Source organism: Mercenaria mercenaria, chromosome 11, assembly GCF_021730395.1.
Source record: "Mercenaria mercenaria strain notata chromosome 11, MADL_Memer_1, whole genome shotgun sequence".
Classification (NCBI taxonomy): Eukaryota; Metazoa; Mollusca; class Bivalvia; order Venerida; family Veneridae; genus Mercenaria; species Mercenaria mercenaria.
This window is the reverse complement of record NC_069371.1, coordinates 64,765,063-64,827,359: the sequence shown is the minus strand read 5'-3', so window position 1 is coordinate 64,827,359 and position 62,297 is coordinate 64,765,063. Positions and strand designations below refer to the sequence as shown.

Genomic DNA, 62,297 nt, shown 5'->3' with positions numbered 1-62,297 from the left:
GAGATGCCAATACACTATTTAATCTTACAGAACTTTGTAAACTGATCTGTTTAGTATTTTTTATATTTTGCATATTTAAGAGAAGTTAATTCAAACTGCAAACTTAAGACTATATAATAATATATAATAATATATAATGATAAGTTCCTAAACGTGGTTTATTGTAGAATAACCCGAGTTTTGAGTTCTTATGCGTAAGAATATATCACAAAGGCCGTAGGCCTGGGTGATATATTGTTTCGCATAAGAACGAAAAACTCGGGTTATTCTTCGATAAATCACACTTGGGAACTTATTATTTCGATTCTAACACGACATACTAGTATCAACAGTGTTAGAAAAAATGGTAACTACTTTTTACGTCCGGGCTACGCACCTGGATCGGATGACGTCATTACACGCGAGTGGTTTACTGCAGAATAACCCGAGATAGATTTTGCTCTACATGTATGTATGTTATTTGTTGGTCGTGTTAGAATAACCGGTAACTGTGCCATTTGAAGATTTATAAGCTCGATAACTGCCACTTCAAAACATTTCACCGTATCTCCCCAGGCTATGTCAATGTGCTTTTACAAACTCTAAAACAGTTCCTCAAAATGCTAGATGCTGTATAGCCCGGTAACACAAGCTATGTAATCGCTTTCTCTAAAAGTTTTTGAAGCTTTTATAACGTCTTTCTACAGGCTCCATATTTGCCTCAGTCGTCCGAGCACATGGTAAGAACGGTTTCCTCAACAACCGTTTATCAGGCTCTGTATCCGCATCATTACATGCTCTTTAACCTATGTATCCGTCTCAGTAAAAGTTCTGTATGGGTTTCTCCAAAAGTTCTGTAACCGTCCAGTACATGTATTAACTCTTCCACCGTCTCTCTACAAACTTTGTAACCGTCCAGTACATGTATTAACTCTTCCACCGTCTCTCTACAAACTCTGTAACCGTCCAGTACATGTATTAACTCTTCCACCGTCTCTCTACAAACTCTGTAACCGTCCAGTACATGTATTAACTCTTCCACCGTCTCTCTACAAACTCTGTAACCGTCCAGTACATGTATTAACTCTTCCACCGTCTCTCTACAAACTCTGTAACCGTCCAGTACATGTATTAACTCTTCCACCGTCTCTCTACAAACTCTGTAACCGTCCAGTACATGTATTAACTCTTCCACCGTCTCTCTACAAACTCTGTAACCGTCCAGTACATGTATTAACTCTTCCACCGTCTCTCTACAAACTCTGTAACCGTCCAGTACATGTATTAACTCTTCCACCGTCTCTCTACAAACTTTGTAACCGTCCAGTACATGTATTAACTCTTCCACCGTCTCTCTACAAACTCTGTAACCGTCCAGTACATGTATTAACTCTTCCACCGTCTCTCTACAAACTCTGTAACCTTGTAACCGTCCAGTACATGTATTATCTCTCCCACCGTCTCTCTACAAACTTTGTAACCGTCCAGTACATGTATTAACTCTTCCACCGTCTCTCTACAAACTCTGTAACCGTCCAGTACATGTATTAACTCTTCCACCGTCTCTCTACAAACTTTGTAACCGTCCAGTACATGTATTAACTCTTCCACCGTCTCTCTACAAACTTTGTAACCGTCCAGTACATGTATTAACTCTTCCACCGTCTCTCTACAAACTCTGTAACCTTGTAACCGTCCAGTACATGTATTATCTCTCCCACCGTCTCTCTACAAACTTTGTAACCGTCCAGTACATGTATTAACTCTTCCACCGTCTCTCTACAAACTCTGTAACCGTCCAGTACATGTATTAACTCTTCCACCGTCTCTCTACAAACTTTGTAACCGTCCAGTACATGTATTAACTCTTCCACCGTCTCTCTACAAACTTTGTAACCGTATTAGTATAAGCTCGGTTATCGTTTCTGTACAAACAATGTGCCATCCCATTACAAGTTCTGTAATCATTTTTGCACAAGCTCTGTAACCGAGTTTACACAAGTCTTGCAACAATATCTCTACAGGCGTTGTAGCCCTCTCTCTGCAGCATGTCACGGTATCATGTGATGAACGTACGCTCTGTTATATTGTCAAGATAATTTGTTTGATTGTCTGTGCAAAAACAGTGTAGTGGCCTCTCAACAAGATCTGTAGCCGTATCTCCATAAATTCTTTAGTCGTATCTCCACAAGCTCGGCAACCGTCTCTCCACAAAATCTAACCGTATCCCCACAAGCTCTTCGACCATTGTCCACAAATTGTATAGCCGTACCCCAAAAATCCCTCTTACCGTCTCTCCACAAACGCTTCAGCCGAAATGCTCTATAACTATTTCTTCGCAAGCTCTTTCGCCGTATCTCTAGAACCCCCTCTTCATAGCATGTACCCGTATCTTCCAAAGCTCTGTAACCGTCTTTTCGCAACCTCTGTAAGCGTTTCTCCACAAGTTCTGTAGACGTTTCTCTACATGTCCTGCCACATTTTCTGTAAGTGTTTCTCTAACATGTTCTAGTGTAAGTATAACTTCACAAGCTCTGTAAGTGTTTCTCCAGAAGATCTATAAGCTTGTCTCTACAAGGACTGTAGACGTTTCTGTTACATGTTCTGTAAGTATAACTCCACAAGCTCTGTAGCCGTTTCTACACAATCTCTGTGACCGTTTTTTTCCTCAAGCTTTGTATCCGTATCGTCCGTTTCTCTACAAATTTTCTACTCACTACATGCCCAACAAACTATCTAACACGCTCTGTAGGCGTCTCATTTCAAGATGTTTAATCTTTACCCTGCTACATTCCTAAAATAAACTGGTCCATTGTTTAATCTGGGCAATACCATTTATTATTCAAAGGGGTGTTCACTGAAAATTTACTGACTGAATAGCGAACAGTACAGACCATGATTAGACTGCACGGATGTGCACGCTTATCTTGGTCTGCACTGGTCGCAAAGGCAGAATAACTCGCCACCAGCAGGCTAAAGGTTAATGTTTCCCAGGCTCACCTTGTGATATAATCTGTTGGGAATGAATGGTGTTACGGTAACACATTTGTAAATTCTGGGAGGTGAAGCAAGAATTAATTTCACAACGCAAGATGTTCGTATTTCATCAAATGTTTGCTTCTTTCGCGAAACACATTTAAGAAATTAGCTCTATTACAACGTTAGAAAAAAAAGCGTTCATTAATAAATATATTTTTGATGAAACTTCAACCTGATTCCAAGCCCGCATTTACCAACGTATGAGTCTAAAATAAACACTTAGACCTTTAAAATCGAATTTTTATTGCGTTTTGTCATTTGTAAACTGTAAATTGTACTAATGTGTAAGTGTGCCACTCGCAACTACAGTAAACACAAAAATCTACAATACAGTTACAACAAGTTATAAATAAAAGACCCAACAACGTAACCAAAACAAAGAGCTGGCTGATAACAGCGCCCTCAATCTTTGAATCCATTTCACTTAATACTTACATACAAAAGTCTTTTCGCGGAAACATTTGAGCCGTACCATGAGAAAACCAACATAGTGCATTTGCGACCAGTATGGATCCAGACCAGCCTGCGCATCCGCGAAGTCTGTTCAGGATCCATGCTGTTCGCTAGCGGTTAGGCTTTGAAAGCGAACAGCATGGATCCTGACCAGACTGCATGGATGCGCAGGATGATCTGGATCCATGCTGGTCGCAAATGCACTATGTTGGTTTTCTCATTGTGCGGCTCATTTCATTTTCTAAGGTAAAACAGGAGCATAATTTTGCAAAAAAATGTTAGCAAGAGTTATGAAACCTTCCATGTATGGACAACCAGTGATGACAAAGTCATGTGGAGAATCTGTATAATTATATTTGATCAAGTAATTTTCTGAGAAACATGCTCACAAAATTTCTAAGTTTAAAAGGGGCATAAATTTGACTAAATAATAGGTACAGTTATGTAACTTAACCTGTGAGGTTATTTCATGATGCCAAACACATGTGCGAAGCTTGAAAGCTGACACAACTTGACCTGTGTCACCGAAATCAGACCAAGTCATGCCTCGATTGATGACGTCATACTATCTAGTAAGAACTGCAGATCTTGAAGCGCATTAAGTTAAGCCCTAATTTACCGGATTAATTTGGTCAAGGGAGCATTGAACGAAATCAGACCAAAGCATGCCTCGGTTGATGACGTCATACCATCTAGCAAGAAGAGTTAAGCCATAATTTACCTAAATAATTTTGTCAAGTGGGCATGAACATGTTTATTATTGAACATGTTTGCGTTCAACGTTAAATAATAGATCTATATGCTACTCTTTAAACAGAATGATTGAAAATTGGTATAATTTTACTAATGTTAACAAAAGTTGTGACCCAATATTGCAAAAATCATATGAAAAGGAAAAGAATCCAGGGGATATATGCATTTGTCATATTATTACGAAGAAACTATGGCATAGATGGATTTGGTATATAATTATGTAGACTCTAGAGGGAATATGGACGTGATATCTAGCTGCTGTGTAGAAACTAGGGGATATATGGGTATAGAGATATGTTTGTATAATGACATTATGTAGCATCTAGGAAATAATTGATAAGATTTTAACAGAACATTAGGTTACTTTTTTCCGAACTCAAGTTTATCTTGGAAGTCGATAAAAAGTTTACCCACTCGATGCTCTGCAGTGCAGAGAGGGCTAAACTTTAAAGAGACGAGTCGGATAAAGAAAATAACTATATATTCTTTATCTTGCGTTTTCATTAAAATGATTTGTCAGCCATTCACCACGTAGAACAACGGTCGTATACAGTAAACAACCGGTTGTACACCATGTAAACTACCAGCCATACTTCACATAAACCACAAGCCATCCGCCACATAGATCGGAAGTCGTATGCATCCAGGTATACCTCTAGTCGTGAACCACTTTGACCACAAGTCGTAAAAATCGTAGATTTCCCGTCACACCTCTAGTGAAATGCCACTTAGACCGCAAGTTGTAGATTTCAAGGCACATCACTTATCGTACGCCACTTACACTGCATGTCTTACATCTCCACCTCTGATAATTCATGTGGGGAAGTTGGCAGTTACTTGCGGAGAACAGGTTTGTACTGGTACAGAATCCAGGAACACTGGTTAGGTTAACTGCCCGCCGTTACATGACTGAAATACTGTTGAAAAACGGCATTAAACCCAAAACAAACAAACAAACAAACTTACACCTCCAGGTAAACCTCTTAATCGTACGCCACACATGCAGATGTATACCACTTAGGCTAAAAGTCGTACACTTCAAGGTATACCTCTTGTCGTACACCACTTAGTCCGCAAGTCGTAGTTAAATGCATTTTAAGACTGCAAGTCTTGCACCTTCAGGTATACCTCTAGTTGTACACCACATAGACTGCAGGTCGTACATCTCAAGGCATACCTCTGGTCGTTTACCGTTTGTATGTAGAACGCCAGCTGTACACCACGTGGACTACGTATCAGTCATATATGTACACCATGCGGACTACCAGTCGTGCACAATATACACCATGCGGACTACTAGTTGTACACCACATTGATTACCAGTTGTACACTACGCATGCTGCCAGCAGTACACTACGTAGGCCGCCAGCTGTACACCACGTGGACTACCAGTCGTATTCGTGGACAACAAGATATACGCCACGTAGAACGCCAGTTGCACACCACCTTGATCGCCAGATTTACACCACGAGGACCATCAGTTGTACATCACGTACACCGCCAGTTGAACACCACGTAGACCATAATTTGTACACCACGTAGACTACCAGTCGTACACCGTGTAGACTACCAGTTGTACACCACATGGACTACCAGTCGTACACCATGTAGGCTATCAGTTGTACACCACATGGACTACCAGTCGTACACCACGCGGACTACCCGTCATACGCCACGTAGACTACCAGTCGTGCACCACGCGGACTACCCGTCATACGCCACGTAGACTACAAGTCGTGCACCACGCGGACTACCCGTCATACGCCACGTAGACTACAAGTTCTACACCACATGGACTTCCAGTCGTACACCACATAGACTACCAGTCGAACACCACATAGACTACCAGTCGTACACCACGTAGACTACCAGTCGTACACCACATAGACTACCAGTCGTACACCATGTAGACTATCAGTTGTACACCACATGGACTACCAGTCATACGCCACGTCGACTACAAGTTCTACACCACATGGACTACCAGTCGTACACCACATAGACTACCAGTCGAACACCACATAGACTACCAGTCGTACACCACATAGACTACCAGTCGTACACCACATAGACTACCAGTCGAACACCACGTAGACTACCAGTCGTACACCACATAGACTACCAGTCGTACACCACATAGACTACCAGTCGTACACCACATAGACTACCAGTCGAACACCACGTAGACTACCAGTCGTACACCACATAGACTACCAGTCGTACACCACGTAGACTACCAGTCGAACACCACGTAGACTACCAGTCGTACACCACATAGACTACCAGTCGTACACCACATAGACTATCAGTCGTACACCACGTAGACTACCAGTCGTACACCACATGGTCTACAAGTCGTAAACTCGTCAACTCGTAGACCACATTTTCGGAGTTCATGTTGACTGATTATTGAACTTCAGGCCGAGTGCGTGATGATCAAGTTTGTAAAAGTTATTAAGTAGGCTAGTGTTAATATCTTTACACAAATGACTTTCATCGCCTGCGGTGCAGCCCTATTGAAAAATAGTAAAACTAAATTTTTTGAAGAGGTTAATCCGGAATGTTTGTGCTGTAGCTTAGGAGAAAAGTAAACATAAAATTTAAATATAGATGTAGGGCATTTAAAAACAGTTCACCTGTATTATTTGGTACTATTAAATTAAAGTATCGATTACATATATGGAACACACTGTTTCGGTTTCAAATAAACGAGTTCATTTACTGCGTAATAAGGAAAAATGTACTAATCTATGGTGGCTGATTTGTGCCATTTCGTTATTTTGTTCTTTCGCAGACGTCGTTACGGCGCTCCGCCACTGTCGCACCGCCGAAAGTCGCCCCGCAAACGTCATAAGCGCCCCGCTGCAAACGTCGCCCCGTAAAGTGTCCCGAGACAAACGTCGCCCCGAAGTGCCGAACGTCTTACGCCCGCAAGGCGCCCCGTGAACGTCGCCCCGTAAAGTGTTGCCGAGACAAACGTCGCCCCGCCGAACGTCATTAAGGCGCCCCGCTGAACGTCGCCCCGTAAAGTGTTGCCGAGACAAACGTCGCCCCGCCGAACGTCATTAAGGCGCCACGCTGAACGTCGCCCCGCAAAGTGTTGCCGAGACAAACGTCGCCCCGCCGAACGTCACTCCGAATGTTTGCTGAGAGGGTTGAGCAAGGCTCATGTTAGATCTTATTTTGCAGTTACTTTCGTAGAGTACACTCTAAGAGAAATCTTTTTATTTCCTATCATGGCTAATTTGTGCCATTGTACTCTATCTATAGATCACTACGTCATTAAAAAAATCTTATAATTTAAAAGTTACAAATCATGTCACTGATGGATTCACTGATGGATTAAAGAAGATAGTGGGGAGGGGGAGGAGGAGGAGGGGGCGGGCGGTGCAAGAGTGAGCAATTTCCTCTGATAACCCTTCATTAGGGATTTACAAATATATAACTATTAAAATCTTACTATCTTTTAACACAAATTTGATTAATTTTATCAGGTCATTTCAGAAGGCGAAAAGACGACGTTTGGCGGGGCGAAATTCGGTGGGGCGACAATCGGCGGGGCGACGTTTGGCGGGCTACATTCGGAGAGGCGACGTTTCTCGGGGCACCATAACGACGTTCGGCTGGGCGATGTTTGGCGGACTGCCTTATGGCGGGGTACTATAACGACGTTTATCGTTCTGTTGCAGCGACAGAAGGAAATAACGAAATGGTACAAATCAGCAACCATACTACCGGTAATTCCCAATGACGCGAGGACGCATCTATTTCGTGATAATTAATAAAAATACATTGCTTGTACATTACGTGACAAGTTCATACCAGTATTTGTACAGTAAGCATGTGGCAAAAATGCTCAGCTGGGTAAAATGCAGATGTCGAAAGCAAATTATCAGTTCGTTTTGTATGAGTTGGAATAACTATGAAGATTCATTAATCACTTTTTTAATAATATGTTTAGTACATGCATTTAACTGATATCTTCTTTCATATGATACTAACCTTTTTTGTCAGCCATATTGGCTTCAGATGTATCTCTGTCGCTGTCAAAGAGATAATGACGGAATCCATCTTTTTATTTAAAAAAGAAAATAACTGTCGCCGTTGAGTTCCAAACCCATGCTTTACTTTTCAGCTAATTTGTAATCGACAAGACAAATATTTGGATTTTGAGAAATTACAAAAATGTAAAATTCCCTATGCTTTATGTAAATATATGTAAGTTATGTCTGCAAACATTACGTTATCGTTGGACCATCCCACGGATTTTAAATTCTCCGCCCACACGTTTCATACTTTTCTTTTGCCTGTCTTTAAACACTTTAAACCTTTGTATGCTCAGCGCAAAGCTGAGGATGAGTGCCAGTCTCAACAATTTTTAAGAGCTAGCAGAGCAATGTGTTCCTGACAGGCATCATCGTATAATACGTCCATCTGATCACTCCGCATGACAATCATGACCTTTGACTTCGAAATCTCAAAATCATGAATGTCCTTGGTGAATGTTATTTTTCAACTTATTATTACTGTGTGTTTTACGTCAGACACACTGACCTCAAAACCAGGGGAGGTCACTGCTAATGTACAATGTGTCTGCCAAGGATGAAGGTCTTATTCAAGTCATTTTTAAAAGTATTGTGCAGGAAAACTAATCAAACTTTCTAGCTTCGTATTGTACGTGATATTTGCTGAAAGACCAACTTTAGAAGTAAGCCAATCTGAAAACAACAACAACAACAAGAACAACAACAAAAAACAACAATGTAACTTAGCAAATTTTAGTACATATTTATGCCCATTGGATGTGCAAAACATGTGGATCTATTTCACCACAGAGAATGGAAGTACATGTGTTCAAAATACTCATGTACGTGCCGACAGGGCTAATGCGTATGGGCTATAAAAGGTAAAAATGCTATAGTCTGGATTACCTGCCTCTTAATCATTCTTGTTTACTGTAGTACGTCGGGAACCAGACTGTTACTAACATTTCAACAGATATAATGATTAAAAACTGAATACTCATTTGATAACAGATTTACATGGTACATGTTCTTCCTGAACAAGTTTTAATTGTTAAAAAGTTTTTGTGCAATCAACTGCAACTTATATAAGAAGGAGGTAATTTGAAATGTTTACTTTACAAAATATTCCAGTAAGTGTCCTGGTGACGTTATGATTATACGTTATGAGTTCCAGCTGTAAACCAACAACTAATTTCTACCCCGGTCACAAAAAACGCTACGAGCTCCGTACGAGAATATAGATTTTCAGTCGGACTTTGGCAAACTCGTACGGCGTCCGTACGGACATCGTTGACTCGTACGAGCGTCGTACGGAGTTTTTGAACTCATAGAGTACTCGGGAATTCGGTAAAAATGTTTCACCGAACTCCCGAGTTCTCCGTGAGATTTTCGAAGTCGGGAGCAGATCGCAAGAGCCCCGCACGGGAACCACACGGGCCCCGGAAGAGCTCGTACGGGGATAGCATGATGTCCGTGCGGATTTGAAAAACTGCGAGGCTTGCCAATGCTCGCACGACTATCGCAGAGGACTCGCACGGCCAATGTACGATGTCCGTACGATATTAAGGACACTGTGCGTAAAACGTGCGAGTGCCGTGCGAGCGCTTTACGAACCAACGAGCACCATACGAATTACAGCCGGGCTCCTTACGAGCCCCGCACGACTTGCGGACACCGTAAGGCTGTGACAGACGCTACAATTACGAGCAACGTAGAGTTACGAAATTGCGGACTCGTACGATTTTTATTAAACTGTTACGGAATCGTGCGGATTGGCCGAGCTTTCAAAAGTCGATAAACAGGGCCTTGGTTTTGTGGCCGAAATGCTACCATAGTAATACGATTTAGTATAGTATTCTATAATAGGGGGACTGCTTGTAAGATTTTTGTTTGAAAAACGTAAGAGAAACAGTTCTTTGTGTTACCGAGGTATTTGAATTTGTTTCAAACGAAATTTATATCAAACAGGAACATTATCTGATATTTTTGCTGAACCTCAAAATTTTAAGATAATCCCACAATCTTGCATATATTTGCGTTTATCTCTGCATAAAAAACATTCTTATAAATATTCTTGCGATTTTGAATGGGTAAGAATAACAGCGTCAGGCCTTTCGTCCTTCACGTATTAAACTAGTGATCAATACAGATTTATAACTTAAAAATGCAAGGACGGGCCTCATCAATGGGGACGTACAAAGGGAAACAACTACAAGTAAAACAGCTGAGGACGATCTATCAATATTACAGGTAAGACTTATTTAATGTTTACATGTTTGCAAAATAATGAAAATGATAATAGACAATAATATGTAATAAGTTTCTATATTTAAATATCCTGTGTTGAATAATACCGTAGTTTACGTTAATCAAACATTTCAATGTTTTTGTTGGCATGCTAAATTTTGACATGCAAGTTAAGCGAAACGTAGTTTTCTCCCTTTGATTACGGGTTTCTTGCTAAGAGCGTACTTACGGTGTGTAGCATTGATATTCTAGTTTGTTCCGTGGGTTCGCGGGCTTTGATATTCTATGTCGCTGCCGCTACGTTCTTGTGGGGAGACATTTTAAAGTATGATTTCACAGATAATTTGATAATTTCGCAGGAAATTACACCAAATGTTATGTTATTTTAGTTGAAAATCATACAGATATTTAAATTTAGATAAGACGGTTTGATTTACTGATGTGTGAATTGGTTATATTATAGCACTTCTACTAATTCAGGCCTGAGCAGACCTTGCGTGCACTCCGCTGGTACAAATAATAAATCATGTATAGGTTGCAGGCAGTATCAGTTACTAGGCTACAACAGTTTTGTGGCGTCCGATCGTTCGCATTATAGAAATATGCTACATCCCTGTAGAGTATTGTTCATCATAAGATTTGCGTGTCCCGTCCCTGTCTTATGCACTTGCTAGAATATGTTTAACACTTGCATTTTATAGTCACGCCAGACAGCTGAGATAATGTCACCAAGATGTTGGGCGTGTTTTTCGGCCAGGAGTAACGTTCTAAACAAAGCAGGTAAGAGGTTTATCATTTTCTAAATCATCTGTGTAATCATGACTGATGCAAATTTATATATCTTTATTTTATCTTACTCAACTCTATTGAAGCTAATATAAATGCAAATAACATGGCAGATACAGTTATATATATACATAATTGTCACACCACAATTGCAATAGAGGATCTTTAAAATAAAATCAACAATTGATTTTTTTCTAGCGACCGCTTATTTCTTATCCTTACTTGACATGAAAATTCCTTAGAACTACACGATTCTAGCATTTCATTGACAAAAAGGTTGTTACATAATGTGGCCGATATCACTGGGCTAGAATAAATAAAAATGGTAGATAAAACAAATCAATTATGGGTTTGTTACTGACCAATTACGGAAATATAAGGGGTCAGTATGATAAATATGGGAACTCGGCTATTTCCTGTCTTCATCCCCTCCGTTAACATTCTAATCTTAAATATTTCCATAGAGGTCATTAACAAACCCTATAGTTATTTACTGAGGGTCGCCTATCGCCCTCACTTTCCGTCATAGACTGGTACTGTAAGGAGACACGACTACTTTTCAGTTCCACCAACCTACCAAACCGACAATCGGTACATTTGAACAGAATGTGTGTATATCTTTAATCAACTAAATGATTTAAAGTATTTGGTAGTTTGCAGATTTACCTATAATAACCCATGTTGTACGATATATAAACACTTTCTTTCTTGCTCTTTGTTTTTAGTTCGCTATCATATATCTATACTGAGAAAACAGTTGGCCAGAAATAATAGCAATACTACTGCGGACCCACTTAAGGGGCCTTTGCACGGGACAAGAGTGCTCGATTTAAGCAGGTACCCTTTTTGTGTATTTTTGTGTGATCGTTTTTATGCCCCGGCATCTACTGATGCGGGAGGCATATAGTGGTCGTCCTGTCCGTCCGTCCGTTCGTCCGTCCGTACGAGGTTAACCAAATGGGACCGTTTCGTCTAGCATCAATACCCCTTACTAGAATGACTTGATACTAATGCAGATGTAACCTGTGACCATTCCTCATCTTAAGACATCACCTGACCTCAGTTTGACCTTGACCTCATTTTGGACTTAGGTTGCTTTATATGGGCCATCTCTTGGTTAACCAAATAGGACCGTTTCGTCTAGCATCAATACCCCTTACTAGAATGACTTGATACTAATGCAGATATAACCTGTGACCATTCCTCATCTTCAGACATCACCTGACCTCAGTTTGACCTTGACCTTGACCTCATTTTGGACTTAGGTTTCTTTATATGAGCCATCTCTTGGTTAACCAAATGGGACCGTTTCGTCTAGCATCAATACCCCTTACTAGAATGACTTGATACTAATGCAGATATAACCTGTGACCATTCCTCATCTTCAGACATCACCTGACCTCAGTTTGACCTTGAACTTGACTTCGTTTTGAACTTAGGTTGCTTTCTATCGACAAGGATGCCACCGGGGGCATCAAGCGTTTATTGAACGCAGCTTCTTGTTTTTTGTGAAAATACATTTGGCATCATTGAAATAAATGACCAATTCATACAATGTAGAATATTTCTTTTGTTTACTTTTATTGCAAGTGATTGCAGCCGTCAGAGCCTTGCTTATTCAGTTAAGTAAAACAGTTCACTAAAAATGCCCAGCGAAGATAAAATTTAAAGTGTATTTATTTTTATACGGGTGCACATTGTTTTGTTCATTATAAAACGTATAGTAGTTCACGTATAACGTGACGTAATGTTAACTAACCTATTTTTGATCTTAATATGTAGTATGCCTTGTCAAGCCGTCATCAAAATTGTGTAGATATAATATTTTTTTTATTTGCAGGGTATTGGCAGGTCCCTATTGTTCAATGATACTGGGTGATCTTGGGGCTGATGTGATCAAAATAGAAAATCCAGGTGAGATAACTCCACAAAAGTTACGCAGTAGTTACATGCCTTTAGTATGACCGACAGTGTTCAAATTATAATTTGACAAAGCCTGGTTTGTTAGCACTATGATTAAATGTTAGAGATGGCTTCCAGAAATACCATATATCAGTTTTAGACACTACTGCACAAATTTATATGCAGTTTAGCAACTTACTTCACGTCAGTCGACGTTGATCAAAAGTATATTATTATGATGAGCGCCTTGCCTTTGGTCAGTTTACATCGACATTGGTGAAGAGTAAATTACGATGAACGCGCTTTGCGTGAGGTCAGTTTAAGTCAGCGATTTTGCTATTGCTAATCGGATGTCTAGACAAGGATAGGAATTTAAATTGCAATTTAGGTTTAAGATCCCAAGGCCTTAGAATTTGAGGATGGGATACAGACGATGGACATGTTATGAATGTTTGACATGGAAAGAGGAAGGGTGAACTATTTCATAACATGATGTTATTGATCAGTAATTATATTGGCCCTGTTATTTGTCCACGGGAGAAAGCATGGCCATTACGGTATTCAAACAATGTCTGGTCGTAACCAGGGTGTGAATCCGTAGAAGATACATCTCAAATGCCGCCAATATAGTACAGTGTGTGGCATTTCATTGACCTTGTTATATGCCCTCGGGCAGACCAACACAATACGAAATTCCTTGATTAATAACATTATAGTACAGTTGTCGGGCGCTACTAAGTGTATCATGTGGCGTCAGATTTGATGCTAAGCCATGACCTATTTAAGGCTAACTATGTACTTAAAACTATACTTCATTTGCACAATTTCCTGTCTGTTTGATATGACATTATCCGTTTTGACGTCGCCGTTGTAGACCATACAAACGTATATAACAAAAAATACGAGACGCTTCAGTCCAGCTGTAGGACTGTGCAGTTATCGGACAGTACAAATATTGGACTTTATTGGACTGCGCAGTTATCTGACAGTACAGATATTATTAGGTTATTTAACATTGCTCTGTACATTACGGAGATATATTTGGACGAATACCCAGCTGAGAAAACCATATTGGACGAGCTGCTAGGCGAGTCCAGATATATCTGGAATTGCACAGTACAATGTTAAATAACCTTTTTATTGGCTCGACTATTCATAGAATAGTACAGCTATTGGACTCGCCCATGCGTCGGCGTCCGCGTCCGCGTCCCGATTTGGTTAAGTTTTTGTATTTAAGCTGGTATCTCAGCAACCACTTGTGGGAATGGATTGAAACTTCACACACTTATTCACTGTGATAAACTGACTTACATTGCACAGGTTCCATAACTCTATTTTGCTTTTTTTACAAAATTATGCCCATTTTTTGACTTAGAAATTTTTGGTTAAGGTTTTGTATGTAAGCTGGTATCTCTTGTGGGAATGGATTGAAACTTCACACACTTATTTACTGTGATAAACTGACTTACATTGCACAGGTTCCATAACTCTATTTTGCTTTTTTACAAAATTATGCCCCTTTATTGACAGAATTTTTTGGTTAAGGTTTTGTATGTAAGCTGATATCTCAGTACTCACTAATGGGAATGGATTGAAACTTCACACACTTGTTCACTGTCATGATCTGACATGCACAAAGCAGGTCCCATAAGTTTATTTCACTTTTTTACAAAATTATGCCCCTTTTTCAACATAGAAAGTTTTGGTTAAGTTTTTGTATGTAAGCTGGTATCTCAATATCCACTAGTGGGAAAGGATTGAAACTTCACACACTAGTTCACTGTCATGATATGACATGAAGTGCAAAGGGTCAATCACTCAACTTCGCATTTTACAAAATTATGCCCCTTTTTCAACTTAGGAGTTTTGGGTTAAATTCTTATATGTAAGCTGGTATCTCAGTACCCACTAATTGAAATGGATTGAAACTTCACACACTTATCCAATGTCTTTAGCTAATAAGCACTATGCAGGTTCCATAATCCTATTTTACTTTTTTACTAAATTATGCCCCTTTTTCGACTTTCGTATTCATTCAAGTGACAAGGCTGTTGAATAGTCGAGCGTTGCTGTCCTCCGACAGCTCTTGTTCTATATTTATTTTATTTTAGTTTAAATTAAAAATGATTCACTGAATATTGTATTTCTGTCTTTTCTGTATTTTCTCAGCTTGGTATGAGTGCAAATATATATTATACAGAACAATATTAGGCCCTAAATACAAACGACAAATAATCCTGATTTCAAGACACATAATCAAACTCTGTACATAGAGCGCCTACTTCACCCGAATTTTCACGCGTTTCGGGCTTTATCCTATGTTTAACATGTGACTGTTGAACCGTCCAAATACGGAAAAAATACATTTTTTTTGTACGCACGTGCGTCACATACGGTAATATATTGTACGGTCACGTGTTGCAAATAAACGTTCACGATTGGATAAATAAAATAGATATAGAATAATGGACTTTGTTGGACTGTGCAGTTATCGAACAGTACAAGTACTGGACTTTGTTGGACTGTGCAGTTAGACAAAACAATAAGATACAGACCTCTGCTCACTCCGCTCCAGATAACCATTTTGATCTTACTGCCTAGTTCTTTAGCTAGCATTATGGACATGAATGTCATTGATTATTTGTAATCTACTTGTTATTGTAGACGGTGGCGACGATACGAGGTCCTGGGGTCCGCCATTTTGTGGATCCGAGAGTGCATATTTCCTATCAGTCAACAGAAACAAACGGGTAAATGCGTTTTGTTTTGGTTTCGTAAAATCCCCCCTTCAGTAATACGCCGTTGTTTTTACAATATAAAGTAATGAACTACGTCTAGCGCAAAAGTTGGAAAGCTGTCTTGAGATCTTCTCTGAAACAAATGGCAAATCGCTTATCAACTAGTTCCTTATCTGTTAGAATAAATCTTAATTTAATTTCAAGCCTTCGAAATAAAAATGCTTACTGTTGCCTGATTCGCATTTTGTGTAACAGCTTGATTTTTAATGTTTCCAAAACAGTCTATAAGAATGCTAGTATGTATTTTACGAATTCCCTGTGGACTTTTGAAGATACTTAATTCATTTACATTCCTAGAAATTCCCCTGTGTATTTTTTTTTTGTAAGAATTATCGAAGATTTATATTTTTTCCTCTGCTACATAATGGTTTTAAAAAAAGTTTTATAAGGGCAAATTTTACACAGTGATGGCCCGAAATGACAGAAGTTTGGTATCTTAGTATAGATAGTTTCCGCAATCACTCATTGAGGTGTAGGATGGGATTGGTAAAGCAAACAAGTACTGCAGGCAGATCATATTTATCCAGAAACGCTGGACAATGTATGAAATGTTAATTAAAATCCTTAATATATACTTAATATATAATTAGAACTCGTGTTTTGAGAAGTTTATACATAGGTAAAACAGCAACGACTGCCTGTGAGTCCGAAAGTCCTTCTCACCATCAGCGCATGTGTATTTTCAGAGCGTGTGTGTGAACATAAAAGAAAAAGAAGGCCAAGACGTGGTTGTAGAGGTAATTCTTATATATTATGTAAACAAACTTTCTGGGATCTGATTAAAAAAATATTAATACAATTAAATAAACATAACCACGCCCTGAAAGCATGGTAAATGCTGATTCCGATTGAATGTGATTCGAATGTTAACATATTAGGTAAGGACTCAGTTATAGGGACTCAAATTGAATATTGTCATATGAGATAGGTGTTTCAGGTTGAATGTTATCATACGAAAAATCAATTCAGATTGAATGATACCGTACGAGACGGGAAGGCGATTTAAAGTTACCGTACGAGATAAATGGAACTGCTAGAAAAAGAGTTTCACTATAAACAGACAGACCGATTGGCGGTCCGATTATAGTCATGAGTCCGAAAATTGAGCTGATTAAATGTTTTCATATTTTTTTCAGTTAGCGAAGAAAAGCGACGTGCTGCTGGAAAACTACATACCTGGAAAATTGTCAGAACTTAATCTTGGGTATGAACACCTGTCTAAGGTAGCTCCGCACCTTATATACTGCTCAGTTACAGGTGACTCATTAGTAACTCACTAAATGTATATAAATTATAAACATTGGATATGAACACATGTCTAAATTAGTCCGCACCTTATATACTGCTTCATTACAGGTGACTCGTAAGTAACTCGGGTGGCTCATTGAAACTCGCTATATGAATCGTAAACCTTGGATATGAACACCTGTCTAAGGTAGCTCCGCATCTTATATACTGCTTCATTACAGGTGTCTCACTAGTAACTCACTATATGAATCAAAAACCTCGGAGATGAACACCTGTCTAAGGTAGCTTTGCATCTGATATACTGCTTCATTACAGGTGACTCACTAGTAACTCGCCATATGAATCGTAAACCTCGGAGATGAACACCTGTCTAAGGTAGCTCCGCATCTTATATACTGCTTCATTACAGGTGTCTCACTAGTAACTCACTATATGAATCGTAAACTTTGGATATGAATACCTGTCTAAGGTAGCTCTGCATCTTATATACTGCTTCATTACAGGTGACTCGTAAGTAACTCGGATGGTTCATTAGTAACTCACTATATAAATCGTAAGCCTTGTATATGAACACCTGTCTAAGGTAGCTCCACATCTTATATACCGCTTCATTACAGGTGTCTCACTAGTAACTCACTATATGAATCGTAAACCTTGGATATGAACACCTGTTTAAGGTAGCTCCACATCTTATATACTGCTTCATTACAGGTGTCTCACTAGTAACTCACAACATGAATAGTAAACCTTGGATATGAACACCTGTCTAAGGTAGCTCCGCATCTTATATACTGCTTCATTACAGGTGTCTCACTAGTAACTCACTATATGAATCGTAAACTTTGGATATGAATACCTGTCTAAGGTAGCTCTGCATCTTATATACTGCTTCATTACAGGTGTCTCATTAGTAACTCCTATATGAATCGTAAACCTTGGATATGAAACTTCTAAGGTAGCTCCACATCTTATATACTGCTTCATTACAGGTGTCTCACTATAACTCCCTATATGAATCGTAACACTTGGATGGAACACTGTCTAAGGTAGCTCCAACATCAATATACTGCTTCATAACAGTGTCTCACTTGTAAACTCAATCAAAGAATCGTAAACCTTGGATATGTATCACCGTTAAGAGTCACATCTTATATCGCTTTTACATGTCTCACTAGTATCCCTATTTAGAATCGAAAACCTTGGATTTACAAACTGGTCTAAGTAGTCCACACCTATATGATGCTTCTTACAGGTGACTCACTAGTAAACTCCTATATAATCGATAAACCTTGGTTGCACACCTGTCAAAGATATCGCCATTTAATACTGTCATTAATACAGTGTTCCTAGTATCCTATTGAATCGTAACCTTGGATATGAACAGGTCCAAGGAGCTCCACTCTATATATGCGTCATTACAGGTTTCACTAGTAATCACAACAGATGTAAACTTGGATATGAACACCTGTCTAAGGTAGCTCCACAATCTTTTATACTGCTTCATTACAGGTGTCTCATAGTAACTCCCTTATGATCGTAAACCTTGGATATGAACACCTGTCTAAGGTAGCTCCGCATCTTATATACTGCTTCATTACAGGTGTCTCACTAGTAACTCGCTATATGAATCCTAAACCTTGGATATGAACACCTGTCTCAGGTAGCTCCACATCTTATATACTGCTTCATTACAGGTGTCTCACTAGTAACTCACAACATGAATCGTAAACCTTGGATATGAACACCTGTCTAAGGTAGCTCCACATCTTATATACTGCTTCATTACAGGTGTCTCACTAGTAACTCCCTATATGAATCGTAAACCTTGGATATGAACACCTGTCTAAGGTAGCTCCACATCTTATATACTGCTTCATTACAGGTGTCTCACTAGTAACTCCCTATATAAATCGTAAACCTTGGATATGAACACCTGTCAAAGATAGCTCCGCATCTTATATACTGCTTCATTACAGGTGTCTCACTAGTAACTCCCTATATGAATCGTAAACCTTGGATATGAACACCTGTCTAAGGTAGCTCCACATCTTATATACTGCTTCATAACAGGTTTCTCACTAGTAACTCACAACATGAATCGTAAACCTTGGATATGAACACCTGTCTAAGGTAGCTCCACATCTTATATACTGCTTCATTACAGGTGTCTCACTAGTAACTCCCTATATGAATCGTAAACCTTGGATATGAACACCTGTCTAAGGTAGCTCCGCATCTTATATACTGCTTCATTACAGGTGTCTCACTAGTAACTCGCTATATGAATCCTAAACCTTGGATATGAACACCTGTCTAAGGTAGCTCTGCATCTTATATACTGCTTCATTACAGGTGTCTCACTAGTAACTCACTATATGAATCATAAACTTTGGATATGAACACCTGTCTAAGGTAGCTCCGCATCTTATATACTGCTTCATTACAGGTGACTCATTAGTAACTCACTATATCAATCGTAAACCTTGGATATGAATATCTATCTAAGGTAGCTCCGCATCTTAGATACTGCTCAGTTTCAGGTGACTCATTAATAACACACTAGCTCACACCAGGAAATGGTAACCGGACTTATTAGGAGCGCACTGTACTTAATAACAGGGGGCTCACCAGAAACGCACAATATAACACCTCCAACGCATTAGTAAAGCAAACTTGACAATGGATCCTCATATGCAAAGAGTGTAGAACGAATGAGGTAAAAATCGTATCTGAGTTATAAAGTGCACGGAATGTTCTAGCTCAGCTTGTTGAGAATGCACTCACGTGCCCTATCTGGTTAGAACCACTTACTCTGAAAACCGCAGCTGGATGGTTTACAAACGGAAAATACTTGAAAGAGTTCCAACAAAATAAACATTGGTGTGCCAGTCGTTTAAAGCCAGAATCTTCGCCACTCAACATTGTGTTATAATTATGACGTATCAAGGATAAAACTAACAATCTTTTGGTTTGCCACCCAGTGCAACATACAGCCAAAACACTTGTCCATTAAGACATGTGTATTTTTCTTTTCTACTAATCTAGGCTATGGGCAGACAGGACCAGACGCGAAAAGGGCTGGTTATGACGTCATAGTTGCAGCAACCGGTGGATTAACACATATCACAGGCCCAGAGGTAATACTGTTGTTTAGGATCTTATCAGTCAGGTATGGCAGTTAGTATAGACGAAACGGAATAATTTGATTTTATCCCATTAGGTTATAGTCCAGTATTATTGTTTAATATTTGTTATAAAATCAATTTACAGTCTTTTGATAAGTAGTTTATATAAATATAAAGGTAAGATTACTTTCATTTGTTTTACCTTCTTCATTATTATGATATTGGCGATTGTTGTTTGTGAACAAAGTCAAATTATCGAGTTTTCACTACATGAATCATCTTAAATGGATATTTTGTTACTGTATAAGATAATACTTTTCAGCAGTTTGCGTGTAAGCTTTCCAGGTTATGTGTAGATCAGCGTTAGCGTACCAAAATTGTTATGACCTCTTGAGGTTAGCGCAATGTCCAGCTTTATATTGCTGCCTCACTGGAAAATAACGCCATAAACACGTGACATGATACCCAATCCAGTCACATTACACTGACTCCGGGTTGACCAGTCCTAATACTATCCCCTAGGAGCACCTAGTACCATTTTTCACGTCTTTGGTATAACATGGTCAGGGAGCGAACGCACGACCCCCGCACTCGAAGCGGGCGCTCTACCACTAGGCTATCGAGGCAGTTATCTCCATTCTTGTCGACACATTTCAAGCTTTACATAACCATGCAACCTTCTGAAATGACGCACCCATTTCTCAAGAATATCATAAATGTCTATTTCTTTTTGCACACTACTTTGATTTAGGTTCTGACAAAAGTCGACCATGAGAGTTGCAGAACTTTGACATTGCTTGGCGTGACCACTACTTGTTCAAAACCTGGTCCCAGATAAAAGAAGCGCCTGTATTTGACACTATCTTGAGCTTGTCGAACTGTATTTTTCAACATATGATTCATTGTCATTTTTGCTTTTTTTAGTTTTGTTTAATGCAACATTTACAGGATGGAGAGCCTTGCAAAGTGGGTGTTGCGATGACAGACTTATCAACGGGTTTATACGCATATGGATCAATATTGGCAGCTCTTTTACATCGTGCAAAAACAGGGCGTGGTCAGCACATTGACTGCAACCTGTTATCAACTCAGGTATGTTAATGTACGAATGTGTTACGCATATGGATCGATATTGGCAGCTCTTTTACATCGTGCAAAAACAGGGCGTGGTCAGCACATTGATTGCAACCTGTTATCAACTCAGGTATGTTAATGCGCGAACGTGTTACGCATATGGATCAATACTGGCAGCTCTTTTATATCGTGCAAAACAGGGCGTGGTCAGCACATTGATTGCAACCTGTTATCAACTAAGGTATGTTAATGTACGAACGTGTTACGCATATGGATCAATACTGGCAGCTCTTTTATATCGTGCAAAACAGGGCGTGGTCAGCACATTGATTGCAACTTGTTAACAACTCATGTATGTTAATGCACGAGCGTAATTAAATCTATTTCTCTTGTCGAAGAAGAGAGGAATACTGATTTGCTCATATTGGTTGGCAGGTCCATTTGTGGACCATCTGGTTTCTAGTCTATACCATGAGAATCTTTGGGACTGCGACCTTCAGAAGACTATTGCTTTTGGTTAGAGGCTATGGTAAAAGTATGGCCTGTTTTTAGCTCGACAGTATACTGTCGAATATATACATTGAATTTCGGAAAAGGACTGAATAAATGGGCCACACTTTCGGACAGTTCAGCGACTTTAAAAACACCATTTTCAAAGAACTGTTGCTAATGATTACAATAAATACTTGAATATTTTAACTATAGTATAAAATAAAAAGAATGCAGCCGATTGCTAAACAATTTGAGCATCGTCACACTAAATTTTTCTTCTAAAATCTACCTCTGACTTGTGCATTTACCCATTTTCTTTTTTTTAAATCAGGTAGCCTCACTAGTCAATATTGCCAGCAATTATTTGAATGCGGACATGGAGGCCAAGAGACGTGGAACATCTCATCCAAGTATTGTTCCGTATCAGGTAAGACCCGAGCATATTTTACCGGATCAGTCCGTGTGAAATAAATGAGCCGTGCCATGGGAAAACCAACATAGTGGATTTGCGACCAGCATAGATCCAGACCAGCCTGCGCATCCGCGCAGTCTGGTCAGGATCCATGCTGTTCGCTAAAGGTTTCCCTAATTGCCATATGCTTTACAAGCGAACAACATTGATCCTGACCAGACTGCGCGGATGCGCAGGCTGGTCTGGGTCCATGCTGGTCGCAAAGCCACTATGTTGGTTTTCTCATGGCACGGCTCAAATTATAAACTTCTGTTAAACTATCCAATTTACATTTTTTACCCAAAGTCATTGTAAAATGTTGCTTAAAATTGCTTTAATTTACGTTATAGATATTAACCTTAAAAACATTTGTCCATTTCTGTATAAATGGTGATATCTGCTAAAATGTAAATGGTCAATAAAGAATGTGTGTCATCAAAATTGAAATATTACTTCTAAATAGCCATAGTGTCAGTTTTGCATTTCAGGCATTTAAGAGCGCTGATGGTTACGTTATGGCAGGGGCTGGCAACGATAAACAATTTCAAATTCTTTGCAAGGTAGACTCTCTTCATTTATCTTGTGCTAAACACCATATGTCTGTTTAACTTGTTACCTTATGCTGCATTCATTTGTCATTAAGCAAAGGGACCTCCTCGGCCAAATGTTTGAGGTCGCTGACTTCAAATCACTTGCCCCTCACCAATGTGGGTTCGAGCTTCACTTGGAGCGTATAATTCTACATGTGAGGAAGCCATCCAGCTGGCTTACGGAAGGTCGATGGTTCTACCCAAGTGGTGTCTGTCTATGATGAAATAACGCACAGGGGACATCTGGGTTCTTCCTTCATCATGAAGAGTAGGAAAATTGTCACGTGACCTATAACTGAGTCGTTCTGACTTTAAACCCAATCACAAATGGCATTGCATGAATTACATTCCTGTCAAATAATATCACGGATAATTTTTTTGTTGAAAACAGTTTGAAGCAATTAGAATGATTATTATCATCATGACATTTTTTGAAAAACAATGTATTTCATAGTGTATGGGTTTACCTGATGTTGGTGAGAGCCCAGACTATGCAACAAACAGACAGAGGGTTCATAACAGAAAAACACTTCTGGACATATTGGGCAAAAGGTACAATTAAATCAATTAAATTATCAGCGTAATGAAGAACGCTCTACCTCATCTGTATAAAATATGAGCCGCGCCATGAGAAAACCAACATAGTGGCTTTGTGACCAGCATGAATCCAGACCAGCCTGTGCATCCGCGCAGTCTGGTCAGGACCCATGCTGTTTGCTTCAAAGCCTATTGCAATTAGAGAAACTGTTAGCGAATAGCATGGATCCTAACCAGACTGCGCGGATGCGCAGGCTGGTCTGGATCCATGCTTGTCGCAAATGTACTATGTTGGTTTTTTCATGGCGCGGCTCATTTATCATTTTCAAGTTCCTTTTTACATCTGTGTGTACAATTATTAACTATATACTTAAGGTAGTGGACCCGTAATGACACATCTGCATATTACGTATTCTTCGTACATTTTCGACATTTTCCGTTTTTTTACGGAAATTGATTTGCGGATTGAGCAACGTCATGTCCGAAGAATGCCGAATTGCCTAACGAGAATACGTTTTAACACGGAAATTGCCGAGTGTCCTCATGACACCATGAGTCCGTTAATAAATTCTTAAAGATAAGATTGAAGGATTTTTGCATATCTGTTTATTACAAAAGTCCTATATAAGCACAAACACACAGAAAGCCACAAGTACAGATTTACTACAGAAGTAGGAGACAGACATCGTAACTTCAAATCATATTTGTTTATGACTGGCTTTTCAAGCAATCATTACGACTGTCTTTAAGTAGTCCAGCAGACGACACTTTGTCGTAGAATTCCATCTTTCCGGCGTTTTTAGCTCACCTGTCACATAGTGACAAGGTGAGCTTTTGTGATCACCCTTCGTCCGTCGTCCGTCGTCAGTCCGTGCATCAGCAATTTCTTGTCTGCACGATAGTAGTGTCATTTATGATTTTATTTTAACCAAACCTGCACACAACTTGTATCACCATAAGATCTCGGTTCCTTTCTTGAACTGGCCAGATCCCATTATGGGTTCCAGAGTTATGGCCCCTGAAAGGGCCAAAATTAGCTATTTTGACCTTGTGTGCACAATAGCAGCTTTATTTATAACTTGATTTTTACCAAACTGGCACACAACTTGTATCACCATATAATCTTGGTTCTTTTCTTGAACTGGCCAGATTCAAATATGGGTTCCAGAGTTATGGCCTCTGAAAGGGCCAGAATTAGCTATTTTGACCTTGTCTGCACAGTAGCAGCTTCATTTATTATTTGAATTTAATCAAACTTGCACAAAACTTGTGTCACCATAAGATCTCGGTTGCTTTTTTAAACAAGCCGGATCCCTTAATGGGTTCCAGAGTTATGGCCCCTGAAAGGGCCAAAATTAGCTATTTTAACCTTGTCTGCACAATAACAGCTTCATTTATGATTTGATTTTAACCAAACTTGCACACAACTTGTATTACCACAAGATCTTGGTTCTTTTCTTGAACTGGCCAGATTCCATCATGTGTTCCAGAGTTATGGCCCCTTAAAGGTCCAAAATTGGCTATTTTGGCTTTTGCAGCCATATAGATACTTCATTTATGGTTTTATTTGATACAAACTTCCAAAATATCTTCAACAACAATATATCTTGGATTCCATGACAAATCAGATCCAATCGTAGGTTCCAGAGTTATTTTATATCTGATTACCTCCCCTGATTGTAATCAAAATGGATTTATATCAGTAAGTACTTATAGGACTTATTTGAAATTTCATTATTGATATTAGTTGGACTGAGCCAATCAGGGTAGATAACTATGGACTGATTTTATGTCAAATTATCTCCCTTTATTTCAAATTAAAATGGGTATATCTCCATAACTAATGAAGATACTGATCTGAAATTTCATTTATGTCAACAGATTTATTTGGCAGATCCTTCTTTTGTTCACTTACAATAATTTCTTTTTAATTACTTCCCTTTTACGTTACTATAAATAGCTTACTTTTAGTAACTTTTTTAATATTGGCCATAGGGAAAACACGAGACCAGTTTTCTGTGGTACAACATGGATGGTACCTCCAATTTTTAGGTGTATTTTGACATATCTGTACCTTGTAAGAATTTTTTTTTCTTTTTGGTTAAATTTCTTCCCTTTGTTGTTCCTGTCCTTTGGACTTAGATATTTTTTCTGAGGACCTTCTTGTCCTCAAGTGCAATGATAACAGGTGAGCGATATAGGGCCATTATGGCCCTCTTGTTTTTTTTTTAAATTTCGGCATATTAATTAGATGCATGAAAAATACAATGGACTATACTTTTTATGTACTTGTGGTAGATTCAAATTAAAGACTACGTCCGACTGGCTAGAGGTACTGAAGGATTCTGGGATACCATATGGGCCAATCAACAATATGCAACAAGTGTTCTCTGATCCTCAGGTAAATACACTGACGAGATATGAAAACGCAACAAACATATGCTTGAATATATTTTGTACTACTCAAAGAAACACCTTGGAATGTTCAACACATACACATTTCGATACTCTATACCCATTGTGTTAATTTTACGGTATGATATTTTTTGTAGTAAAAAATATATTCAGGCATGTGTTTGTTGCGTTTTCATATCTCGTCAGTGTAGTGTACACGTATACTAGTATTATTCTTTACCTATATTCAGACACTTTATACGCTTATATTTTCAACTGTTTCAATATGTCTGTCGGCTTTTTTAGAAAAGGATTACAAAAAAAAATAATCATCGAATTAAAAAGTAAACATTTTCCTGTACAATACATGGTATATTTGGGCTCGCATCTATAAAAAAACAGGACTTGCCAATCAGCTGGATCAATGTGTCCAAATATAGAGTTGTATCTTAAAGAACAGTGTAACTCTCGTCTTTATCATGCTTTACATAATACATATGTATTCATATTTAGTTTTGAAACGTATAAAAAGTTTAATTTCACACGTGCCGATATGCACTTATTGCAAAGCATGGGTAACGACCCTGTGGTCCATAGATTTGCGCTCCCCTATTGAGTTACGTGTATTTAGGCAGATAAAATATTAAACAAACAACTGTTTCTTTAGGTCGTTCACAACAAAATGATACAGGGCATGAAGCATCCTACAGCTGGGGATATACGAGTAGCAGGTAATTATTTGACGTGAAGAAATTCATTGTACGTACGAAGGATGTTCAATAAATACCCTGAAAAGTGCCCTAATTTCGTTATAGATGAAAGTGCTATATAATGAAGATGACGGAATATTAAGTTTATAATCCAAATAATTCTTCCTTTTGGACAATTCAAGAAAAACTTTTTGATTAAAGCTTTATGCCAGGGATCTTTCAATCGTTATTATTAATCTATTCATTCAAAAGACCACCTTAATAAAATAAACATTTAAAAACATGTCATAAAGATTAAATTACAACCAAAATATGCGCAATCGATCTATTCTGTTTTTTGAAAGTACGTCTATTTTTTGTAACTTATCTTTTCATACTTGTAGGACCTGCAGTGAGTTTTAGTGAGACGCCCACAGTATTAAACAACGTTCCACCATTACTAGGGGAACACACTAGACCAGTATTAAAAGATGTGCTCGAGATGTCAGACAATTGTATAGACAGTCTAATAAGAAAAGGAATAGTGAAATGACACAAGAGTTGTTTTATTTCGTTGATTTAACTGTCAATGCGAGTGAATCTATATCGTTTTTGTTCTTTCCTTACTCTTGTCAGTGACTGCTGTTTAACCTTTACCCTGCTAAATTTCTAAAATGGACTGGTCCATCATTCAATTTGAGCAGCCCCATTTATTATTCAAATAGGTGTTCACTGAAAATTTACTGACTGAATAGCAAACAGTGTACACCAAGGTCAGGCATAGGCAGAATCACTTGCCACCAGCAGGCTATACAATATACCAAGAATTCAACTTTGCTAAATCTTAATGCATTTTAGTTCATTTGTATTTTAATCAGACTGAGAAAATTGTTTTGGAACAGTATTGTACACTTTATCCAAGTATTATGTTATTACATGCTTTCAGTAAATTTTTCGACTATCTTGTATCTTCAGAGTGAAAAAAACTAATGCTTTTTCTGCTTTTAAGAAAGAATGTTGCTTGTGTGTTTTAGATATAACATGTGACACTTTTGAACGCCATATTTTCGTTTTTCACTTGCGGCTACGCTGCTGGTGAAAAAATACTCGGTGAATTAATAAATAGTACGTAGAAGAATTGTAACACCACAAGCCTCTTTGTAGGTTGCATAGATTAAGAAAGTCAGCATTTTTAATGCACATGATGAACTATACTAAGAATCCATCCAGGTATTAATACATACATTTTTTAAACAGTGTTTGTCCCACGTCAGACTTGTAAATAATTTATAATTCTAAGCCGAAAAGTTCTATGTTACAATAACCTAACAACCCTTTCTAAATCTCCCATATTCCTTAACCCTCTCTCTTACCCAATCTCGTGTCGTTCAGTTAGCCTATTCCATTTTTGTAAAACATTTCTAAGTCTCTGATTTTATCCTCCTGATTCCGCTCTGTCTTCTTAATTCAGTCCTCAATTTGATCTCTTTGATTCAGTCCTCTCTTCTAAGTATTCTTCCCGAGTATTCATACCTTTTTCAAATACTGCTTCGCAAAACCATGTTTACAAATATTTTAAAATATATATAATAGCAATTTCAGAAACATGTCAGTCAAAACGGTCATTATGTACCTGTAAACGTCAGATGTAGAATCAATCACCAAGTTCAAATATGATAGACATGAAGTCTACGGAATCTGATCTCGAGTGGTCACATTGATATTATAGGATATCTAATCTCCTAGAGTGGTCACAACGGTACGAGTATAGGAAATCTGATCTCCTCGAGTGGTCACATTGATATGAATATACGAAATCAGATCTTGTCTGGTGGTCACACTGGTATGAGTATAGAAAATCTGATCTCATCGAGTGGTCATATTCGTATGGGTATTGGAAATCTGATCTCCTCGAGTGGTTACACCAGTAAGAGTATAGGAAATCAAATCTCCTCGAGTGGTTACATTGATACGAGTATAGGAAATCTAATCTTCTCGAGTGGTCACATTGATAAGTGAGATATTCCCAAGGTAAAACGTTATCTAAGATCATATTCTATGTACGGTTATTAATGTGACCACTCTAGGATATCTGATTTCTTATAATATCAATATGACCACTCGAGGAGATCACATTCCCTAGACCTAGGAGATTAGATTCCCTAGACTTATCTCATTGTGACCACTGGAGAATAATCGGATTTCCTACACTCGTACCAATGTGACCACTGGAGAATAATCGGATTTCCTACACTCGTACCAATGTGACCACTGGAGAATAATCGGATTTCCCATACTCGTACCAATGTGACCACTGGAGAGTAATCGGATTTCTACACTCGTACCAATGGACCACTGGAGAATAATCGGATTTCCATACTGTACCAATGTGACCACTGGAGAATAATCGGATTTCCCAACTTGTACCAATGTGACCACTGGAGAATAATCGGATTTCCCATACTCGTACCAATGTGACCACTGGAGAATAATCGGATTTCTCACACTCGTACCAATGTGACCACTGGAGAATAATCGGATTTCCCACACTCGTACCAATGTGACCACTGGAGAATAATCGGATTTCCCATACTCGTACCAATGTGACCACTGGAGAATAATCGGATTTCCTACACTCGTACCAATGTGACCACTGGAGAATAATCGGATTTCCCATACTCGTACCAATGTGACCACTGGAGAATAATCGGATTTCCCATACTCTTACCAATGTGGCCACTGGAGAATAATCGGATTTCCTATACTCGTACCAATGTGACCGCTGGAGAATAATCAGATTTCCTACACTCGTACCAATGTGACCACTCGAGAAGAACTGATTCCCAATACACTTATCAGTGTGACCAGGCAAGAGTATGTGGCTTTGAACTCTTGTTAATGTTTTCAATCATTTGACCTGGTGACCTAATTTTTCAGTCAGTCAAGTATCAGACGTTTGATAGATTTTATTTGAGCAAACATTCTGACCAGATTTCATCAACATTTGGCAAAAAGTTTAAAGAAGCCAATTACTGACGGTGGCCAACCACGCACGACGGCGAAAGTCAAAGGGTTGTTATATACCAGAATCAGCTAAATCACACCAAAATGAAAGAAATGAACAATGACCATTTTTAATGTTTAATTGTTTTAAAAATAACTTTTAGAACTCAAACATTTTACCGGTTACCCACTCCATGTGTGCATCTAATTATAACTGCAAGGTCTGCTCCCCAAACAGTACGCCACGTAGACTAGCCACTAGACTGATAATAAAGAATTTGACACAAAATTTAAGCTTTTGTAATTTTTCTTTTATTCTGTGTAATAGTGACAAATGCCAGTCTATTTTAGTTTTCTCTGGAAACTGATTGTAATATTATCATTGGACATAAGACATAGACTGGCTAAATTCACAATTAAAATATATATATCATAGTCTAGGAGCTAGTCTATACGTCACGTAGTACGTGTTGTTTTCGTAACTGACAAAAATAGACGTACTGAGATTTCGATTTGAATTTGATTTGGAAAATTTAAAACCATTTTCCGTGGTCAAAGTTTGAACTTTATTCAGGCATTGCTGAAACTGTCGTTCGGTTGTATGCCTATGTTTCGAACGATATCGTGTTTAAAAATTTCCAGTCACTCTATCCATGTTGATAAACGTTTCACTATATCATTAATTTTGTAGGGATAACGCATGTTTTTTCGTGTTATAACCTGAGGGATTTGTTGGTACTCGAGTGTTTCTTCAGATGTTATAACACGAAAAGACGATATGCGCTAACGTTATTCTAGCATAAAACGCGTAAAATGCCAAATAAATGAATATATTGTCCCTCAACGTCATGAAATTTCCATGAAATGCGCGGTAAAGTTTACGTTGTTTATCACGTTGACGTCATTTCCTTTTGAATTATCCGTTTTGGGGCCGTAATACGTTTACGCTTTGCTACGTAACGCGCATATATAAAAAGGTGTTATAACAGCACGTAAGCGCGAGAATCTCTCTGTTAACACACGTTTTCTCTCCTGTTAAAAAAAACCCGAAAAGTGACAATAACAGCAGTTTTATGCTAGAATAATGCTTAAAATGGAAACACATAAAATACAAACTTGCGGAATGCCCTTTTCGTGCTCTGACGTCAGAAAGGGTGGAACCACCTGTAACATTAAAATTCCAGTCAGTTAGAAAATGGGCGACGTACTTTTACACCTATGTTGTTCATGTCATTCATCATACCATATTTTCATATGCTGTACCTTTTTAGCTTTTTAGTAAGAAACAAGGTGTTCTTTTGAGACGAATGCTTTTATAATACAACTGAAAATCGAAAAAGATGGTCAGATGTGTACCCGCTTTGAAAATTTGTAAAAAGGCTCAACGGAAATCTTTTTAATGACAATACAAACACAAACCTGCTACAAGTAGTGTATAATTACTTTCAACGTGAATACTAACAACTTGCATAATGATTAACAATGCTTATCATGCAAAAAGTTTTGACATTTACTTTCAAGAAAAGTACCATTCTCCCTGGCAAAAGATTTCTTACAAAACTTACTTGCCCATTACCATATTTGTTACTAGACTTACCCATGTTCAAGTTAAACGCTTTATTTTAAGTTCCAATGGTTCGATATTAATGGATCATTTATTTATGGCCTCTGAGATATGGTATTTCGAGTGTCTTCATAATCCCGCTAATTGTAAACAGTTTAATTATGTTACCGCACCTAATGGTCGATTTCTCCAGCTTGCAAAAGGTTGGGCACATGTCCTCCCATCCTGTTTATACTTAATTCGACATTTATGGGTTGTTTCGGGATGGTACCAATGGTGATGTTAGCGGTTTTCTAAATATTATCAATTGTTAAGTGAAACAAGTGTTGTCAACAGACAATAAAGCTGAAACATGTTACAAGAACATATTCTGAAATTTGGGAATAGTTGTGTATTATGTAAATGACATTAACAAAATGCATTTTAAACAAATTATATCTAAAGCAACCTTATTGTTTGTCTTATAAGGTAATATTCACCGTTTTATCTCATTTTTATCGTTTATATTTAATAACATATTTTATCTTTAGAAAGATAATAACGTTTCCTTTGTAATAAATTTACTCAAGGGTTGCCATTAAATTATAAAATGATTTTTGCTTCCGCATGCCGAAACCAGGATTTATTCTACATTATCCGGATAAATGACGTTACGCCTTTTTACTTCTGGTATAGCAGACGTGCAGAATTACCTTAATAGGAAGACATTGAATTAACTCCATGATACTAACGGAACAACATGATAGAAACTGTTCTTAGTTTAAAAATTCTTCTTGTCGTACCTTGCTTCATTTCCAACGACATTAATACGTACCACTATTTACAGTGGTGTATAGGCGGCTGCATTCTTTAAATATGGCTTTTCTTGTTGGGCTTCTTCTGTTGGACTATTGCGTTTTGTATGTAGAATAAAGTATTTTATTACGATATTAATAGTTATTCCATTTGAATTTCTTAATGATTCGTTACTCGCAGCCCCGACTACAGAGTCTAACAGCTGTGACAGCGACATACAGTAGTGTATGATTATGTCTGCTCCATACAAGCAAGATATGATCAACACGAAAATTATATCGCTTGTTGTACCAAATCGTGTCTACAATGAGTTCATTTAACCCTTTCGTCTTGTAAAACTCTCAAAAGTTTAGAGAAGAGATGTTTGAGTTATTCCACCATATATAGATGATCGGATTAACGCTCCCCAGTGTTATTTGAGCCACTGGCCTTCCGAAGGACTGTAGGTTGACCCACATCTGTTTTGTTTTGTTGCGTTTTTCTATTACCTTCAGGTGTGTTTTTCTTTGTGGTGAGGTTGGCACTGTCACATCTGCGTGGCTGGAGATTTCTGCATTTGGGGAGGTTTGGTCCTTTTGATCGATTGGTGATTCTTGTTCATTTATCCTTGGTTTTTTAATCGTGGCGGTTAATTAATCAAGTAAAAGGCAGGAAAAGAAAAGAAAAGCAGTTTAGATACAACTTACAGCAAAGAAGGTAAGGTTAAGAACTTACAGTTCGTTAGCTGAGTACAGCCACACCAGTACAAGTAGTGTATGAAATTGATCGTGTACATAGCTTCAACGAACTATACAAATATCCAGACAAAGAAGATGTAAAATATTAAAGATTAGAACCAGACGTAATAGCGATCAATGGGATATCGGGCACCCTTGCGATATGTCTCCAATTATCTTTGCGTTTAAGTTTATATGCAGAGATTAATAAACCTATCTTGTCTCGTGCCGAGAAAAACCCTCTCATTAAAATACTAGTATGGTTTTGAGAGTAATACCAGATACCTCTAATCCTGCTCTCAGAAGTTATTTCCAACCCAAATACTTTGAATAGTATGAGAGAAATACAAAAGAAAATTAACCGCTTGGTCTCCGCACGAACATTTATTTGAATGAAGCCAACGTTGGCTTCAACGTTATAAAAGGAAACACAATTTTGGATTAAAAGTTATGGACACTCTTATCCATCCAAAAAGTTTGGTTTTATTGACGTGACCTATTTAATCCAAATCTAACCAAATGTACAAGGTTCAGATGTCACTTTATACAATATTCAAAGATAGGCTGAAGGTTCAGATGTCACTTTCTGAAATGTTCAAAGATAGGCTGAAGGCTCAGATGTCACTTTCTGCAATGTTCAAAGACAGGCTGAAGGTTTAGATGTCACTTTATCCGATGTTCAAAGATAGGCTGAAGGTTTAGATGTCACTTTATGCAATGCTCAAAGATAGGCGGAAGGCTTAGATGTCACTTTATGCAATGTTCAAAGATAGGCTGAAGGTTTAGATGTCACTTTATCCAATGTTCAAAGATAGGCTAAAGGTTTAGATGTCACTTTATGCAATGTTTAAAGAAAGGCTGAAGGTTTAGATGACACTTTATGCAATGTTCAAAGATAGGCTGAAGGCTTAGATGATACTTTATGCAATGTTCAAAGATAGGCTGAAGGTTAAGATGTCACTTTACGCAATATTCAAAGATAGGCGGTGGTATAATTAGTCGCTACTATAGATCAAAGCGAAGTCTGTCATAGAACAACAGTATTTCCAGTTTATGCCAAGAATCGACATGTGTGGAAGTTATATTAAGAGATTTTAGTTGTAATTCCAGATCTGTTAATTACCGCATCTAAATGGGGATGTATCCGGGCAACCTCTTACGCGATACTGTTCTCAATTAATCATATTTGCTAAGGGATTGTTGAAGACTTCAGTGAACGTAATAAATAGATTTAATTAAACTTTATATAGGCCTACCGATAAATGGCAGTTAGGGAAATGCAATATGTTAAGAAATATAGCTCTGTTTTTTCTTTTTGATATTCATTCATTCTTTGTACGAATGTTGGCACACTTCTTGTATCCGGGATACTTTTAGGGAAGATAGGCGTACAAAGATACTTTTATTATTTTTATTACGAAAAAAGGAGCAAGAATCAGTTTCCAGTTTGTCTGAGAATATATACTGAATATTTACTCCAACATAATTATTATCATCAACTTAATCTGCCAGAATATAAATATGCTGCACATATAGCGTTCTTTTATATCAAATATCACGTAGTTATTTTGACGATTTAAAGGTTATTGTTCGTAATAAGAGGTGATTTTGAATATTTTTATGAAAGGTGTGTGACATAATCTATGACTTGGAATTTTTCACACAAAAATATTGTAACCTTGGCTTCGACCTAGATTAAATGCGTTTTCCCTTATTCGACAAAAGGGCCATATTTCTAGTAAAGTGTGTGAAAGGGTAGTGTCCTACTAGGGGCCTATTTTACTCGCCTTGTGATGATAAACATATGTATAAAGTTTCAAAGATGGTGCCGATAAAGTATCAAAGCAAATTCTGCGCCCTAAGTGGTTGCCTTTGTTAGTAAAGCACCTTTGAACATGTTTTACACGAAAAGGGTGCTAGATCTATATAAATCAGGTATAATAATAATAATAATAATAATAATAATAATAATAATAAAAATAATGATGATGATGATGATGATGATGATGATGATGATGATGATGATGATGATGACGACGATGATGATGATGATGAAAATAATAATAATAATAATAACTAGAGGATGCCTTGGTAGAAAAAACGCATGTCTTCTCCAATGCATAGTTGTATAGGCAAGAAGTCAATAGGGGACAGGAGCAAGAGTTAAAGAGACACTGATGGTTGGCTGCAATAGGGATCATCTGCTTGGCATGTCCAATCATCCCTCTAAGTTTCAACATTCTCGGCCTAGTGGTTTTTAAGTCATAAATTGGAAACGGTTTTCCATGTGCAGGCCTCTGTGACCTTGACCTTTGATCGAGTGACCCCAAAATCAGTAGGGGTCATCTACTCTGTATGTCCAATCATCCTATTAAGTTTCAACATTCTGGGTCAAATGGTTCTCATTGTCGATTGAAAAAGGTTTTCTATGTTCAGCCCCCTGTGACCTTGACCTTTTATGGAGTGAACCCAAAAACAATAGGGGTCATAAAGGTCTTATCATCCTATGAAATTTGAAGGTTTTAGGTCAAATGGTTCTCAAGTTATTGACTGGAAATGGATTTCCTTGTTAGGTCTCCTGCAACCGTGACCTTAAACAGAGTGACCCCAAAAACAATAAAGGAGGGGTCATTTACTATGTAAGTCCTATCACCCTATGAAGTTTCAACATTCTGGGTCTTGTGGTTCTCAAGTTACTGACCGGAAATGGATTTCCATGTTCTATTTGCTGCGATCTTGACCTTCAACAGAGTGACCCCAAAATCAATAGGGGTCATCTACTCTGCATGTCTAATCATTATATGAAGTTTCAGTATTGTGGGTCAAGTGGTTCTCAAGTTACTGACCGGAAATGGTTTTCCATGTTCAGGCCCCTGTGATCTTGACTGTTATTAGTGGCCCCAAAATCAACAGGGGTCATCTACTGTGCATGGCCAATCGTCCTTTGAAGTTTCAACATTCTAGATCAAGTGGTTCTCAAGTTATTGATCGGAAATTGTTTTCAATGTTCAGGCCCCTGTGACCTTGACCTTTATTAGAGTGACCCCAAAATCAATAAGGGTTATCTTCTCTGCATGACCAATCATCCTTTGAAGATTCAAAATTCTGGGTTAAATTGTTCTTAAGTTATTGATCGGAATTTGTTTTCCATGTTCAGGTCCCTGTGACCTTGACCTTTGACGGAGTGACCCCAAAAACCAATAGGGGTCGTCGAATCCATAAGCCCTGTCACCCTATGGAGTTTAAAGGTCAAATGGTTCCAGCTATTGATCGGAAATGAAGTGTGACGGACGGACGGACGGACAGGGCAAAAGCAATATGTCTCTCCCAGTGGGAGGAGACATAATAATAATAATAATAATAATAATAATAATAATAATAATAATAATAAAGGAAGACACTGTTCTGTGACACAACACTTTATTTTCGTTAAAGAAGCAAAACAATAGAAAACGAAAAAATAAATTAACATGTACAAATGATGACAGAATGAATGACAAAATGTACGTATTTACATACTGACCTATTTGTACAAAAAGATTTAGTATGGTACATTTATGAGTGACCCATTGTTTAGAATACACAGTAAAATGCTAGATTAGGATAGGAAGAACGACACTTTTTTGGGATAAAGAGATCATCAAAAGACCGAAATTGTCCATTTCGTAGATAGGAATGAACGAAACGCGCAGGCTGTTGTGGTTTTCAAGTTCAAAGAAGTTAAGCAAAATCACGTGGCCGAGCCACATAAGATATCATGTCTGACATACCAAATCAGAGTGAAATCTTTTCATACAAATACTTCCTTCGTTCCATGAAATGTCACGAAGAACTACAGCATTAAAAGATAGGTCAACAAAAGTCTAAAGATTCAAAAGCTTTTTCAAGTTTCTGTACAATGCTGAGGAGAAAGAATCCAGCTTCTATACGATGCTGAGGAGAACGGATCAAGCTTCTGTACAATGCTTAGGAGAAAGAATCAAGCTTCTGTACAATGTTGAGGAGAAAGAATCAAGAGTTCTGTACGATGCTGAGGAGAAAGAATCAAGCTTCTACACAATGCTGAGGAGAAAGAATCAAGCTTTTGTACAATGCTGAGGAGAAAGAATCAAGCTTCTGTACGATGCTGAGGAGAAAGAATCAAGCTTCTATGCAATGCTGAGGAGAAAGAATCAAGAGTTCTGTACAATTCTGAGGAGAAAGAATCAAGCTTCTGTACAATTCTGAGGAGAAAGAATCAAGCTTCTATACAATGCCGAGGAGAAAGAATCAAGCTTCTGTACAATTCTGAGGAGAAAGAAGAAATAATTACCTTTTAAGTATCAGTGATACTTATATGTATCTAATCAAGCTTCTGTCACAGAACGATAATTCTATTACGACCGATGTACGTGATGAAGGCAGATGTGTGAAAGTTGCATATGTAATGTTTAAAAAAAAAACATGAACCATCAATTTCTCGAATGTGACAATTTTGTTGAAGTGTGATGTAGAGTAGTGCTTCCGAGCCAGAAATTTTATGAACATTGAAAAATCATCATTTTTGTAACTATTAAGACCTAAATGAAACAATGGTTTCTGTATGCAATATTTACAAATGATAAAAAGAAGAACATTACAAACAATACTTAAACAATGTAAGGCACGTGTTTATATATTTACAATTCTGGAATATCAAAATTACAATGAGGTAGTGAATGAGTCATGAATGTTAGCTTATAAGCTGGCGCTCAAACTTTGAGAATGTTGAACAAAAGAGATCTTGTTGAAACGTTTGAAACTGTCCTGTACAATAGCCAACAATTTTCATTCTCCGTTGCGAATGCTTACTGATAATATTCAAACCTAATCACCGGCTTTTTGAAGAAAAAAAACGATTAAATGTTTCCGTTTAGTTTTTGAATGCACTTTTTATAGTGTCAATTTCTTGTATCAATAAGCAGATGTTCCTCCCGTCCTCTGCTTGAAGCTTCCACAAATCATGAAACTGAAAAGGAAATAATCCGTCTTGAAACGAGTTTTAGAAAAAAAAAACCGCAACTGAAACACTTTTAAACAGTTAAACATGCAAGGTTTAACCTCTATCGATAGATCTATGTTATAATACAAATTTAACAACAACTCTTCCAAGATATTTCTACTTCCGTTAGTTTTGTCGAAACTGACACCTTCCAGATGTTCTTTCTTTTAATTGTCTTATAATGAAATAATCAGTGTCTTCCCGTGGTTATCGTCTGATTAAGCATGGTTCTGAACTGTGATAAATTATACGATAAACCACAAGAAGCCTTTGTATACTCATTTAAATATTATGATAAAACTTATGCTGGACTCAGAGTAGCAATGAACCGGATCTCAAGTGGCATTTTATGTCAAAATGCTCTCTGACCAGATCACGCTTCAACCGTTGTTTGTTCTAGATGATACCATTTTTTGATTTCTTTATTTTGTTTGACTAAACGACAAGTCCGATATTATTTGAACTATAAAGTTAAGAAGTTATTAACGTTATCAATGACGTACCAATGATGGTATGTCAGGCATATTTCTATAGTACATACTTCTATATATACACCTATAATCTGCCTAGCTTTTTCTCAGAATATCATAGCAAAAATGAAACTTAACAATAATCTAATACAATCACGTACTGTCTAGCCGTGTTGTTGTTGTGGAACTTATTTCTAACACTGGAGAAAAGTTGGGATCGTCTGGTTCACCCGTGTCTTCTTCGTGGTAAACAGCGTCGTCTTGTGTGCAGTCATATTCTGAAAAATCAATAATTCGGCTCTTAAGGTAGTGCACCTCTAAAATCGGCAAAATACGAATTCTCCGTATATGACTTCGGCATTCTTCGGGTTTTTTACGGAAAGACACGTGCGCGTTAAGCTACATTTACATCCGAAGAATGCCGAACAGTCTTACGAGAATACGTAATCATTCGGAAATTTCCGAGTATCATTATAAATCCATTACCGTAAACATCTTGTTGGTGTTGGTGTATTATAAACCAGGTAAACATGCATAGACCTCTAAATTCCTCATGACGCCCTTTTGTATCAATCTCTAAACTAAACATGCAATTGTGTAAATACACACGAAAATTGGTACACAGGCAAAAAATGTGCTTCTTGCATTGCGTTTGTTATATTTTTAATGCTGACCATACAAAGATCCTGCTAGTAGAGCTTGGTTTATGTTTCTATTGGTATGTTTGAACAGAGCAATTGTATCCGCGCCCGATAGCTAGTCACAAACTTAAATGGAAATTACAGTACTGTAACGTAGAACTGACCTGAGACTGTTGTGCAAACTGTTGGGTCTATGACAGTTTTGGCATCTAGGATATTCTCTTCCATGTCTCTCACATGCACTTCAAAGCCGCCATTTCGTCTTCCTCTAGTCACAATACGTTTAACAGCTTCAGTCACGTGCAGTGAAACCCAGCGCGCGCTGTCCCAGGTCACCATCTTGGCGTCTATTAATCTCATGTTGCTGTGACGCACTGGAAAATAAACAAACAAGTTGATAGTATATGAACTAATTAAGTAACTGAATTTGACCTTGTTATGTTTTACTCTTAAAACCTTTTCGCCAGTAGATATATATTTATATACATGTATCTGGTAAGCGATCTTGAGGCTTTCCAGTATTCACAATTCTATTATCTAAGGTAAGGGGGACCCGTAATGGCAATCGGAGATTTCCGTGCGATTACGTACTCTCCGAATGCTATTTCGGCAATTTCCGGCTGCTAATGTAACCTGCCGGAGAATGCCGAAATCGCATACGGAGATTACGTAATCGTACGAACGTTGTCGATATTCTATATGGGTCCACAACCTTTAAATAATGTTAACTTATATGAGGGTGTGTCTGCAATTTTTACAACATCGTATACTGCGATCTGATGGGTGCAGCATATTCTGTGGATAAATATCTTGTTTTCCAAGAATACTTGCTTCTGGCATGCGTTCTTTTTGGTTTCTGCATTGTTGATAGATCTCTTGTTTTGCAATGTATACTTAATTCCGGCATGCGTTCTTATTGGTTTTTTTTATGAATATCTCGTTTTGCAATGTATAATATTTACTTCTGGCATGCGTTCTCATTGCTTCCTGCATTGTTGATAAATATCTTGTTTTGCATTTGTATACTTACTTCCGGCATGCTTTCTTATTGGTTTCTGCATTACTGATTCTAAACATTTTCTAAAATGAGAGACATCTTATTATATCAGTTTATACTCACATCTTGCATGTGATCTGATGGGTTTCCTGTACTGGTAAATCTTTATATGAAGTCTTGACGTGCTGTGGTCACTATCATATGCACACGGACAGTCTGAAAATGTAAACGAACCTTTGAATGTTTCTGATCATTCACTGCAGTTAGATTCATTCAAAGTCTTAACGGCACTGACAATTTAAATTGTAGAATTCCCGCAACCAAACGATTTTAAGTATTTTCTTAACTAAAAAAGTGTTTTGTTTATTTTTGGTATAACCTAATTGAAAAAAATAATGAAGCAAAAAAAATTCATGAGTAAGGCAATCATCTTACCGTCTCTTCGCTTTAAATGGATCCTAACCACGGCTGAGGTGATTTCTAGATTAGGGTCAGGATTGCTTGGTACTGAAAAGAAATATCGGATATTCCTCGAACTAGTGTCGAACCAGATTGACCGATTCATGTAATCAGGTAGGTCCACCATAGGCAAGTCACCTGAAAAAAAAAATAGTTAAAACTTTTGCAAAATTCGTCTGGCACAAAACCTGATTTCAGATAATGTAATTCTAGGCCATTATAAGCCCTCCATCCGCGTATAGTCAAAGCTTATTAAGCAGCCAGTGCTAAAGACAAGATGAAATTAGAACAAAAATTCTGTTTGGGAAACTAACTAAAGGCTTTTTACAGGTGTCCACTAAGGCAAGTTCAATTGCATTTGGTTTTACAGATATTTACAAATGTAAATAAATAGGGTGTTATTTATTAAGACAGTTTCACGAGCACATAGGCCTAACACATTTTGTCTTTTTGCTTTTTCGAGTGGCAATGTTAAACATGACCTGCATAAAATTCGAAATATAAGTTTATGCAATGTGTAATCTTGTACTCACAAGCTGGGAAGTAGCAGTACTTTTGCCTGGTCACGTATACAGGGGTTTGCATCCCGAGAAGCAAGCGTCTCTTGGTTTCAGGATCAATATCCGGGGGACTTGTCCAGCCAAGCGTTTCAAGCACGTGCTGTCGTAGGAAAAACATGCGTGCGGCTCTCGATCTGAAATATTTACATATTTAATATTATTACATTGTCTTAAAATAACCTAATTTCTGTTCAATAAAGGTCATATCCAACGTTTGTTTGGGTTTCCCCCGAGGTATAAAATGTCTGAAAATAGTACTGAGTTAATAACAATCTAAATAATATTTTTGTTATTAGAATTACTGTTCTTGGGTTATTATAATAGTAGCTTGATCTGGGGTGCTGCATTCGGCTAGTGATTTTTTGCCAGGTCGGATATGGCAAAATTCACGAGAGCCGAATCTAGCTACTGTTGTACTGACCCTTTTATTTTATACCTTTTTATCGATGTTAAAATAGAACTGACTACAGTTTTCGTGTGCGCTATTTATAGAACTGTGTCATGCCATGCATATTAAATGAAAGTAGTCCGGCAACATGCAATACAAAAGGTACAATATGGATTTTTTCTGTCTGATCGTATTTACTAGTAAAATACAAACAGTATTTTGGACAAAATTTATATAGATATATAATAAAATGTGATATTCCCAAACAGGGCATATATATTGACATTGGCGTTCACCAGAAGAAGGCGATATATGCCTTTTTCACAATTTTCTTACGAACGTATCATTATAACCAAAGACTCATTTTTCATTATGAAGCAACATTGACTCCATGAAAAGGCCCACCCATGTAATTCGGTCACGTTCTGTTTCTGATACTCCCACGTACTATTGTAGTTCAAGAGAATTCGGTCATTCGGTACACAAAATCTACCGTTTTATAGTTAGCGTAATAAACTCCGTGTGAGCAGTAATTATGAAATATGAATATCATTTAGATCTAACTACAGGAGTGCTTTATCGCAACCATATCATATCGTACAATATGTAATAAATCTATTTTCAGATATAGCATGCTTCTGTTCAGGGATTTGATATTATCTACCGATGCTTTAGAACTAGCCGCTGTTATTTCCGTTCGTACTTTCGTTATTTTTTTTTTTTATAATTTCCGCACATATAATTTAATACATTTGCGAGAACAATATTTTGTGAATGTAAATATATCAAATGATGCAGGTTATAAGTGACATATTAATCGACTGATGGCTGCAATTATAATATGTTGCGAGATAAAAAATTACATATACAATAAGTACATATTAAGAACAAACAGACTTTTCACTGGGATTTTGTTTATCTAATATACATTTATTGAATGACTTATCGGCCAATAAGTGTTATATAACATGTTTAAACCTTTATGCACATAATATAAACACCATTTATTAGCTTCTTCTAAAACAGTGCGTCTTAAAAAAAACGAATCGTAATATAAATTAATTTCATTTACCTACATATTATATAAGTAAATGTATCATTTTGACTCGCTGTTGATGGGAGAAGAAAAAATCAGACCGGCGTGGCCTGTTTCTCATCATTGAGCCTCCAACTCTATTATTTTGATTACGGAATTTCCTTTGATGTTAATTGACTCAGTCGGCTTTGGTGAGGTTACAGCAACACTCAGTTCACTAGAGGATTGGATAAAGATTATCAGATACACCGATAATCTTTACCGTAGGGTTAGTAAACAACTTATGGTGTTGTTTTCCATCTAATCAGCCAGTATTTTGACTGTCTGTAGAACTGGCATGTTCTAATCTCTGGCCTGGCTTGGCCCGATGAGCCCAATTTTCGACCAAGCCGGGCCAGGCCAGGCCAGGCCAGGCCATAGATTTCAATTTCGTAAAAGGTGAAAGTGATTTTTATAGCAACTTTAAAATCTGACTTTTGGAATAAGTTTGGATATTTCAGACATTATATAAATACATTTTGAACTCTCACTCTGTAAAATTATACACCTGGGAATAAGCCTGTAGCTAACATAACTATTATGTCTAATTTAAAGGCGATGCCTGATTAATTGTTATGACTATTATCAGGGGATCTTCACCTCAATTGACTCTTGACTGGTGGCTTGGTTTTCCCCAAATTGAATAAGCTAACTAAGTTTATTATTTTGTCTATTGAGAATTATTTAGTATTGTCTGAAATTATTGAACTAGCACTCAAGAATATTCCATATGTTTCCGTAAAAAAATCGGTGCCCAAACATAAATAAAAATATAAATATTGAAAACCATATAAAATATAAACAAGTTACATTTCTTTACTGCCAGTCTGCCAGGTCGTACATGCAGATAAAGTTGTGCTGACAAAACGTTCAGCTACCAATCTCGGGACTGTCAGTTCGAAACCGTGACCTGTTTGACCATTTTCATTATCATTTTTTTTTTAAATTTCCTCTGTAAACTATGAATGCAGGAAAATTGTCACTTATCGTGATTTATTGTTCATTTATTGAATGAAATACACAAGTATTTGACATTCTTCTACATACAAGTTATTACCATAAAATGTTGTAAGAACAAAACCAGTATCAATAAAATGACATTATATTGATTTAATGAAAACAATCTGAATTGAAATCGAACCTATGGTAACATGTGTGAAAGTCGCAGAACTTATCACTACGCCACTGTGCATTGGTAAACTTTAATTGCATGTTATTTTGGTCAATTTAGATATTTTCAGGTTACAAATATGGTGTAAAAAAAAGAGTGGCACCTGTCAATACTAACGGACAACAACTTTCAATTTCTAAAATAATGCTATCTCCGTTCTAGAATCTGGGATAGTATGGTGCGGGGAAGCAATATATAAATTTTGTAGTTTAGGTTATACATATACTGAATATTTTTGTAAGATTGTTTTTATATTGATATAAGTATGTGGAAAAAAAATCCTACAAAGTTTTGTGAAACAGGCTCAAGAGCATCTTTTAGCATTAAATATATCACTTAGAAATTACATAAACACAATGCACCATTATTTTTTTGTGCAAGACAAATATCAATAACCTAAAATGCCAACACCCTGACAATGAGTTAGAGGTCCCACAATGAATATTATTTTTATTACTCTTCCATAAATTGAACATCAGATTAACTAAACCAAACACATTAAAAGTTCAACTGAACAGTTAGAAGGTCAGCTAAGGATAGTAGGGACACAACCTGTAATTACAATTCCCAAAGAGATGCATGCAAATATTCAGTTATATTGCAGCAGGTAAGCTTATCAATGAAATTAGCCATTAGTTTTAAAACTAAGTGTTAAAGTTGACTTTAAAAAATTTGAATACAGAAAAAAATGGGTAGTTATCATTTAGTTACACCATTTTCTTCAGTGCAAATCTGTATTTCAAATAAGATGAATGATGGCTAATTAATGATTCTCCAGGGGACTGGTTTCTCATTTTGTTTGACATGCAGCAAGTAAACAATGCAGGTTAATACTGCCTGCTATTGTAATTGTATATTTAGATTTCATGCCATTCATTTCTCTATGTACAATAAAATCTGGCCTGGCCTGGCCCGGCCCAGTCGAAAATTGGGCTCATCGGGCCAGGCCAGGCCAGGCCAGGCCAGAGATTAGAACATGCCTGTAGAACTAACTAGTTGTCCGTACAACCAAAATAATGGCCTCCAGCCGAAACCTGTACGTTTTGTTTCTTTGATAAGATTATTTCTCGCTAAAGTGATAGAGTTTATTATCATTTTTCTTTTTTTATTCTCCTTTTATTATCCTATAATATCGACGTATTCTGTCTTTTTTCTCTCCTTATTTTAAAGTACATTTTATGAATCACTAATACACTGAAATGTATTTATTACTGAAGTCTTATTTTAGTTTGGACTGTCTGTAGTTTAAAAAAAAGGCGTTGAAATATAATTACACTGATTCTACTTGTAAACTCATAGTCACACTTACGTTGAAGGGGGTACGTTTTATAACAGTGTAGCTTCTACGAAGAAAATGCAATTAAAAAAAAAAAATAAGCCCGTCTCAGCAAGGTTAAATACCCTTCCTTATTTTAAGTTTTATGAAGCAATGAACTAAAACCGCAAACATGTAAGGGATCGGCCTTATAATCAGGGGCTGCCATGCCTTAAGTGACCCCGTAAGGTGAGTCAGCCATGACCTCAGAGTTCAGGTTGAAGGGGTTAAGGGGCAGACCAACATTACATTGATCGGAATTCAATTAATCATGTTTTGGTATAATGCAGCTCATTTTGTTTGACCTGAGAAACGAAAGGTCAATTTTACAATATCTAAACATGAATTACCGATTACAGCATAAATTTACTACCAAAAGGTTGACCTTATGCAGTTGGGTCATGTTATTAAAAGCCAAAATATTTGAGGTTTTAACACTGGCCACCCTTGTGTTAATCGGTCATCAGTGAAACATTTGTTACATAACATGAAGTATGAACCAGAAGAGGAATAGACTAATAATATTGTTTAACAACTAATAATCCTTCACATTTGTGCTTGGTGGTGGGCAGAAATGAATTCAATTATTTCTGTCGCAACCTGTTTCATATTATAGTAATGAAAATTTCAAATCGAAAACACGGCTTGGAGAAGTTCAGTTCAGTGTAAAGCACAACGTGATAGTACATTTAAAAGACAACTAGATACCTTTTCAAGTAAATAAAGTGCTTAAGCAATTAGAAACAAATGAAAAAAATATTTCGGTGATACATGAATTCGTAAATTAAATGTTTTTTTGTTTTTTTATCAAACACTAGACGTTACTTTCGGGCCGAGCAACGCGATTCATTATTAAAAAACAAAAAGGAAACATACAGTGCTGTGTGAGGAAGTGCCATTGACCTGAGAAAATCTTAATAAACATCCCGCCAAATTTCTGTAACCTTAAACATGGGGTCATAGACGCAGACGTGCAATTCTCTGGCGCATTGTTGGTGCATTTTTCCACCAGGTTCGTCCGTGCATTGACCTTACAGGGGTTGAAGGGCGTTGACCACGAAGTAAACAACATTTTGTTGCTAGAAATTTCGGTATTTTTCTTTTATCAATGCCGCCTTTATAACACCATGCACAATAACTTTCATTATATCAACCGATTTTGATTCATTTAAAAGCATCATGTCTTTCGTAAATAGAAATGAAAATCAACTTTTTTTTCAAAGGAATTCAGTTTAGTATAAAATATTCGTCAAATCACATACTTTTTTTGAAGGAATTAGAACATGTTAAAATTCCCCCCTTTTTCAATGAAATAAAAATCACAAAATAATGATGGAATATTTTTAACCAATTCATCCAAGTAACCAACGGGCTCATAAAGGTGCCATAAAACTTCGTATTTAAAGATATTTCATGTCCAGATTTTATACCTAAAAGTGTGAAAAATATAAAAAGTACTATATAGTATATCGAAGACAACATGAAATAAATGTTTTATGTGTACAACCAGTGTTTTGTGCTAATTTTACAATAATAGACAGTAATAAATTTAATTATTACCATGATTACTAAATAATAATACGGAAGTCTTTTTAACAAATTATTTTTTATATATTATAGCAGATTAAAATACACTGATCGTTTATATATTAAGTCAAAATTGAAAAAGATTTCACATATTTAAATCAAAATTAATGAAAAGACATTTTAGTGAAAGGCGAACAAAATTAATGAAAATACATTTTAATGAAAGGTGAACACAGAACGTATAAGTGTGTTTCGCTACAAAAAATATTCAGTTTTCTTCAATATCTGGGGTTATAAAAAAGACAACCGACTCTGAATCAAAATGTACAAATAAGCTAGATAAAAGCAGAGTTTAAACTTATTTATTTCTATGAAAATTGCATATCTAAACTAAATAAAAGTATTTTTTACCGTCCGTTCATCTTATAAATATCAAAATAATTAAAAAAATATAAAGATTGTAAATTTACATTTACCATATCACTTTTAATCATAAATTAACAATGGTCATGGCGATAAAATGATAATAATGCAATGAAGAAGATTTTGATATAATGATAATAATAATAATAATGGTGAAATAAAGAAAGGATATGCACAAATGTAAAATAAATTTGCTTAACAAGTACTATTGTATATAAATTAAAATTACCTTTCAAGGCGCTCGTCAATATTCGATTCATCTCTGCCTTGGGTTTCCCCGACGTGGTTCGTCGGCGGTGCTAATGTTGTTGTTGTCGTCGTCGTTGTTGACGTCGAAGAGTTCTGTGTCGGTCTTGGATGTATCAAAGTTTGCAAGTCTTGGCAAAAAACAAGCTCGCATAACAAAACCAGTACAGTACATAATTCATACAACTGCATTTTGTTTGTCGTCTCCGCAATTTACAAATGTTATGGAATGATAAGTTTCAAGTCACCGAGATCAAAATAGTATATGCAGCATTAACTAATTGTTTCCTTACTGAATAAATATATTTAGAATTTGTTAAATAAAACTGTTAAAAGTCACAAGTCACACACAGATCTGCAAGTTATCAGTTTCGATACGATATTGAAGTAGCTGCCTCCGGTACTAAAATCCGTCTGACTCGCTACTGGATGATGAAACCGTATTTATGAGCAGCGCAAAAATGGAAATTTACTCGTCTCGTAGGTGGTCAGAAAAAACTTAGACAATATCTCAGGGAAGGCGGGGAATTATCGTCTGCTACAACATTGTTCAAGTGATTATGGATTTATTACTTTGTTGTGAACAGTTCTTGAAGTACGACTGCAAAATTTCATAAATTTGTGTAATTCATCATGCAGTTTAGATTTTTTTTTGTCGGAGAGAGAACATGACGGGTAAACTAATTCAATAGCAGTAATCCTACCTTTCTAATACATAAGACTCCATTCTATAATTGACCGAGTTTAAAACCTAATTAAATGCCTTAGTATGTAAAAAAAATCGATTAAAGTAAAATAAATAGCATGCAAAGATATCAAATGCAGCCGATAGCTGTGAATTTTTTATGACTTCATTTTAACAAAATCCAGAATGTGATTTTATTTTGTGATTTGCGGCATTTTCCAGAAAAAAAAGGTCGGATTGGTTATCTGCTTGATCTATGTTTGACGTTGGATTTTAGAAAATAGTCTCCATTGTTTATGAAACATGATTTTAGGTCATGGTGACTTTCCGTCTTTTGACTGGAAATCCACAGGTGGATAATCCACAGGTACTGTTTTGTATCCAGTTCCATTCACAAGATGCGAAATAAAAATATTACAAAATGACAGATTGTGGTTTACCTCCGGAATTCTATTACATACATATTGAATGTACTCAATGACCCCAAAGGAACTGCAAATATAACAATACTGACTCCAGAACAGGGAGACTTTACGGCCGCCACATATTATTGTAATAGTTGATAAAATCTGTCAGAATATTTTGGAAGCAAAGAAGGGAACCAAGCAAAACACAACAGTAAACTCGAAAAACATGGTTTTGCTTTATTTTATTTCTTAAATAAGGCGTTGCGAAGATCAACAACCCGCGTTTTACATATAAGCTATTTCTTTCCTTTTTCTTCAGTTTTTTTTTTTTTTTAAAATGTTTAAAAAGCAGAGGTATTACGCAGCACACACACAAAAAATAACCTGTGATGAGAGCGATAAGAGAGCGCTCGCCCGGCAATCCCGCCACCTCAGCATACCCTATATATTGTTCATAAGAGATAACTCATGAGGATAATATTGTAGAATTATGCCCCTTTTCCTAAAATAATTAGAGAAAAGCGAGTCATGTTTAATTTGCCGATCTTATTCTGTCGTTCATTTCGGATGAACACCGAAAAAGAAGTTTCATTTCTTATATTTACATTATATTTTCTTTCCATTTGTAAAAAAGTTTATATTATAATATGCAAACATTTTGCTGCATCAGCTTCCCGGCCATTCTATTCACAAGACGGAACAACTGCCACGTCATCTAAGGAACGTTCTTCATGACTATACGCGGACATCGTCAAAACAGCGATCCGTTATCTCTAAGCAGCGTTGACGTAACTTTCGCGCCTTTCCTTTTGCTGTTCATATGAAATGAATAGGGCGAACGTAAATATTTATAAGTGAAAAGATGTTATCTAGTCGGTAACCTGACTACGCAGCCCGATTATTGTATGTTCACGGTCCGCGCCGGTCCGCGTGCCCATGTTGAAGGCTAGCGGATATTAGGCCTATATATTTCTATCCTGTTTAGAACAAAAGAAAAGAAGGAAAAGAGACGATATTTACGTTGCTGAAACGTCGTACTACAAAACTTAAGTAATATGTTGTTACTTTCTTTTAATGACAATACAAATTAACAACACATGCATACAGAAGGCGATCTAAATTTAAGAATTTCATAAATGCAACGGTTTACAGATTATATTATAAAAGCAAAAGGACTGGGTCGCAAGTATTAACAACATTAGAGGGTTGGTCCTTCCGAATCGCCATACTGCGAAAAGCAAAATGAGCATTATACACAAAACTACAAAACAATTGATTATCGCCGCATAGTGCGATAACAGTATTTCATGAAGTGATAGACAAATTAAAATGTCACCAAGGATAGGGCTAACGGACATGCACCTCTTAGAGTTTTATAGTTTATTTACGTCTCATTCATTTACAAACATTTAAATATACATACAGCATAAAACAATGGTATTGTAAATGACCGTTCAACTAGAACTACAAGAGACAATATACATATTCAAATGTGCTTTTATAGAACCAGTATGAATAAAATCTCTGTTCAGGGTGGAACTAGCTAGAAGCTGAGTTGCAAATCAAATGAGTAAGTTAAGAGAGTACATGAATATATGAATGTGGTGCAACTGACTGAGTGAGTACATAATATGTGTACTGGTGTTGAGTGTGTACATGAATGCATAAAGTTTAGTAAATGACCGATTAAGTACATGAATGTACGACAATTGAGTAAGTGACCGAGTGGGAACAGGAGTGTACAGATGTTGAGTAAGTGACCGAGTAAGTACATAATATATGTACGGGTGTTGAGTGAGTACATGAATGCACGAATGTTGAGTAACCGAGCGAGTGAGTACATGGATACAGGCACAGGTGTTGCGCGTGTACATGAATGCTGAATAACTGACCGAGTGACTACGTGCATGTATGGATGTTTAGAAGTGACCAAGTGAGTGCATGAGTGTACGGATGTTGAGTTAGTGACCAAATAAGTACATAGTGAATGTACAGATGTTGAGTGAGTACATGAATGTATGAATGCTGAATAACTGGTCAAGTGAGTACATAAATGTACGGCTGCTGAGTAAGTGACCAAATGAGTGCATGAATGTAGTGTTGAGTAAGCGACCTCGTAAGTGCATAATACATGTACATATGTTGAGTGACTGCATGAATGTACGAATGTTGAGTAACTAACCGAGTGAGTACGAGTGTACGAATGTTGAGTAACTGACCAAGTGAGTGCGTGAAAGTACCTATGTTTAGTAAGCGACTGAGTGAGTATACAGATGTTGAGTAAGTGACCAAGTGAGTATATAATACATGTATGGGTGTTAAGTAAGAGACTGTGTGATTACATGAATGTAAGTATGTTAAGTAAGTGACCGAGCAGGTACATGATTAAATGTACATATATATACTCTATTTACCTCTCATTTTAAAATACAATTCACGTGTCATTCTTGTAAACATACCTCACACGGTGTACGACCAATCGTATATGAACTTCCTGTGACTCAGATGAGCAACACAGTTTTTGCATCCGCGCAGTCTGGTCAGGATCCATGCTGTTCGCTAACGGTTTCTCTAATTGCACTAGGCTTTGAAAGCGAACAGCTTGGATCCTGACCAGACTGCGCGGATGCGCTGGCTGGCCTGGATCCATGCTGGTCGCAAAGCCACTATGTTGGTTTTCTCATGGCGCGGCTCATATATTGTTTAGTATACAGCCAGTATTAAGACGACGTATAGACGTCTGTTTCCGTTACCCCTATAACCGTATCAAACACAATTCGACCGTCTTTAATTACACATCCGGAGCGATCCGGTGATGGTAACCCAGAACTCATTCGCAAGTCCGTTTTAGTCGGAAACGGTAGGTAAAGCTGAAAAATAGTAATCCGTTTCAAATGCGAAAGATGTTTTGCGTTTTCTTTAACGTCCAAATAAAACTAGAATAATTAAATTCGAAAGACGAAGAATACCATAATTCTAGGTAACACAATATATAAACACAAGATTTAAGTAAACATGCCACCATTGTCTAAGAAAAGTGAACTTTTTTTGATATAGTGGATATGAAATAAAATTTGGGTGAAGACCATGCGTAAAACATTTGAACATTTTCAAAATGTTCCGTGGAATAAGTTTAGAAATGAAATAAAGGTAAAATTAATACGGATGATAACTAAGGTCAGTCAGTGCACTATCCCAAATACTAACTGAAAGGTGATTAGCCGTAAAAGTGACTACCTCCGAGAAATGTGGGATTGGTTAAACATTGTACATCTTGCTACAGCTATTTAAACAGTATGACGATATCATTAACAATTCTTACATACTAATTATTTACGGAGGCTGTGGGACTTTCCCCCCAAAATTTCCATTTAATTATTTTTAAACTTTAAATCACAGATAAATATTTTAATCTTTATTTGTTGGTTGTTTATATAATAGTCATCCCTTAAAATGCTACTTCTGCTAAAAGCACACCTTAATATTATTATACTGTCGTCTGTTCTGTTATTCCTTTATCCGTATCTACGGAAGGTGCCCGCTCGTGATGAAATAATACACGGAGGGGCACCTGGGGTCTTCCTCCACCATCAAAGCTGGAAAGTCGCCATATGACATAAAATTGTGTCGGTGCGACGTTAAACCCAACAAAATAAATAAATTTATCCGTATTAAACACAATACGACCGTCTTTAGTCGGGAAATGTAGGTAAAACTGAAACATTGCAATGCTTTTCAATTACAAAATATGTTTTGGGGTTTCTTTTACGTACAAATATGCTAAAACTAGAATAATTGAATTCGAAAGAAGAAGAATTCCAAAATTCTATGTAATACAATATATAAACACAAGATTTAAGTAAACATGCCACCTTAGTCTAAGAAAAGTAAAACGAATACCACTTTATTTGTTATACTGGATATAAAGAAATGGGTAAAGACCATGCGTAAAACATTTTAACATCTTCAAAATGTTCTGTGGGGTCAGTTTAGAAATGAAATAAAGGTAAATTAATATGGACGATAATTAACTACCGACTAAACCTGCTCTTCCCAAATATTGACTGAAAGGTGTTTAGCCGTAAAAGTGACTATATTTGAGAACTGTAGGATTGAGCAAACATTGTACATCGTGCTTCAGCTATTAAAAACAATAAGAGAATATCATTAACAATTCTTATATTCTACCTAATTACAATTAATAGTTATAAATATCTTAAATTTTAACACATTAGATCTGTCATAATAGTTTAATCCCATGCATTATGTTCTTACTTATGACAGCGAAGTATATACCGATAAAAGTGCTAGTCAACTTAGATACCATTTTGACAAATGGTGCACTTTCCTTTTTTAAAACTTCAGTTTCTTGCTGCAATATTTTCTTCCCTAATTCCTATTAAATAACTTTCAAGCTTTAAATCACTGATAAATATATAATGTTTTTGTTGATTGTGTATTAACCGTTTATTCTCTTAAAAGTGTTACATTACTAAAACTATACCTTAAGATTCTTATATAGTAACCACTTAATTCCAGTATAAAAGAAATATAATTATTTGTTTGTTTGTTTTGGGTTTAACGCCGTTTTTCAACACTATTTCAGTCATGTAACGGCGGGCAGTTAACCTAACCAGTGTTCCTGGATTCTGTACCAGTACAAACTTGTTCTCCGCAAGTAACTGCCAACTTCCCCACATGAATCAGAGGTGGAGGACTAATGATTTCAGACACAATGTCGTTTATCAAATAGTCACGGAGAACATACGCCCCGCCCGAGGATCAAACTCACGACCCCGCGATCCGTAGACCAACTCTCTTACCTACTGAGCTAAGCGCGCGGGTTAAAAGAAATATATATACCCTACCTGCATTAAACAGTTTTCTTCATTCTTCGCATTATGACGCAATCTACTTTTATTGTCAGCTGATTCTGCAGCAATAAGTACGTCGTCATTCTTTAATCAAAAAGGTCGGTTCTAGGGGTTACAATGAACAAAGATTCTGTTAAAATAAGAAAAGCAAAACTGACCTGTGAACCAAATTACACTCCGCGTAAAATTTGTGTTGCGTGTATTTTTTTTTGCACATAGTAGGACCTGGTGCTAATCATATTAATTTTGGTTCTACGCAATCTTGCACAGTCATGTAAACCAAAAATAAAAAATATGATCCCCGTAAATTTGTTTGAAATTTATGTTGGGATTGACTTTTAAATGCAATAGATTGAAAAAAATAGAACTTTGAAAAGATGAAAGGCAAAAATTAAAATATTTCCACCAATCATCAGTTTTAGTTTGCTTTGATAAAAAAAAAAAACACACACAATGATAATATATATTAATAATTCTGAAATCTAGTTTCACATGTAAGCAATATATTGATAACATTGATACTAAAATAATGAAAAATGATGTGAAGTATTATTTTTTCTTTCCTTCAGCCGATACCATTATCATATTTCATACGCCCACAAGACTATTCGATGGAAATAAAATAGCATTAAGAAAATTAGGCCTTAACTGGGGATGGGCCTTTTCCATAAATTTGACTGTAGGAACATGGGAAGCTAATTAACCTCCGCATGAACGAGGGAATTCCTTAAAAGTCTCAGATCATGATTATTTGAAAATATATATGAGCCGTGCCAAGAGAAAACCAACATAGTGGGTATGCGACCAGCATGGATCCAGACCAGCCTGCGCATCCGCGCAGTCTGATCAGGATCCATGCTGTTCGTTAATAGTTTCTCCAATTCCAACAGGCTTTAAAATTGAACAGCATGGAGCCTGACCAGACTGCGCGGATGCGCAGGCTGGTCTGGATCCATGCTGGTCGCATACCCACTATGTTGGTTTTCCCATGGCACGGCTCATATTAGCAATTTCAGTCGTATAATGATGCCACATCCATCCTCTTGCTTAGAAGTTAATATACAGTTTTTGTCTATAATTGTGTTAATCAAAATAATTTGCTTGATAGATAAATGTTTTTTTATCATTATTATAACTTCAAATTAGATTTGAAAAAAGCTCGACTCCATTTGCATATTTTGTACAGTTGAAATACACGTGTGCTTTAAAAATAATATACAATAACGTTTTTACACATTTAAAATACTTCCCAGTTTCTTTACGTCGCTTTAAAAGATTGTAGACAGGCGCACAATTATTTGATTGGTCAAAATAAATTATTCTTTTCCTGAACAACTAAAAGAAGATATCATCTTTTAAAATCGTATTGCTGATCAAAGAATATATATTCAGGTATTCTCTACAATACAATAATACATCGTACATGTTTTTCGTTTTCCGCCAAATTTTAATTGACAAAAGGGACATGCTTTGCCTGTTTCTATGCGAATAGGCGCGATACTGCATCTAAACTTAGCGAGAGGTGATCTGTTTTTAACAGGAACATCATGATACATATTATTTTGTTAAAAATCTTTAGTATGTTCTCAGTTTGTTCTGCCCAAGCCTATTGTAACCTTGCAGAGCATTGATTTTCTCAAACAGTACTATCAAAATTTACGTGTGCATGATCACCAGTCAAATTATCAATTTAGATAATTTTTGATAATGGGGGATGCTAGTATCAATAAAATCGGCACTTTTATATTCATTCAAAACACTTAGCTGTTTCCCTATTCTGCCAGTCTTTTTCGACTTCTACCAGATTTCTGCTTACTTTAATTCACTCTGTCAACATCCTAGTTAGAAACAAAACGTACCCATATAGTGATAACACGTTCATTTGTAGTATAAAAGATGGATTCCAACCCAAATCTCCTATAACTTGATATGTATTTGCATGTAGAATAAAAAGTACTACTTCAATGCCACATCAAAGCACGTTGTCCAATAACTGACCAAACTACAGAATTACTAAGTTTATAATAAGACATGAAATGGCATGCCGCCAATATTATGACATTTTATAAAAAAGCCCATGGCTCTACCAGCTGACAGGGCCGCCACATTATTTGTTTTTACATTTGTATATTACAAATTAAAAACACTCTTGTAAACACACTTATTTGTTATACTAATATCATTATTGCAACACTCTAAATCAAATATTACTTTCGATTTCTTGTACACTAAAACAGAAGTTATATCTATCATACGCTGAAAATCATTTTCAGTAGTCTAAGATGCAAATTGAAAAATACCATCAGGATAAATAAGTAAACGCTATTTGAATCCGCTACCTATTTCCAGTTCGAGTGTTCTCAGTTCTCCTAAAATAAAACAGCTGAATAGAATAGGTGATAGTACACAACCCTGTCTCGGTCCGACTTTTAAATAAAACAATTAACTGGAACGTCTGACTTGATCTAACACAATTAATGTGAGAGGTTATGCATAGAATAGTTACTGGTAGAATTCTTTGTAACTGATTTCAATGAAGAAAGGTGATCGGCTGACTACGACGTTTACGTATAAAACATTTTGTTACATCAATTTATAAAATGTTCGATTACGTTCTAGCAAAGGTAAACTTTTTGGTTTAAAACTGAACAATATAAGTTATGCGTTGTATGTTTTAAATTAAGGTTTAGGAGTATATCACCAAAACAGAGAATTATTTGATAGACGCACAACAGCTTCACAAAAAACCTACCTGTCCATTACATGTTCTGTCCCGTACGACTGGATACTTTAAACAGCTGCTAAAAGTTGTCCCCCCTTTAAAAATGAGAAATGAAAATAAGCAATTGCTGAAAACTACGTTCAACAAAGTTATATAAAATTTCAGCACTGGGACACTATTGCAAATGCATCAAAAGAAAGATAATTTATGTAACAATTCTTTGAAAATGGTTCGTTTTTAAAGGCGTTGAACTGTCCAAAAGTATGGACCTTTTATGCAGTCCTTTTATATATCAGTAAACAATCGTTTTGTAGAGAATATTTATGTTTTATATGCTGTTCAATTTTCGAGTAAAACACCAATTTTTCCTATGATTTGATGTTGTTTGAATTTTTTTCTCAAAATGTCGAGTTAAGCGTTAATATCATGACAGTACATATGATTTCTATGGCCAGTTATTGAAAAGTCAGGGATCGTGTTTAGTAACCTTTACCTCAATCGAACATTAAATAGTATATAAGACTGAAATTGCAGTGTCATTCTTGAAAATTTCATTTGGCAAATAATACTTTCCATTACCTTTGCTTCTCCCTGAAACAGCTGTCTATACTCCTTCAACAGAAATACTTTTATCAAATTCTAGAACAAAATTTAGGCTTTCATTTATTTGTATAGGTTATAAGTTGAATAGAGCAAGATCTGTCAGATATATTGGTCAGGAATGAAGCATGTAAAATACGCAGTTGTTAACAGTCATGTTATGCTATGGGCATATAGCAATTGATCTGTCCGTCCGTGCATCCGTCCTTACGTACGAACCAGAATGCATACAGCTCACATTGATGATCCGATTCAGTTCATACACTCAACAATTCTTGCGACAAGACCTACAGACTGACCTAAATATAAATGACCGTGACACCCATATGACCTTCATCTTCAAACTTAAAAACTTAATAAACAATATTTTTGGTCCTACAGCCCATATAATTGACCCAATTTAGTTTATATTCACATTCAACAAACCTTGTGGCAAGACCTACTTGACGTCCATACGACTTTCAACTTCTAACTTAAAACCCCAATGAACAACATTTGTGGTCCTACAGCTCACATAAATGATCAACTTTAGTTCATACTCACACTCAACAATCCTTGTGGCCAGACCTATAAAAATGACATTAACCTTCTAATGAATTTCAACTCGGTCATACACCAGGGGGCAATATTTTGCGTTTTGAAAAAGCATTCCTTGTTTTAAAATGAAATTATTAAAATACAGCCTGGTTGGTGGTATATATTCCTTACAAATTTAGAAGTAATATTTTCTGGCAAAAGCGACACAAAGAATATTTTAGTCGCTCGGGGAGGCTGCGGGGGCGGGAGTTTGTGGGGGAGTAGTGGAAGTGGGTGCGGCGGAGAGTGAGGGAGGGGGAAAGATTCGGACTGCCGGCCCACACAATCTTTTCTCCTGTGCTGAGCTAAAAATCCGGTTGTACTCTTGCATCAAACAAACATGTCCAATTCAGTAATAGTAAAGACATGCCTTTACGAAAGCACAAACTTTGGTGAAGCAAATCTCAAAAGAAGAAACGTTATAGAGCACTAGATGGCTCCTGTGTTTAAGCTTCCAGGCAGATTAACATTGTCTAGACGCAGGTAAGTAAAAAACAGAAAATTGTTAAATGGCAACAAGTGTGCGAGTAATTCCGTAGTAAACAGATTTATTGCCTTAGAAAACGACATTAATGGTTTCACCACCTACCCACAGGTCGTCTTATTCATGAACCACGTAATTATATCGTGTTTGTTGTGGGTAAAAACATCAAAGAATCAAGCACCGCTAGACTAATTCAGTAGTAACTTGTATCAATAACATCCTGCTTACTACAAGGTGGCACTTTGCCAGCACGCGCAAGTTCTACGTTGGTGGTTGAATGCAGACGATTGTAACAATGATAGCATGAGTGATGAATGGAAAAGTGAATTGCTTCGAAAGGCGGGAAATCAAATTGCTGCAGACACTTGGCAATATACATTTTCTGCTTACAATATTTCAAGGTTTTCATGGATTCAGACACTGTTCAAGTCTAGACGGTTTATTGTAATACGCTAAATGGCATGCCGCAAACGAGTGCATGCAAATATTTATTTATATTTCATGTTATTTGAGTCTCATCATTGCATAGTACAAAACAAGCATATGCGTGGCAATAAATCGAAAGATTGTATAGTCTGAGCCAGTCTTTAAATAGATTTAATAGAGGCTATATAAACTCTAGACAGGGCCTAGTCTATATAAACTCCACCTACAAGAACAAAAGTACACTGGCATCAGTCGTTAAGAGTCCCTCTGCCATGAATCCTTTCAGATGTGTTTTACAATATCTCTTATCTCTGACATCTGTTGAGATGAGCCTATAGAGATGAAAATATCAGTACGAAGGAAGAATAAACTTTAATACAGATGACTAATACTGTAATGTAATTGTGAGTCTAGAAAAAAGTAATAGATAATGAAAGGAAAAAGTACGGGTAAAGTTTGAAGATGGGTTTGAATGTTCAAATAAAGAATATATGAAGACCATATGTATGATCACTATGAACTAAATAATTAGGTTAAAGGAGAAACATACATCAGTAATAAGCATTGTTAAAAGATTTTGCCTACACTTGCTGCTATTTCAGTGTTACTTTTATTGAACAAAATAAGAAGATTTTTTTTTATACAGCTTGGCTGGTGAAATAATGAATTCAATTAACCTTTGCATCAGAACTGATGTACAGAATCTAGATACCGTTTGCAATCCAATGCGCATAGGTTGGCAAAGTTTATACAGATTAGTTAAAACCCTGCCCTTGCTAAGTTTCTATAATGGACTGGTCCGTCTTTCAATTTGGACGGTACCACTAAATGTTTAAATGAGTGCTTAGGAAAAAAAAAGATGTTGACTGAATGGCGAATAGTGCAGACCATGATCATGCTGATCTTGGTCTGCACTGGCCGCAAAGGCAGAATCACTTGCCGCCAGCAGGCTAAGGATTAAGTCGTATAAAATGGTATTTTGTCACTTTCTAAAGGTTTTTACCTATCAGTTTTATCTTTTGTAACACGTTCGCTTTAGACACAAAGTCTGTCACAATGCTTTAATTCTCAATGTCCAAATGAAAATATTATTAGTGCTAGTGATCGAAATCACGAATGACGCCATTCTGGGACTCACGGATGATAAATTCAGCAAAGCTGTTGTCTGGTATTTTTTATAAAGATAGGAGCAGTTTTGTCTGTCCCATTGAAAATAGATATGACAAGTATACAATTCATTACACTTCGATCACTTAGAAATTTGTAAAACTGAACAAACATGGATATTTGTCAATAATATGAATTATCTTATACCTTCTTGTTGACAACATGCTCCAACATAATATCAATTACGAAAGCAAATAACATTTCTTTTAATATATCTTAGGCTGGATATATTTTAATGCTGGTTTGATCTACAGATTCTTTCAAAAAATCGCCAAAGTAAAGGACTTCTAGGATTAAATTAAAAATTATTAAGCGATTACAAATAAACTCAGTGTAACTTTCACTTCAGTATGTTGACAAAATGATAATATACAGGGCGTAAATAAGTACTGATTATTTACAAACGCATTTTGTAGCCACATCTCATGTAAGTGAATTTTGTTATTGGGAAGGCATTTAAAAAGTTACCCAACCCTTTTGCATATATTATTAATTACTAAGCTGTGTAAGTGAGGTGTATTTATGATATAGATTGGATATGAATTGGTAACGCAATAAATTTGTTTAAAAAACAAACAAGATAAATGTATCCACAGATGATATTATCCAAAATGAAAGCTACACGGAGCCTTTAAAGTTACCTTTCACCGTATTGCGAGAGTCTATATCTTATACTATGCAAATAGTAATTGTGATATTTAGACAATAGACTTCAGTAATTCTACTTTGTAACCGCTGATTTTTCATGGAGTACCAAAGTATAGTATTTTCATCGGTTTTCCCATTAGTCAAAAAATCCCTAGATGTAAACAATTAACGCAGTACAGTCCGTGTCTGATAACTTCGGAGTGACGTCATGTTTGTTTATGTTTTCTGGACTTATAAAACTAACAAAATAGGTACTAATAAGCTTTGATAATGTGGCAGTTGAGTCCAATAAGTCCAGGGGTGTTCAAAGATAATCCGTCACAGATCTATTGTAAAGCAATTATTAGATTTACCTGTATTGGAAAATAAATAGTGTCGATTGTATTGAGGTAAACTGCCACATTATCAAAGTTTATTAGTAAAGCAGCTTACATACACAATAATATTGGGTATATTTTATTGCAACACATCTGTCAGTCCCAATATTATTAAATCAATTTCTGTTTAAAGGTGACCAGCCATCAGCTCTGTGTAAACACATTGTATTATGAATGCTTAGTCACGAAAACACCCGGAAATTTCGTGCAGGTTAAATTCCTCTCTGGTATATTTCCAGTATTAGTGTAGTCAACATGTCCGAGGCGTCCACGTCTGATGTTGCAAAGAGAAACATTGTTCAGTATAAGAATGATGCTAAATGCATACTACAAAATGTTCTGAAGGTTATTTCAAGCATCATCATTTTTCCATATTTCAGTTCGTTATTGTATACCGTAGTGCTGTATTACTGCATTTTGAATATTTTCAATTGTCCTTGAAAAAATGTAATTAAAACATAAATAAAAAACAAAGATTTAAAAAAAAAGGTATAAATCATGATGGGATTCGAACCAACGCGACAATGGAAATAAAAAGAATCGCACATGTAAGACTAACACTCGACGGCCGGTACTAATCTTCTACTTCAAAGTAAGCGTTCCAGTTAGTAGTATAATATAAAAAAGTGTGTACTTAGATATAAATGATAATTATCGATTACCCTCCTGACTTAGACTCGTCCAAATAGTCACTCCGAAGTTATCAGACACGGACTGTACAGCTCACTGGTACCAGAACAGAAAGAAAATGCCTCTGTACATGTTATAGCTTACTCCTAGGTATTCTATAAGAAACATGGTCATGAACGGGAAAATATACTTACCCGTTTCAATCGTACATTTCTCAACTTAAACGCGCAGTTCGGTGAATGGGTACCTAGTATATTGAACAAGCGATAATTTATCTTCCATCGTGCACCAGTCACATTGTCTCAATATTCTATATTGCTGAGATTATCAAAAAAAAAAAAAAAATATTTTATGCTTTCGTCAACGTTACAGAAAAAACTTGCGTGACCTTCCCTAATGAACATCCGGTCTAGAGGTCACGGCAGTGTGCACATGTTTGGCGAAATGTAAGCAAACAAAAACAGAATTTAAAAAAAATCACAATTTTACACTAAAACTCGAAATGATGAATGAAATTCATCTTGTATATGATCTTTAATTTGAAATCGTACATTGGTCTGCATCTGTTCTGTTTATTTTATTCATTTTGCACATTTATGTTGCATTTTCACATTTTAGCGAACACGTGTAGTAAAATGACGATTGACATACATTTTCACAACAGCCAGTCAGAATCGTTTTGTAATCTAGAACGGAACTTCGCCAGGGAAGTTCAAGCAAATTTTTGTGTAACGTTGAAATAACTATAAACTAAGCATTGTTTTTCTAAGATAAGATGTATTGAAGAAATGTGACCGGTACAAAATGGAAGATAAATTACCACTTATTTGATATCCATAGTACACATTTACCGGACTGCGTGTTTTAGGTATGAAATGCGCGATTGAAACGGGTTAGTATATTTTCCCGTTCATGACCATGGTTCTTATAGAATACCTAGGGGTAGGGTATAACATGTACAGAGGCATTTTCTTTCAGGTCTGGCGCCAGTGGTACAGCTCGTTTAAATGGGTCAATCGTTTTGTTGTACTTATAAAATAGACTGGCCCGGTTTATAGGTTGGTCGGGGCTACGGATATGTATTGTATTTTGCCATCGAAATATTTCTGCCCCCCCCCCCCCCCCCCCCCACTTCCGTTTGGATCCGTCCATATTTACAAACACGTTTGTTTATTTTATGGACTGTAGTTCTGAGATTGTATGTTTTGGTTCACGCTCAGTTTCTTACGACGCGACATTTAAATCGTTTAAATCCAAAAACAGATGTCTGCACATGCGCCGATATTAACCGTGCTATTTTTATAAGGGTTTATAGGTCGTGGACGACAGTTCCCGACAAAATCTTTGAAAGTATGCCGATTTTAACAACTTTAAATGCTTCAATATCGAAAACATAACTTTTTTTTATTTGACGACGTACAAGTAGAACAGTTCTTTTTCTCTAACGAAATTTAATTGTCCTGTAAAAAGTAGCTTTAAGTTAAACAGAACAATTTTACATTGTTAATTTTTAAGGATCATACCTTTAGTTTGTGTTGCCTCGTAATGTTGTTCCTATTTAAAAAAGGAACACTTAACATGACCCTTTGACTAAACGTGTCAATTATGCAATTGCCAATATAAGTTGCAATCGATTGGAAAATTGGTAAAACTGAACAAACATTGATACATGTCAATACATTTTTGTATATGTTTATATCGATAAATATCCATCTTTTACAGTCTTACAAATTAGTATGTCAATATATT

The 62,297-nt window shown here is 36.7% G+C and overlaps 2 protein-coding genes across 2 annotated transcripts; one reads left to right on the top strand and one right to left on the bottom strand.

The window, feature by feature from the left end:
- The first annotated feature begins 10,381 nt into the window (after window positions 1-10,381).
- On the top strand, window positions 10,382-27,532 carry LOC123532442 (succinate--hydroxymethylglutarate CoA-transferase-like). The gene is made up of 15 exons (XM_045313875.2): window positions 10,382-10,499; window positions 11,198-11,276; window positions 12,008-12,119; window positions 13,123-13,196; window positions 15,849-15,934; window positions 16,669-16,719; window positions 17,119-17,239; window positions 20,276-20,367; window positions 21,304-21,447; window positions 22,253-22,348; window positions 22,861-22,932; window positions 23,417-23,514; window positions 25,798-25,900; window positions 26,561-26,624; window positions 26,987-27,532. The coding sequence occupies exons 2-15, from the start codon at window positions 11,219-11,221 to the stop codon at window positions 27,133-27,135; spliced, it is 1,320 nt and encodes a 439-aa protein (XP_045169810.2). The 5' UTR covers window positions 10,382-10,499; window positions 11,198-11,218; the 3' UTR covers window positions 27,136-27,532.
- An 8,531-nt stretch (window positions 27,533-36,063) lies between these two features.
- LOC123532287 (uncharacterized) lies at window positions 36,064-47,382 on the bottom strand. The gene is made up of 7 exons (XM_045313692.2): window positions 46,936-47,382; window positions 40,781-40,941; window positions 40,224-40,385; window positions 39,912-40,004; window positions 38,956-39,165; window positions 38,312-38,428; window positions 36,064-37,647 (listed from the first exon to the last, which is right to left on the bottom strand). The coding sequence occupies exons 1-7, from the start codon at window positions 47,142-47,144 to the stop codon at window positions 37,640-37,642; spliced, it is 960 nt and encodes a 319-aa protein (XP_045169627.2). The 5' UTR covers window positions 47,145-47,382; the 3' UTR covers window positions 36,064-37,639.
- Window positions 47,383-62,297: the final 14,915 nt, after the last annotated feature.

Coding starts and splice junctions, on each gene's coding strand:
- LOC123532442 (XM_045313875.2), top strand. CDS start 11,219: ATGTCACCAAGATGTTGGGCGTGTTTTTCGGCCAGGAGTAACGTTCTA. Junction 16,720..17,118: donor GCCAAGACGTGGTTGTAGAG/GTAATTCTTATA, acceptor TATTTTTTTCAG/TTAGCGAAGAAAAGCGACGT. Junction 26,625..26,986: donor TGGGGATATACGAGTAGCAG/GTAATTATTTGA, acceptor TCATACTTGTAG/GACCTGCAGTGAGTTTTAGT.
- LOC123532287 (XM_045313692.2), bottom strand. CDS start 47,144: ATGCAGTTGTATGAATTATGTACTGTACTGGTTTTGTTATGCGAGCTT. Junction 40,942..46,935: donor ATTGACGAGCGCCTTGAAAG/GTAATTTTAATT, acceptor TAAATATTTCAG/ATCGAGAGCCGCACGCATGT. Junction 40,005..40,223: donor CCATTTAAAGCGAAGAGACG/GTAAGATGATTG, acceptor TTACATTTTCAG/ACTGTCCGTGTGCATATGAT.